Here is a 72,089-nt window from a genome sequence, read left to right as displayed (position 1 = left end):
CTCCACCCGAACCTCGTGCCAGAGGCCAGAGTTTTGGGAGCCCTCCAGTGGGAGGTAGAGCGGAAGGTGGCTGATGCAGCTGACGATACGCAGACCCCGGTAGAGTGCCCGGGAGATAAGTTGTTCGTGCCCGCTCACCTTCGGCCCGAGGTGTTACAGTGGGGGCATGCTTCGAGGGTGGTATGTCACCCTGGGGTAGGTCGCACGCTGTTCCTGGTGACGCAGAGATTTTGGTGGCCCGGGCTGCGCAAGGACATTGTGGACTATGTCGCGTCTTGTGCGGTGTGTGCCCGTAACAAGTCCTCTCGACTGAAACCGTCTGGCCAGCTCCACCCCCTGCCCATTCCCCACCGTCCTTGGTCGCATGTGGCATTGGACTTCATTACCGGGCTGCCTCCTTCCGGCGGCCAGTCGGTCATCCTTACGGTGGTGGACCGGTTTTCGAAGATGGCACACTTTGTCGCCCTGCCCAAGTTGCCCACCTCACTACAGACTGCGGATATCCTGATAAAGGACGTGTTCAGGCTCCACGGGATACCGGCGGATCTCGTCTCCGACAGGGGGCCTCTGTTCGTGTCCCGAGTATGGAAGGCTTTCTGCAAGTCCTTGGGGGCTGCGGCTAGCCTGTCTTCAGGCTATCACCCCCAATCTAATGGGCAGACGGAGCGGGCCAACCAGGACTTGGAGGCGGCACTCAGATGTGTGTGCCATCAGCACCCTTCCTCGTGGGCGTCCCACCTCCCGTGGGTTGAATACGCCCACAACACTCTCGTGTGCTCCGCCACAGGTCTGTCCCCGTTCCACGCGGCCTATGGTTATCAGCCCCCCTTGTTCCCATCCCAGGAGGGCGGGGTGGCCATGCCCTCGGTCCTTACCCACCTCCGTCGGGCTCGCAGGGTTTGGCAGGACGCCAGGAAGGCCCTGTGCCGCACCTCGGACCGCAACAAGCGGCTCACGGACAGGCACCGGGTTCCGGCACCGTCCTACCGACCGGGTCAGAAGGTGTGGCTCTCCACTAGGGACCTACAGTTGGCGGGGAGTTCGAAGAAGCTGGGGCCTCGGTTCATCGGCCCGTTTGAGGTCAACGCTGTGGTCAACCCGGTGGCTGTTCGGCTCAACCTGCCCCCTACTCTCAAGGTGCACCCAGTGTTCCACACGTCCCTGCTCAAGCCTGTCTCTGCCAGCCCGTTGTGCCCGTCGGCCGCGCCCCCGCCGCCTCCCCGGGTCGTGGGTGGGCAGCCTGTCTACACGGTGAGGGTTATTCTGGACTCTCGAAAGCGTGGCAGAGGGATGCAGTATCTGGTCGACTGGGAAGGGTACGGACCCGAGGGCCGCCAGTGGGTCCCCCGCTCCTGGATTTTGGACCAGTCCCTCATCCGTGATTTCCATTTGTCGCACCCATCTGCGCCGGGTGGTCCGCCTGGGGGCGTCGTTAGGGGGGGGGGGGGGGGGGGGGGGTGAATGTCATGATTTGGGTCAGCTGGTCTGTTTCCCTTGCAGGCACTGGGGAAACAGCTGCTGGGCGGAGCCCACCATACACACCTGCTGCCCATCATTCCATCGGGCGCATAAAACTGCAGACAACATGGCTCCGAGGATCATTGGTGCACGCAAACCCCTCTACCACGGTAAGGTGATGACTCACGGAGGGGAGTCCATATGTTATATATCATTTTAAAGGGAATACATTGTATAATTCAAATATATGAATATCTCAATCTTGATTTTTTTGACACATGAGGACCCTTTTGCCATTGTCACATTTTGACCCACTCTTCTGAAGATGAACAGGCTTTTTATGGCCATAGAGATCCGGACGTTACGTGAGTATTTCTCTGAACACGCAACATTTGGCAGGAAAGTAGCGGTGCTACGTTAATGGACTATAATGACGAGGAAGGATACAACTAGCGTTTATCCATAAACTTTCCTCCCAAGAGCAATGACACTCACTTTGATGAAAAGGACATGATATACATGTGCAAGACAGACACGTTGGATGATACTAACCATTGCCGATGACGTGTGAGGAGTGCTTTTTTTTTTTCAACTCGGCGACGCTGCTATGTGGAATTACCTCCTCTCTTACACCGGTGAGTGCTTTCAAATCTGATCATACAAAGGGTTTACAAGTTTGTACAATCAGCATTTATTTCCCTTTTATGTGTGGTTGAAATGCCATCGAAGTTAGCAGTTTCACGCAAGTCTTGCAGTGTTATTTAGGTAGCATCTGCTAATTCGACTGCTGCCGCCGTCATTTATTCCGTATAAAGTCTTTATGGTGTTGGTCACTTATTGAATTCAACTGTGTAATATCTATTAAACCGTAGCAGCACAAATGAACGAAACTGATTATTTTCCCCACATTTTGCGTGTGGTAACTTGCCTGAAGCTATAGCCTCCTGCTCTAGGAGGCTATAGCTTCAGGCAAGTTAACATCTGCTGATTCAGCCACCATGTACAAAGTGCCCAATGATGTCTTTCGCCTTCATTTAACAACTATACAATTGAGCTACGACTAACTGATTCAATAATTGACTCACCTGATATGAAGTGGTCGCTGCACAAGCAATGAGGAGGATCCCAAATCCTCCGTCTTGTTGTTCACCCTTTTTATGGCTTCTGTGATCCATTGGCTTTGCATTGGTTCCTCAATTGTTACCCTGGAGAATGCTCGATCCTTATTTTTGCCTCTTCTCATTGTGGCAGCTGGTCCGCAACAACTGTCAATCATTGTTAAAGTGTGGCGTTTGCCGTTTACTCAAAGTGGAGGATGTGTTTTCTATTCTGCCAAAATGGATGCGCTAACACCCATTTTGGGATGCATGACGTCAACGTCCGGATCGCTATGCTACCGCATTTCAATTGGATTCAAGTCCAGACTTTTACACGTCAAAACCTTCCTCTTTTTTTCCCAAACCATTTAAAACTTGACTCGCTGATGTGTTTTGGATCATTGTCCTACAGAACCCAAATGGGTTTCAACTTGAGGTAGACCATCAAAAATGTTTTGAGTATAATATGGCTTCCCTGTACATGAACGATTTTGGATTGGTTTCTTCTTTTTCAGCTGTTTATAAAAAAAAAAAGGTTTTCTTTGCCCTCCTGTGGGTTCAAGATCAGGAGATATTGTTAATATTTGTCAACTGTGTACGTGCGTGCGAGCATGTGTGTGTGTGTGAAGCCTTTTGAGACTCTTTTGTGATTAAGGGTTATATACTGTAAATAAACCTAACTTGACTTATCACATTAAGCTGGCCCGTCAATTAGCTCTTTTAAAACGAACAAAAAAAAATATTTTATATTTTACACTTTACAACATATGGCAAGATGATGACATTGAAAAAAAATATAAATTTTTGCAGATTTTATTCTGTTGTTCAACCACCCCCACCCCCAAACCGCACTATCCACTTCCTCCTTGTTTTTTTGTGGTGTATTATCTGTATGTATATTGAATGTTAAGTGTTTGTTTTTTTTAAAGAATTTTGGAGGGTTTGGTTTGGGGAGTTGAATGTTTTGCAAAACAGTCAAATGCCAATCTACCTGTAATTCACATATTTACTATCATCATTAACTCATTCACTCCCAGCCATTTTCACTGAAGCGACCCCCTTCACTCCCAGCTGTTTTACTGGATTTTGACTGATTTAGCAAAAAATATTGTGTTCTATTTGCTAAACATGGAACCTACCAAATGAAAGATTAGAGTCTCTTCTATCATCAGGAAAAAAGTATATTTGTATCTGTTTCCGTTTTACAGCAATTAGCATTAGAATAATAATAAGTTTAAAACGGTGGGGAAAAGGGCGTTTTTGCAACATGGCCCTGGGTGATCTCTTATACTCTGCTGCCACCTGCTGGCCGTTTTTGTAATAACTACTATTACTTCAAGCACTCTCTTCAGTTCAGAGGCTGCATCAAAGCCTTCTGTATGCTGTAGCATAAAAAACATGCAAAAATTGGGACCATGGCAATATTTAAAATAGAACGTTTTTATACGTTTTGGGGAGGAAATTAGTTAAGGGACAAATAAATGCTTATTTTATTCATAATATGTTTTTTAATTAATCAGCCAATTAATCGGTTATCAGAATTCTGCTCTACCAAATATCACAATCGGACAAAAATAATAATAATTATGAAGCCATCTAATGAGTGCATATTTTGACAATGCTCTTGACTTCTGTTGAAGAGGTAAAGTTTTTTTTTTTTTTTTTTAATTCCCTTTATGACTTTATTACAATTGAAAATATATTAACCAAAATCTCTACATCTCTGTAGTGTTGTAAATCATTACAAAATGTGGAAACTCAATAAATAACTCATGGCTGTCATTAGTAACTGTCAAGCTTAAACAGTTGACTAACTTTCACACTGGCAGAAATGGATAAGTGTGCAAGACCGTGCAAGCACCATTAACATTGCATCAAAAGTGGAGAATATGTCAAGATATAGATATGAGATATAAGATATATTCTAAATTAAATAGTTTGGGACTTCATATAATTTCACAGGAAATGCAATGGAAATGTTTCACATGTGATACAGGTAGGCACACACACACGCACACACACACACACACACACACGCACACTATTATGTTTGGGTGGGAGGTGATGGCCTCTGTTTGCTTATCACAGTCGAGGTTGTGCCATTAAAAAACTTTATTTTATTGTTTCCTACCTACAGCTCATAGGTTTCACTCCCCACCAAATCTTTGTGTTCATTTAATTGTGTTGTATCTTTAGTAGCTCATATTGGCAAATCATCATAATAGAAAAGAAGATAGGATGTATAACTGCAAGAAAAGCTGTAGAATGTACATGCGCTTTGGATCTACAGTTTAAAACTCATTCGGTTAAATGGAGGCAGCAACACTGCCTTCTAGTGGATAGAGGAGGGACGGGCCTTTCCAAAACAGAGCACAGCATACAGCAAGACAATTGACAAATATACTGCCCATATGAAACATTTTACATTATATTTACACATAAGCCTTCAAAATATGAACTTTTTCATGACCCCGTTCTCACCAAGTAGGCCGTGGAGTAAAAATAGCTTGGGTTTTTAAGTGAGGTTGATCAATAAAATGCTACAACAAACGCAAATCCACTGTGTATTTGTATGTACCTGTTCTAGCAGCACAAACAGCACAACAAGCTAACAACAATGCTTCAATATGGTTTCATGCTACGTTTATCATCAATGATACAAGCAACACAAAAACTGGGGTATTTTGGAGATATAACAATGAACTTGAAGCCACATTTGAATGTAGCTATATTAGCAGCCTCTTCCTTATCTGTGCCATCATAACAAGGCACCACAGAACAAATATAAAGTCCATGAATTACTCACAAGTAGTAAGTCCATGTAGGCAATTTTTTCTTCTTGGTCATAGGCTCTAATCTTGTGTTGCCTCATCACTGGGCCTTTTTCTGCTGCAAAGAAACTTTCTAAATATGCCTGCTTTTTACTCCTTTTGCTAACTTGTCGATTTAGCATCAGCATTTATGCGACCCTTGTGAGGAGAAGCGGCCAAGAAAATGGATGGATGGATGGATGGAAGTTGATCCACTCGCTTGTCACAAAGCTGCACGGGAACAACTTGCAATGGCCATGTACGCAGAGAGGAATGAAAGCACACGCAATGTTGAAAAGACGCATGCTAAAGCAGAGCATGAAACAAGACAGACAGTGACACCAAATCCCCCAAACTGTGTCCGTGCAATGTCCCTCACACACCGTCAGATGTACTAAGTGTAAAAGACATTTCAAGGTACTTGACACGTAGGGAAATGTTAAGTACAGGACTTTTGCAGTATGATGACTGCCCAGAAAACTATTGGGCATGGAAGACGCCATTTAAAAATGCTATAACAGACTTGAATGTTACAGCCCAAGAAGAACTAAATTTGATGATAAAATGGCTTGGAGAGGAGTCAAGTCAACAAGCCAAAATAATCCGTTCAGCATACATCTTCAAACCAACTGTAGCGCTTGACCTTGTGTGGCAAAGACTTGAAGAATGTTACGGATCTCCTGAAATGATAGAAAATGCACTGTTAAAAAAGATCGAACTATTTCCCAAATTCAGCAACAAAGAAAACACAAAGTTAAGAGAACTAGGTGACATTATACAGGAAATAGAATGTGCAAAGGATGGAGGATATCTTTCAGGTCTCTTATATTTGGACACAGCTCGTGGAGTGAACCCCATCGTGGAGAAACTTCCCTATGGATTACAAGAAAAATGGATTGCTACAGGAGCGAAATACAAGGAGGAACATAAAGTGAATTTTCCCCCTTTCAGTATCTTTTCAGCATTTGTGAGATAACAAGCAAAAATAAGGAACGACCCAAGCTTCAGCATCATTTCACCTGCCAGCACAAGCTTCAAGAAAGAGAAAAGCTTCAAAGGCAACAACAGGCAAGTGATAAGCGTGCACAAAACAGATTGTCATGTTTGGTTTTCAGCTGTTTCTGTTTTCCCTTGCAGTTGCTGGGGAAACAGCTGGAGGGCGGATCATGCCAAACACACCTGCGGGCCATTAGGTCATCATGCCAAAATAAAAGCCTGGCAGCAACTGTTAGACATTATTAACATTTTTAATTCTTTATTTTATATATTAACCATGTTGAAATGTTTTATAGATGTGAAGTAGGTAAAATAGTGTTGAACTCAGTATAATTTGACCTTAACCTAAGCTGGTACACCTTGTTTGGTCTAAAATTCCCTCTCAGTGTTTACGCACACACATTCTCTTTGTGGGAGCGTACTCTGCTTCGGGGGAGCGCACACACCCACACACACACCACTGACTCTGTTCGCATCATCACTCACGGCCACTCTAGATTTTGTTTTGGGAAAAAGTACCCTGAGAGTATATTTTGTCTAAAAATGAAAACAGGTGCAGTCTGTGTACGAAAATAATATTATGTAACATATTGTGTGAGAACCAATCTGTTCTACTCATTCTTAGTAGGAGGAGAGAGGCGTTTTACTTTACTATAAGAAGCCATCTTCCCCGAGGGAGGGGGCACATGCGCACTCTGAAAATTCCACCTCATACGTGATGTTCAGTGTTGTTGCCGTGACCGGAGAACTCTCTGTTTAATAAATCATCCTTGCAAGGTGTTTTTTCTTACAAGAATTCTGTCTTCAAAATTTTGGAACACGCAAAAGAGGAGAAATAATTAGCCTCTTTCACAACAGAGAGGAGTGTCGGGTTATTACTCCGTGACGCTACTAACCAGACCTGACGTTGTGATTCTGCTACCGTTGTAGCTGCAATCTTTCCGGGTGCTGTGGACACCACTAGTGTTTTGACTAGTAGCGTTTTTCCGTGGAGCTACTTTGTATTCCACACTCCTCTCTGTTTTATCCGCCCTCTGGCGTGATCTGGTGTTTTCTTGTTTTTGATTAAAATTAAGTTACCTACATCCCTGCCGTGGCTCTCCTACCTTCCTGCATTTGGGTCTGAAGGCATTATTTGATTACTTTATTAAGTGTAATCTTTTGCGTGTTCAAATAAATCAGAATTGAGATCTCATGAAGAAGTTTTCCTTGCAAGGATTTATTAAGAGCTCTTAAGACACAGGAAAAAAGCTTACATTCGAAAAGTCATGTTAAGCTCCCAGTGTGTGTAGAATATGGAAACACCCAGTCGCTTTATACTAGTAGAAAAGATTCTCTCCCCCTCTTAGACTTGACAAAGAGTTAGTGTTTTTAACTCTTTCACTGCCACTGACGTTTAAAGACGTCAAGTAAAAACCTACGCTTCACTGGCAATGACGTCAAAAGACGTCATCCAATGATTTTTTTATTTTTTTTTTGAAACGGGTAGAGGAAACCCTTCCGCATGTCTGGTGAAAGTTTCCAGTCTGTCTGTTGTGCCTAATGACTATTTTTGGCCCCTAGCGATGACTCTCTTTTGACAAGATCGGATGGGCGTCAGTAGAGGCGGAGCTAGAGCGTCGAGCAGGAGATGAGAATGGAAGACAAAGGAAAAATGGCGGCCGGTCGCGAGGAGCTCACGCCCGAGACGTTTTTTTCAAAGACCAAAAGCATCCCTGAAAAAGCACATTGTTGACGACGATGATCATCATCAATGATGAAGATGAGGGTGGTGACTCCGTGGTTGAGAAGCATTGACGCGGCAGTAGAAGACGTTAGATGGAGCTAGATGGAGGAGGGAACGGGCAATGGCGAACGTTTGCAAGCAGCTCTACACTTACAAGACGAAAGGCATCGACGGTGATCATCCTCGATGATGATGAAGGTGAATCCGAGCTTGATGGCGAAATTGGAACCGCTGATGCGGCGGCTATGACGGTGTCGTAACGCGGAACACAACCGAGCACGCACAGGCGGACGTTCGATCGGACGACGGAGAGTGCCCCGAGTCCAATGTATATTCATCGGAGGAAGTGTGTACAGTCTGCTACTTGCTTTTTATTCCCCGGAAAAAAAGGCCGTCAAGAAAGTGTAACGTTTGCACGCAAAACGGACCAATGTGAAAGTGAAAGTAAACTGTTGTGCGAGTCCTGGCGTCTCCTTGCACGCAGGAGAGCGTTACAAAAGGAAAAACTGTATTTGAAACATCCACATAATTGTAAGTAGTACCACAGTTGCACACATTTGTAAATAGTTTGCGAAATTGTTTTGTCAAATTGTTACACTGTTGAATGGAAATAAACGTATTTTGCAATCAAAAAACACTTTTTCATTGTTGGTGAAAGCGTTTTACAGAAGTAAAGCACTATTTAGGTGTTTGTGGCATCATTCATGGACAAAAAGAAGTGTACAATTCACTAGAGTGCATGAAATAACATCGTTTCACAAAAAGCTCTTTTTCTCCGTTTTTTGTTTCAAAAGAGAGAATTTCGGTGAAAGTAACCATTTTCTATTTTTTTATTACTGAAGAACGGAATAAGGTAGAAACAAACTTTTTTTTTTTCCAATCTTTCATTTGGTAGTATGTGTGTTTCCATAGTCCAAACACAACATTTTCTGTGGACCTTGAAAGATCACTCAAAATGCTTAAATCGGCTGGCAGTGGGGACAACCTGTTTCTGAAAACGTCTGGCAGTGAAAGAGTTAATAAGCAGACAATATACTGATATGATTATCTCAGCTCCCCACCAGCCTCGGAGAAATGATGTAGACAGGCTTTGACCTTGGACCTTCAGTTTTTACGACCAAATGACTAATGACATGAGAACTTGACAACTTTTAAAACATACACATTCTTATCTCAAGAGCTGGCAGGGAGTGAGAGGTTCCAATATATTTCACAAAAAACATTATCACAGTGTTATTCATTTAACTACACATAGTTATAATACATCTATATACCTATAAGTAAATTCAAAAACAGTAAAAATATAAATTGAAAATGTTAAATGTCAACAGGTCCTCCACTCCGTAACCTTGACACAGATGTCCCTCGAGATGCTCATTCAACCCAAAATGACTACAGCAAGCTAGCAGAGTCCCGACAAGCTATACATAAGAAGCCTCACCCGCTTAAAAAGTGTAAAAGCTTTAGAGCAAAACCCATAGATGAAAGGAAGTCATTTATAAAAGAGAACAGAATCTGTTTAAAGTGTTGTGGCTCAACGCAACATTTTGCAAAAGACTGCAGCGTGCAAATCAAGTGTACCGACTGTGGTAGTGACAGACATTTATCAGTGTTGCTTCCAGATCTACTTCCTGCTCCAGCTGAAAGTTCTGAAGCTGACAAAGATGATGGCGGGGAGACACAGAATAGTGAAAGTGTATCAGTTGTTTCTAAATGCACAGAAATATGTGACGATGCAGATAGCCCACATTCATGCTCAAAAATAAGCCCTGTGTTCGTCTATCAGGTTGGCAAAAGAAACCAGGCAAGAAAGATGTACGCGGTGCTAGATGAACAAAGTAACAAGTCACTAGTTAAGTCACAGTTTTTTGAGCTCTTTAACATTAAGACACGTTCAGACACTTTCAAGCTCAGAACATGCTCAGGACTGTCAGATAATGTCGGCAGGACAGCAGTAAACTTTACGATTGAATCGGTGGATGGTAGAGTCAAGCTCCCACTCCCAAACCTAATTGAATGTGACATGATTCCAGACGATAGGAGAGAGATCCCGCCTCCGCAAGTTGCTATGCAGTTTCCACACTTACAGAAGGTAGCAGACAAAATACCTCCTGTCGAAGAGCAAGTATCTACCTTTCTACTTTTGGGAAGAGATCTTATACAAGTACATAAAGTCAGAGAGAGAATTAATGGACCACATAGTATGCCTTATGCACAGCGTTTAGACTTAGGGTGGGTTATAGTTGGAGAAGCCTGCCTAGGGAAGACGCATAAGCACCCTAGTGTAAACGTCTTAAAAACACATGTGCTTGAAAACGGCCGTGCCTCTTACATGAGCCCATGCCCGAACATATTTCAAATCAACTACCAGCCAAACACCACATGTGCCTGCAGGATGTACAGTGAAAACAATCACAATAATAAATTGGGACAAACAGTTTTTGCGAAAATAAAAGATGATGACAAACCAGCAATGTCAGTAGAGGATAGAGACTTAATTGACATAATGGAAAAGGAAGTGTTCCAAAGCGAAGATAATAGCTGGGTGGCACCGTTGCCATTCCGCTCTCCCAGACTGCAGCTTCCAAGTAACAGAGAACAAGCGCTCAAGCGTCTCAAAAACCTCAGAAAAACACTGGAACGAAACTCTAAAACGAAAAGACAATACGCAGAGTTCATACAAAACATGTTGGACAGAGACCACGCGGAGATTGCTCCACCCCTGGACTCAAACAAAGAACATTGGTACTTACCGTCCTTTGGTGTGTATCACCCCCAAAAGCCTGACCAGCTCAGAGTGGTTTTTGACTCAAGTGCAGAGTTTCAAGGGCAGTCCCTCAACAGAGTCTTACTGAGCTGGCCTGATTTCAACAATACGCTACTAGGTGTTCTCATGCGTTTGAGGAAAGAACCTATAGCATTTTCAGCTGATGTTCAACACATGTTTTATTGTTTTGAAGTGAGAGAGGATCATAGGGATTTTCTGAGATTCCTTTGGTATGAGAACAATGATTTGAGCAAAGACATTTATTTGTGACTATAGAATGAAAGTCCACGTCTTTGGGAATAGTCCCTCCCCAGCAGAGGCTACTTACTGTCTAAGGCGTGCTGCAGTCGGAAGAGCAGGGACATGTCACCAAGCAGTTCATAATGAGACATTTTAATGTGGACGATGGTCTTGCGTCCACAGCGTCACCAGAAGAAGCTGTCGAAATACTCACAGCACAAAACATGTTAGCACAGTCGAACATTAAGTTACATAAAATAGCCTCCAATGACCACAAAGTTGTGGAAGCTTTTCCTTCTGCTGAGAGAGCAAAGGATCTCAAAGACTTGGATTTAGAACTGGACAATTTACCCCTGCAGAAGAGCTTAGGGATGGTGTGGAACCTTGAAAATGACTGTTTTACTTTTCATGTCTCCGCTGAGCAAAAGCCATACACCAGGAGAGGCGTGTTGGCCACTGTAAACAGCCTATACTATCGAAAGATTCTCTCAATGGATGAAATTGTGTTGCACTGTTGCATCACTAAAACGTGTGGCAGCATCATTCAAGAAAACAAACACACAACGTATAGGCTGGAAATGTTTTAGTAGCATGAACACTGCAGATGAACTGTCAAAAGCAGCCAAGTTTATCATTCACACTGTACAGAGTGAAACGTTCAAAGAAGAGTACAAGTGCATAACAGCAAAGCAGCCACTCCCAAGACAGAGCCATCTTAAAAAGTTAGCCCCTGTCATTGATTTTTCAGCATTCGCGGACCTGCACAAACGCTCCGCTCTGATCGAGGCACCAATTTTATTGGAGCGTGCAATGAATTGAAAATCGATCACAGGGACTCTGAACTAAACTCTTACCTGCAGGAGAAAGGATGTACGTGGTTGTTTAACTCTCCACACTCCTCTCACATGGGTGGGTCATGGGAGAGGCTCATTGGAGTTGCGAGACGCATCCTGGACAGCATTCTTTTGAAAGCAACACATATCCAACTCACACATGAAGTCCTAAGTACTTTCATGGCAGAAGTGATGGCTATGATGAATGCAAGACCCCTCGTACCAGTCTCAACGGATCCGGACATGCCAACCCTTCTCACTCCCGCAATGCTCCTTACACAAAATACCAACACAGTATCTGCACCATCAGGAGTCTTTGCACCTCCAGATCTTTACTCCAAGCAATGGAAGCAAGTTAAGTGTCTGGCGGACCATTTTTGGAAACAATGGAAGAGTGAATACCTTTTAACTTTACAACAAAGGAAAAAATGGACTGATGATAAACCAAACCTAAATATTGGTGATATTGTGCTATTGAAAGATGCCTTTGCACACAGAAATAATTGGTCTATTGGAAGAGTTGTAAAAACATTTGAGAGTCAAGATAAAAAAGTGCATAAAAGCAGAAGTGAAAACTGTAAAAGATGGAAATGTAAAAGTATTTTTGCGACCCATTGTTGACATGGTTTTACTGTTACCAGATGAGAAGTAGATTGTCATTCATGTTAAATGTCTAGAAATGTTTAAGAAAAAGTTTTAGTGGCACAATTGTATATTGTACCAGGTGAGAAGTATTCTGCCCTTCAGAAGTTCACCGTTTGAGTTTGTGCTACCTTAGCGCGCCCTCCAGTGGTTGATTTGTTCATTATTTTGGTGAGAAGAGAGAATTCCGATGTGGCAGCACGCAACACCGACTCGTTTATGTGATACGCGAACTGTTGGATCCTGTTTCGTTGTTGCTTTGGACAAGAATTGTCCGTAAGTACATGTGATGCTAAGAAAATAACACTGTGTATTCATTTTAGTTAATTTAGGACAGTATTAGAGATAAGAGACTGTTGTGCAATGTAACTAGCTATTAGCATGAGAGTGTGTCATGTACAGTTAGCTAATACACATTGTTTGTTATTGTTTTTTTTAGTTTTACGATGACCTAAAGAAGGTAATGGTCAGAGGCCATTGTTCAAATAAACAGCCCAAAAGGAAAACAAAGTCTGGTTACTTGGAACGTCGTTAACTCGTTGTCTAGCTGGTGAAATCTCGAAGCTTCGGCGCGAGGACAGCATACTCGGATTGTCAATTAACCAGAAGTACATTACTTTTAACTCTGCGGCCCGATCCAAAGTGGCCCACTGCCCGGTCTGCGGCCCGGTAGTTGGGGAGCACTGCGCTAAAGAATCAGTTGCAGGTTTCCTGACTGCCCCTAAATGTTGGCATTTTCCATTTTGACATTTTTTCAACTAATTGCATGTGAAAACAGTAAATCTACTGATTATTATTTTTATTTATTTATTTTAATCCTTGAACATTATTTAATGGTCCTCAATACTTAACTGAACACACATTCACTTAACAGTTCTCCTTTCATTATTTTTCAAAAAAGAAATAACATGGAGGTGCGGTCGGTGCGTCGCAGGGGCCCATGACAGAAGAAAGAAAGAAAGAAAGAAAGAAAGAAAGAAAGAAAGAAAGAAAGAAAGAAAGAAAGAAAGAAAGAAAGAAAGAAAGAAAGAAAACAAACGGTCAGCGTTATACTTTGTAAATAGAATCTCGGCGGGTCAGTCATGCTGTGGGAAGTGGAAATGATAATTTAGGGCCAATCACTATGGCAAGCCCTTTGAGCATTTATTCCATACAAAGGGCTAGCCATAATATGAGTCACCTGACTTCGGCATCTGCCAGTCACGATGAGTCTTGATGACGAGTTGAAAAAAAAGTAGTAGCTCGTGTGCGTGTGTGCGCCATCTTCGTCGTCATGCTTTGCTAACTAAAAAAAAAATGCGGCGGGCAAAAAATAAAAGACCATGACAAAAAAAAAAATCTTCAAATGGACATGGTTTCAGTCCAGCCAGACAAAATCCAGTGCCCCGCTCCCTGCACCGGAGTCGAGCAGTGGCTTGAAGGCAACTGGCTCGTTCACAGAAGCGACATTGACACTCCAGCCGCATCCTGCTTCTTCCAGTGGTCAAAAGGCGGCTTGGAATTTTTTTTGTGATATTTTTAAAGTTTAATATAAATATCACAATTAAAATTTTGACGCCCTGCAAAAGTCCTTGGTGACAAGTAGCACTTTTCTCAAAATGGCTATGTGCGCGGACGTGCATGTGTGTGTGTGTGTTTGGGGGGGTTGGGGGGTTGTATGGGGAAAAAATATTTTTGTGGGGAGGGGGGAATTAGATTTTTTAATAGCACGATATGCGTTACATATGGATTTTTTGTTTTGTGCCAGTCCTGACGTGTATTCAAAATGTAATTCGTTTTCACACTGTAAAATGGCTTCTTACTAGCCAAATTGGTGCTAATCAAATAAGATGTCATCAGTATTGTAAGCTCTTCATAATTTTTTTAAAAATATTTCTTTAAAATCAGCACCAGCACAATGATTACGCTGATCGGTCATGAATCCTACTCCACATACAACAGGCATCTTTTCCAAACACAGTTTTGAAACCTTAAAAAGTGGTGGCCTCAACCACCAACCTTTATTGAAAGGTGACCCATCCCATATACAAAACACATTCAGGCTTATTTATGCAACTGGATGAGCAGAGGTGGGTGGAGGAGCCAAAAATTGTACTCAAGTAAGAGCGTTACTTCAGAATAATATTACTCAAGTAAAAGTAAAAAGTAGTCTTAAAAAAATCACTTTTTTAAAGACTTTTCAAGTCAAAAAGTATTCGCTGAAAACAATACTCAAGTACTGAGTAACTGCTTGAACATCAAGTCTTATTTTTATTTTTATTTTAAACAATGTCATCAGTCAGAAAAAAAACATAAAATTATGTGCAAATACTGGCATCATAAAATAAAAAAATAAAAAAGCTTTTTGAGCTCCAACAACAGTGCAAGCAGACACGTTAGTCCAAGCATGCACAATCCATTTGCAAATTGTGGCGTAACTTGCTTGGCGCTGCCTGGCAGTTTCTTAAAGCAAAAGCACCAAGACGTCATCTTTCAGTTGACTCTTTCGAGTTCTCATCATGCCTGCCAGTCTTCAACCAGGGCCACATTTCCTGTATATAAGCAATGCGTCCATGGACATGCTCCCACACAGTGGCTGTGTCCGAATGTGCACCTTTCTCCCTATGTTTTTTTCAACCCTGGTCCTTGGGGCACACTATCCAGCCTGTTTTCCATGTCTCCCTATTCCCAACGCAGCTGATTCCAATGACAGCTCATCAGCAAGCTCTGGAGAAGCCTGATAATGATCCTCACCTACGTTGGAATCGGGAGACATGGAAAACAGGCTGGATAGTGTCTCCCGAGGACCAGGGTTGAGAAACACTGCCCTTTATAGTGCTCTACTGAAGGGGCACGCCATTTTGTAGTCAGTGTTTCCCACACCATATTAATACTTGGGCAGGCCACCCAAGTAAACTGGCCACCACCCAAGAAGTTTTCAAGAAAAGTTAATAAAAAATATTAATAAAAAATAAAAAACATGTCGCGACCAGATATACCGCATGTAACATTAGTTCGCCGTCACTCACTCATGTGGAGATGCAAGTAGCAGGAACACCCACCCGAGTCCATCCACCCAAGTAGATTTCAAATCTGTGTGAAACACTGGTAGAGGTGTCCGAATTTACAGGGAAGGACAATGTAGGGCACTCAAAATTACCCACGATGCACTCTGAAAAGTAGTGAACATCGATGTTCACTCAACCGGGTTGATATACACCACAATGCATTGCGAGTATGAAGAAAACATGGCGCGAGCGACAGCGCAAGAATCAAAGCGATGCATTAAATCAGGATTCACCAGTCCTCACGGTCCGTAGTCCTGCAGGTTTTAAGGCCTAGATACACCAATTCGACATTGGGAGTCGGGCATTGTTGGGTTGTCTGATCAGTGTCTAAATTACTGTTGTAAAGTCGGATCGAGTTGGAATACGTCGGGAGGGCGTTTTCAGCAAATTCAACATGTTGAATAGGCGTTTGATCACTGTGATTGGCTGTTAGCTAGCCAATCAGTGCACAGGCAAGAAGAGGAAATTGACGAACGCGAATAAACAGTACTGATGGAAAGCCTGGACCATTTTTTCCCCCGTTTATTTTGCGCATCGTCACCCTGCTGTACCCTCTGCTTTGGACGTACAATGTCTGTCTGGACAGAAGTTCGGGAAGATGACTTTGTCTCTTTGGTTCAAGAGGGACCGGCATTGTATGACATTACCGTTAAAGGGTATGCCGACAAAGGTGTGAAAGCCAAACTATGGCATGACATGGGGACGCGACTGGATATAGCAGGTAGGATTTACTTTTATACTTGAAAAGTATAGCAACTGATAGTAATTAGTACATATAATTACTTTTTCACATTAGCTGGCTAACGACATTCCGACTTAATTGACTAATGAACCACGATCGCCTGCACCTCCCTCCCCCGACCGGTTTTCTTTTTAACCAATCGAAGGCTTGCGCAATGGCTTTTTAAAGACTCAGGTAGATGGACACGGAAAAATGCATTATTTTATGCAGCCCACTAGTCGGTGTTCACAGCCCAAGGTCGGCATGCGAACGGTATAGCTGCATGGTTAAGAAACACTTATTTTAACCCCCAATAAAAAATGTCTGGCTACGTCCGACGCCGATTAGCTTGTGGCTGCTTTTCCCCATTCCGAGCAGCTGGCGGGCCACATCAACAAACTTGGCAAGGAAAGGTGAACCAGTTTGTCGGTGTGGCCCTACTGACGCTGCTTGGAATGTGCTTTGTGCCATTTATTGTTACATCACACACATACCTGTTGGAGCAATTTGTGCATGTTGGACGTTTGGACTTTTGTCTGTAATGTATGACAACCAGCATAAAGTTATGTTTGATGTGTGTGATGCCGTGGACAATCGTTCTCACAGGACTCACTCCTGTGTCCTCTCCCTGTGGTCATGAGGTCTTCTGTCACATGTTGAGAAATGCGTGTGTCAGAGGAATGTCAGGAGAAGAACACTTTACAGAAACATATACCGAGAGCTGTCAAACGATGACATTTTTTAATCAGATTAATCACATCTTAGAATTTTGATTAATCATGATTAATCATTTAATTAATTAAAAAGGCTTTTTATCCATTTTTTGCCTGCCAAATTTGAAGAGCATCTGTTATATGTTAATTTGTTCTACATTTAATTTTATGAGGATGTCTTCCATATTTTTTTGATCCACTGCACACTCTCATTCTCTTCTTTTTCTAATCAATTGATTACTTGCATAATTTAAAATGTAAAAACAATGACCCCAATATTTTGACAACGAATATGCTGAACGTCATACTCAAACATTAAATTCTTTACTTTAATGCATGTAGGTATGTTTATTGCTCACACGCAACCTCCATTACCTTTAACGTAACCATCCGATGTTAAGCTAAAGGATCAATCTGATGAAATAGAACGTTTTCAAGGATGACTTCATCAAAGCCTTTGTCACGTTAAATCTAATTCACAGAGCGCCACTAAACAAAAAATATTACTGTCAAAGTCACTGTTGTGCAGAAAAGGTATCTTTTCACAAAAAGCTCCTTTTCTCCTTATCTTTTCAATTTTCGCTCAATGTCACTCAAATTACCTATTTTCAAATTGTGATTACTAAAGAACAGAATAAGGTAGAAAAATGCTTATTTTCTAAAGAAAGAATGGAACGCAATCTTTCATTTGGTATGCACCTTGTTTACAGTGACAATATTCCGTTTGCCTTGAAAGATGAGTTAAAATGCTCAAAATCAGCTGGCTGGCACTGTCTGTGTTGTTTTTTGGGATAACGAGTGGCAGTAAAAGAGTTAATAACGTGTGTGAGAAAAGTACATTTATTTAATGTGATGAAAGTAGTTTATGATTTTGGACTAAAAATGTAGAACGAGTCAAATCAGCTCATGTCAACTACTACAGAAAGCACTTCCATCTCACTGGCAGTCAGAGTGCCTGATTGATTGAAACATTATTCACGCACACACTCGCACACATTCACAGTACAACTTGATTGACTCTTTGACGTCACTGGGAGGTTGATGGAGGCGATGGGAGAGGCACCTCCCTGTTGTGATAGAAGAGGTAAACTGGACCACATGAGATATTACATAGTGCATTAGGCTTTTCTATAGAGTCAAGTGCTTGTTTTATAATCGCCTTGCACATACGGAGCACGCTCTTGATTTTGTGCTCTCTCCTCTTCTTCATCACTCACCTGCAAGCAGTAAGGAAGGTTCTTCTCTCTCTTTGCTGGGTAGGTCAATCCTATTTAATCACTTTTTCAAAGATATTAAGAGCACCTGTTACCGTTATGTTATGTAACACAGTTGTATTTGTGTGACATGTCAATGTCGATGTAGCTTTTTGTGTGTGTGTTACTCACACTTAAACAGAACTAGCAAAGAGTGCAATTTTCTTATTTTGAATAAGTTGTTCACATATATCCTTGTTATCTGTGTATTATGTAAGGTCAGTTGAAAAGATACAAAGTCCTCTCAATGTTGTGTGGTACAAAACAAGAAGTCTGGTGAACAAAAGTGCTTGAGTGGCTTACGCTTGTCTAAATGATTTAGTATGGATTTATGATGATCGACCACTGGATGGCATCGTGCACTCGTGCCAGGCAACATGATCTCAGCATTTAAGCTTAAGCCATGCCTTGCCTTCTAATCAAATTGATAAACTGAAGAAAAGTGCTCTGCATGGCTCGGTGATTCCAGGACCATCGGCTCAGAGCATTGCATTGATCAGGTCACAAGAAATCTTGTATGATACTCTTTTGAACTTTTACCATAAAACATGAAATGGTGACACTGTTGTAAAAGGCTTTCCTGGGCTGATTGCTCAGAGGATGACAATGTAGAATGGAAAATTTTCATTTCTCCCTCTGTAATTTGGAGTCCTGTACACGGAAGTAATTAAGATTAATCATACAAAGGATCAAAGTGACATTTACAAGAAAACAACACCAACAAAAAGTGAAAGTGCTAAAGGCTGCAATGCTATGTCATTCCCTTGCTGCTGATCCTGTTTGGCACACCCCAGCCTATTTAAAGACATATTGTCAGACAATAGCAGCTAGCACAACACTGAGCTGTGTGAACATCATGCAAACAATGCCACCCAAAAGTGCATGGTTACTACTGTGTATTTTGGGGAATTGGTCCCAAATATTGACTATCCATATATTAGCTTAACCACTCCTGCTAAGTCAGATAGACAAACGACCATTCATGTGTCCAATGTACTGGATGCTTTTGTTCCGTGGGAGGTGGTCACAACACTTGGAAAACAACCACACAATTCAAGTATACTGAAAAGGGGACTTTGCCAAGACACTTCCAAGTGCTTTGTCATTTATCTTAACTGCCAGACGTTTTCAGAAAAGGGATGCCGTGGGTGCCAGCCGATTTAAGCATTTTTGACTGATCTTTCAAGGTCCCCAGAAAATTATGTGTTTGGACTATGGAAACACACATACTACCAAATGAAAGATTGGACTCTCATCTTTCATCAGAAAAAAAAGTTTGTTTCTACCTTATTCCGTTTTTCAATAATCAACAATAGAAAATGGTTAGTTTCACCTCTGTTTTGAAAAAACGTCTTTTAACGTCTTTGGCACTCCTCCATAGGATTTTACTAAACGTCATTTAACGTTTTTGGCAGTCAAAGAGTTAATGTTTTTTTCCATTGACGTTTGCTAATAAAATGTTTATATTTCCTGTTTAGGACGTCTCAAGATGGAAAAAGGAGACCCAGGACAAGAATCATCTCCGCCCGACTACCCCATGACCTATGGTGCTGCAGTGCCCCCACCTGGGCCTCAACCAGCACCTTATGTCGGATCCCCACCTGTTGGATACCAAGGAGGTCTGTTGATGCCGCCTGTGTAAAATGACACTTTGCTATGATTGTGATTTGGAGCATTTTTATCTGAAGTCAGTGTCATATTGAGCAGAATACTGCTTCGTAGATCATCGGGGAGGTATAGCTGATATGTTGGGCTTCTTACAGCAACGTAATCAAATAGTGTCATTAATTCCATCAAGCCTCAATATTTACGATAATTGCTGTGGCCATCCTTAATCTGCATATTTAATAAAATAACTAGGGCTGTGCATTTTGTACCTGTGCCTTCATGCGGGGATTTACTTGACTTAAGCCACCACCATCATATCACAATAGAGCCCATACGTACTGTTAAAAAACACACACGCGCAATATAGCTGTGCCATAGCTGTGTGTGAGCGAGAGAGCGAGAGAGCGAGAGAGCGAGAGAGAGAGAGAGAGAGAGAGAGAGAGAGAGAGAGAGAAACACTTTTATTAAAATACGTCATACTCACTAGAGATGCCGGTTGTTTTTAAGTAGTGTGTACAGATGTGTTTTGTTCAGGCAATAATGTAACAGTTTTGCTCTGACCAACAAATCAGAAGACGGAAAAATGCTGACTTTATAGGCAGTCCAGATAGCTGATCCTGTGAGGCAAAAGTGAAAATTGATTTATTAAAAAAAAAAAAAAGAAGCAATTCATAATTTGGTCTGTATTAGGCTACATTGGCCATGACTTCTGATTCAATTAACTACATGGCAAGCTACAGAAGGGAGGCTGAAATCTGATTAGACAAAAAATAAATAAATAACAAAACAAATATCCATCTACAGTAAATGTACTGTAAGCAATACAGCCAAGAGAAATCCTACGAAATCAAGCAAATAATATGTCGGGGATGCATTTATAAAAAATTTTTTAATTGAGATTGTAAATGTATGTCTGTAATTCAATAGTTTTACGGCCCGCACAGAAGGCTTTGCTGGCCCTGACCTCTCACCGTTGAATGATAACAACAAAATCCAGTTGTTTTTAGATGCTGCTGTTATGTATTGTATACAATAGCAGTTGAGTTGTAGAACGTACTGTACTGCAAATTAATGGATATACTGTATTGTTTTCCTGTGTTTTCATCTGCCATGTGCTGCTCTCACGGTGGTCCCAGGTCCCTCTACCACAGGTAAAATCTACATGTAATCCAAGATGACCAAAACACACACACATACACTTACACACACTCCCATTTCTCACACATAACAGTTTTTAAATGACAACCCAGATACTCACAAGTTGTCAGTACATCTGCGCACAATGCAAATAAGCCTTGGATTCATTCTTTTGGTCTTTTTTGGGGGTTATGTAGATTTTTGTTTGATCACAAATTGTTTTGACAAACTAAACTAAACTAATCGGAACTAAACTTAACTAAACGGAACTAAACTAAACTCAACGAAACTAAACTCAACGAAACTAAACTCAACGAAACTAAACTCAACGAAACTCAACGAAACTAAACTCAACGAAACTAAACTCAATGAAACTAAACTCAACGAAACTAAACTCAACGAAACTAAACTAAAGTGCATTTGCATCGCATGAGGTAGTTAGGTTGCTTCCAACCTGATCAACAACATAGTCCATTTACAGCACGTGTGCCTCACAACTAACCTTTGTTACTTCCTCATAGCGTACGATCACATTTTGTGATGCGCTTCACTGAGGTATTAAAATTTCTGTAACAAATGTGTTAGGGTAAATATGGTGCAAAACTAACTTGTAAAAAAAATTGTACCTGTAGAAAAAAAGTCAAGATTTGTATCTGTAAAAGTCGTGATTTGTACATGTAAAAAAAAAAATTTGTATCTGTAAAAAAAAAAAATTGTACCTGTACAAAAAAGTGTAAATTTGTATCTGTAAAAGTTAAAGAAGATTTGGGCGGGCTAAAGCTCAACCTCATTGGTTGAGCAAACGACAGTGGGTTGAACTCAAATGACGCCACGTTTCTATCATTAATATGCACAAATCCGAAATTCCAAACAACAGAGTAGCCACACCAGTTCACGCGTCATTTTGGAAGAAGAGGACGTCCCAGGCGTGAACATTTCAACATGGTTCAATAAACAAACACCGTGTGGAACAGCTGAAATGTTGGTTGACATGCAGAGCACTCAAAGTGGGCAGAAAGAAAGAAGTTTTAGTATGAAGGTAAGATTTATTGTACAATCAAAGCTCGTAATCCGGTGCTAGCTAGCTCATCTCATGTTGTTAATTGTCACGAAAACTGCACACATTGAAGTCACGATTTTATTTCAAGATTTGAAGCCTACCAGTGTAAACATACGATCAATAGCTTATACCTGTAAAAAAAAAAACTCATAAACTGCTGCTTAGTGCTTAGATGTGAAAATTATTATAGAGCCATAGAACCCTATTGAATGTTTTACAAGATGACCTGAACCTATAACCAAAAGTGGACAGTACTCAGCTACTTGTATTTGACTAACATTATATTCAAGTATCTGTACTCTTACTATCAGAATAAAATGAAAACAAAACATTTTTACTGTGGGTGACTCTTTAAGCCGCTACAGGTATTTTAACCGCAAACCTTTATTCTCTGTATTTAATCATTTTTTTTAAATCTTACAATTTCTTGATAAATGTCAGTATTTTTGCAATGTATGCTTTGCTTTGATTGACTGTATGCTGGCATCTGTGCAAACAGAATGGTTGGGTCAGCATATTCATACAAGAAAAGATATTCACAGCTTCCTAGCTAGGTCATTATCAAAACACAGCCACTGACATTATACGTAATCGGTTAAACGTTTAGCTTTATCTTGTTAGCCAGAAAAAAACGAAGATTTTGTCACATCTTTATATCAGAAATAGTGGTAATACTGATAGACACAGACATTGTTCATAAACATTCCATTTGCATTATTTTTATTTTGCTTGTGTTGAAGGCAAATGTGCATGTTTAAAAGTGTAAGAGACTCTTTTTTTAAACTGTTTGCAAAGCATACTGACATACTGAAATACTGACATTCATCAAGACATTGTAATATTTAAAATAAAATGATTAAATACAGAGGATAAAGGTTTGAGGTTAAAATACCTGTAGCGGTTTAAAGAGTCACCCGCAGTAAAAATGTTTTGTTTTCATTTTATTCTGATAGTAAGAGTACAGATACTTGAATATAATGTTAGTCAAATACAAGTAGCTGAGTACTGTCCACTTTTGGTTATAGGTTCAGGTCATCTTGTAAAACATTCAATAGGGTTCTATAGCTCTATAATAATTTTCACATCTAAGCACTAAGCAGTAGTTTATGAGTTGTTGTTTTTTTTTACAGGTACAAGCTATTGAACGTATGTTTACACTGGTAGGCTTCAAATCTTGAAATAAAAATCGTGACTTCAATGTGTACAGTTTTCGTGACAATTAACAACATGAGATGAGCTAGCTAGCACCGGATTACGAGCTTTGATTGTACAATAAATCTTACCTTCATACTAAAACTTCTTTCTTTCTGCCCACTTTGAGTGCTCTGCATGTCAACCAACATTTCAGCTGTTCCACACGGTGTTTGTTTATTGAACCATGTTGAAATGTTCACGCCTGGGACGTCCTCTTCTTCCAAAATGACGCGTGAACTGGTGTGGCTACTCTGTTGTTTGGAATTTTGGATTTGTGCATATTAATGATAGAAACGTGGCGTCATTTGAGTTCAACCCATTGTCGTTCGCTCAACCAATGAGGTTGAGCTTCAGCCTGCCCAAATCCTCCAGAGCCCGCCCTCTTCTTCTACGAGTACAAATCACGGTGCTCTACGAGTACGAATCAGTTTTGCACCATTTGTAGCGAGATATTTGGTGCAAAACTCACGTGACTGGACACCAGCAGAAAAAAACACTTGTGACTCCTAGTGGCGACTTCTGTGACTACAAGTTGTCATTTCTACAGGTACAAATCACAACTTTTACAGATACAAATTTACACTTTTTTGTACAGGTACATTTTTTTTGTACAGGTACAAATCATGACTTTTACAGGTACAATTTTTTTTTTACAGATACACATTTTTTTTGCAGGTACAAATCACGACTTTTTCGGATACAAATTTTGACTTTTTTCTACAGGTCCAAATTTTTTTTACAAGTTAGTTTTGCACCATATTTACCTCCATAAACAGCAGGTACGTGGACTAATATCACTTGACCGTTGCTATACCGTTGGTACCTTCTGCTGGCCAATTTATGCCATTGCATTAAAGGATGACTTGCTGTTCCACCCTTAGAAATGTGAAGAATGACCTTAAAATGCCCCCCCACAAGATAAAAAAATAATGATAAAGATAAAATGTCATAATATAATTATTTATTTATTTATTTGAATTTTTTTTAAACGACACAGTACACACTTTATTTTTTTTTTAATTTAATTTCAGGTTTCATTTGGACAGACATGAAGCCATCAGTATTTGACATCTTAGGTTTAGCATTTTTTGCAAGCATTTATTCATGCATTTTCTCCCGGCTCGCCAGTTGACATGCAAGTAAATTCTTGCCAGGTGGTAATTTTGCAATTCTGTTTCAATGTCAGTCGGCAAGGAGATGATATGCTTACAAAAACTGTCAATCCTAAACTATCAAATGCTGATGGTCTCACATCTGTTTGAATGATACATTAAAAAAAAAAAAAGCAACTGGATAGTATACTTTTGGAACATAATTCAGTCTTGAAAACAACAAAACACTTTTAGTTCTAAAACAATAAGACTTTTTTTGTGCTAAAATTTCCCAACTTCATTCATGCAGGGATGTCAGATTTATGAGAAATGTCACAATTGTATTAGAGCTTTGTTGGACCACAAAAGCTAAGGCAAGGAACAGTAATTAATTTATTATAATTGTTTATTATAGTTGAGTGTGCACTTTTATACACCAATAATTTATTGCTGTTTAGTTTGCGGCCCCACAAGCTATCACTTGCTACCACATGCTAGTTTGAGAATCCCTGCCCAAATAAACTCAAGTGTAATTACTAGGTGAATTTGTAAGCTAGAAGCAAAACAACAACTCACTTTATAAGTCCGAAGTAAAAAGACCAGACATATATGCACAAGAGTTTGATTTAAACTTTTTTTAAATTATGACTTTTTCGGGTTGTCTTTCATGGCATTGTGTCAAAAAACAAACAAACAAAAAACAGGCAACAACTATGTATATTTTTTCATCCCCAATTTCTGTATACAGGGACCCACGTGGTGGTAGTGCCTTCCCTGCCCGACATCCCCACACAAACCAAATGCCCCCACTGTCGGGAGACAGTGGTCACCGAGACGCACTACAAGCCAGGCCTGATGACCTGGGCCATCTGCGGAGGCCTCAGCCTCATTGGGTAAAGAGAGAAAACACACAAAAGCTAACTATGGCATATTGATCAGATTATGATTTGCTTTCCACACTGAAAACAACTTTTTTGTTTCCTGTGTCAGGTGTATTCCCTGCGGCTTTATAGCATTCTGTGTGGACGCTTGCAAGGATGTGGAGCATCACTGTACCAACTGCCGCAGACTGATCCACATTCACAAGCGAATATGAACTGTTCCAGATTGTGAACCTGATGCTGATCACATTTAAAGCAGTGAATGTATTTTATAAAATAAACATTGCACATGCTATGGTCTGTGTATTTGCGATATTCCGTTTGCCTTGAAAGATGAGTTCAAATGCTCGAGATCAGCTGGCTGGCTGTTACGGTGCTGTCGCGGCGCGGCGTGGTGTCTGTCGCCGTGTGAGGTGGAGGACCCAAAATGCAGGGAGGCAGGAGAACCACAGCAGGAGTGCAGGCGAGACTGATGTGCTTTATTTTACAGAAAACACAAACCAGGGTACTGGTTAATGCTAACTAAACAAGAAACTGAAACGATGCAAACTCAAAGTGACAGACTAGACTCCGTGGTTGACCGTGACAAGCAGCAATGATCCCACACCGACTGATCACCACCCGGGAACTAAATACACCCACACTAATTAGGTAACTAGTCACACCTGGGGCCAGGCACAAGTGGCTGAGGCCCCGGATTGGTCAACCCGCAGAAGGGCAGGAACCCACTCAGGACCAATCGGGACCCTCAACCAAAACCAGATCTTCCCAGACAAGACACTGGCACTGTCAGTGTTGCTTTTTGGGATAACGTGTGGCAGTAAAAGAGTTAATAACGTGTGTGAGAAAAGTACATTTATTTAATGTGATGAAAGTAGTTTATGATTTTGGACTAAAAATGTAGAACGAGTCAAATCAGTCAGAGTGCCTGATTGATTGAAACATTATTCACGCACACACTCGCACACATTCACAGTACAACTTGATTGAGTCTTCTCTGACGTCACATGGGAGGTTGATGGAGGCGATGGGAGGGGCACCTCCCTGTTGTGAGTAGAAGAGGCAAACTGGACCACATGAGATATTACATAGTGCATTAGGCTTTTCTATAGAGTCAAGTGCTTGTTTTATAATCGCCTTGCACATACGGAGCACGCTCTTGATTTTGTGCCCTCTCCTCTTCTGCCTCACTCACTTGGAGTCAAGCTGTAAGGAAGGTTCTTCTCTCTCTTTGCTGGGTAGGTCAATCCTATTTAATCACTTTTTCAAAGACATTAAGAGCACCTGTTACCGTTATGTTATGTAACCCAGTATTTGTGTGACATGTCAATGTCGATGTAGCTTTTTGTGTGTGTGTTGCTCACACTTAAACAGAACTAGCAAATAATGCAATTTTCTTATTTTGAATAAGTTGTTCACATATATCCTTGTTATCTGTGTATTATGTAAGGTTAGTTGAAAAGATACAAAGTCCTCTCAATGTTGTGTGGTACAAAACAAGAAGTCTGGTGAACAAGAGTGCTTGAGTGGCTTACGCTTCTCTAAATGATTTAGTATGGATTTATGATGAGACTCAGGACGGCTGGCAAGGACTGACAGGGAATACGCAATGAGCACAAGGTTCGACCACTGGATGGCATCTGGACTCGTGCCAGGCAACATGATCTCAGCATTTAAGCATAGCCATGCCTTGCCTTCTAATCAAATTGATAAGCTGAAGAAAAGTGCTCTGCATGGCTCCGGGATTCCTGGACCATCGGCTCAGAGCATTGCATTGATTAGGTCACAAGAAATCTTGTATGATACTCTTTTGAACTTTTACCATAAAACATGAAATGGTGACACTGTCATAAAAGGCTTTCCTGGGCTGATTGCTCAGAGGATGACAATGTAGAACGGAAAAATATCATTTCTCCCTCTGTAATTTGGAGTCCTGTACACGGAAGTCTCTAGTTCCTAATTTGATGCAACAGGTTTATATGGTTGGAAAGTTCCCAGGTTACATATGTGAGTTAATAGTTAATTTTGAAGTAATTAAGATGAATCATACAAAGGATCAAAGTGATATTTACAAGAAAAGGGTTGACTAAATTTGGTTGATGCTTGAAATCTTACTAATGTGCTTTTATTTGATCCTTGAGTAGGCAAACAGGCATACAAATGTACGTGTGGACATAGATTGAGTGGTTTCACTTCCACACAAGTTCCACTGAAGTGTGAATGAGCAGGAAATCATGCTCAACAGTTAACACTGTACCAAAAGAAATGTGGAAATATTAAGAGGCTGGACCGACAATACATGCACCTTGGACACACAATATCAACAAAAAGGGAAAGGGCTAAAGGCTGCAATGCTATCTCATTCCCTTGCTGCTGATCCTGTTTGGCACACCCCAGCCTATTTGAAGACATATTGTCAGACAATAACAGCTAGCACAACACTGAGTTGTGTGAACATCATGCAAACAATGCCGCCCAAAAGTGCATGGTTACTCCCAAATATTGACTATCCATATATTAGCTTAACCACTCCTGCTAAGTCAGATAGACAAACGACCATTCATGTGTCCAATGTACTGCATGCTTTTGTTCCGTGGGAGGTGGTCACAACACTTGGAAAACAACCACACAATTCAAGTATACTGAAAAGTGGTTAGGGTTAGGGTTAGTGCTCTGTCATTTATCTTAATGTTTTTTTCCATTGACGTTTGCTAATAAAATGTTTATATTTCCTGTTAAGGACGTCTCAAGATGGAAAAAGGATACCCAGGACAAGAATCAGCTCCGCCCTACCCTGGATACCCCATGACCTATGGTGCTGCAGTGCCCCCACCTGGGTTTCAACCAGCACCTTATGTCGGACCCCCACCTGGGTTTCAACCAGCACCTTATGTCGGACCCCCACCTGTTGGATACCAAGGAGGTCTGTGGAGGCCGCCTGTTTAAAGTGACACTTTGCTATGACTGTGATTTGGAGCATTTTTATCTGAAGTCAGTGTTATATTGAGCAGAATACTGCTTCGTAGATCATCGGGAAGGTATAGCTGATATGTTGGGCTTCCTACAGCAACGTAACCAAATAGTGTCTCCGTTTTGCATTAATTCCATCAAGCCTCAATATTTACGATAATTGCTGTGGCCATCCTTAATCTGCATATTTAATAAAATAACTAGGGCTGTGCATTTTGTACCTGTGCCTTCATGCGGGGATTTACTTGACTTAAGCCACCACCATCATATCACAATAGAGCCCATACGTACTGTTAAAAAACACACACGCGCAATATAGCTGTGCCATAGCTGTGTGTGAGCGAGAGAGCGAGAGAGCGAGAGAGCGAGAGAGAGAGAGAGAGAGAGAGAGAGAGAGAGAGAGAGAGAGAGAGAAAACACTTTTATTAAAATACGTCATACTCACTAGAGATGCCGGTTGTTTTTAAGTAGTGTGTACAGATGTGTTTTGTTCAGGCAATAATGTAACAGTTTTGCTCTGACCAACAAATCAGAAGACGGAAAAATGCTGACTTTATAGGCAGTCCAGCTAGCTGATCCTGTGAGACAAAAGTGAAAATTGATTTATTAAAAAAACAAAAAATCATAATTTGGTTTGTATTAGGCTACATTGGCCATCATTTCTGATTCAATTAGCTACATGGCAAGCTACAGAAGGGAGGCTGAAATCTGATTAGACAAAAAATAAATAAATAACAAAACGAATATCCATCTACAGTAAATGTACTGTAAGTAATACAGCCAAGAGAAATCCTACGAAATCAAGCAAATAAAATGTTGGGGATGCATTTATAAAAATTTAGATTGTAAATGTATGTCTGTAATTCAATAGTTTTACGGCCCGCACAGAAGGCTTTGCTGGCCCTGACCTCTCACCGCTGAATGATAACAACAAAATCCAGTTGTTTTTAGATACTGCTGTTATGTATTGTATACAATAGCAGTTGAGTTGTACAATGTACTTTACTGCAAATTAATGGATATACTGTATTGTTTGCCTGTGTTTTCATCTGCCATGTGCTGCTCTCACGGTGGTCCCAGGTCCCTCTACCACAGGTAAGATGTACATGTAATCCAAGATGACCAAAACACACACACACATACCGTACACACATACACGCACACACACTCCCATTTCTCACACATACCGTTTTTTAAATATCAAAGGCAGTAGGCCTACTGACAACCCAGATACTCACAAATTGTCAGTACATCTGCGCACAATGCAAATAAGCCTTGGATTCAGTCTTTTGGTCTTTTTGGGGGATTATGTAGATTTTTGTTTGATCACAAATTGTTTTGACAAACTAAACTAATCGGAACTAAACTAAACGAAACGAAACTAAACGGAACTAAACTAAACTCAACGAAACTAAACTAAAGTGCATTTGTATCGCATGAGGAAGTTAGGTTGCTTCCAACCTGATCTACACCATAGTCCATTTACAGCACGTGTGCCTCACAACGAACCTTTGTTTGTCTTCCTCGTAGCGTACGATCACATTTTGTGATGCGCTTCACTGAGGAATTACAATTTCTGTAACAAATGTGTTGGGTACACATCATGTGAAAGTATTCTTCACAATAATGAATGACCAACTCAAGATACCAAATAGACTAAATAAAATGCTCATAAAATGCTTGTATGATATCTCAATACTGAACGCATGAATGAATGGAAGTGACTAACAGCTATAAAGGTAAATATGGTGCAAAACTAACTTGTCCAAAAAAATTGTACCTGTAGAAAAAAGTCAAAATTTGTATCTGTAAAAGTCATGATTTCCGTCGTCCGTCCGTCTTCTTCCACTTATCCGGGGTCGGGTCGCGGGGGCAGCAGCTTTAGCAGGGAAGCCCAGACTTCCCTCTTCCCAGCCACTTCAGCCAGCTCATCCGACGGGACCCCAAGGCGTTCCCAGGACAGCCGAGAGACATAGTCTCTCCAGCGTGTCCTGGGTCGTCCCCAGGGCCTCCTGCCGGTAGGACATGCCCAGAACACCTCCCCAGGGAGGCGTCCAGGAGGCATCCGAACCAGATGCCCGAGCCACCTCAACTGGTTCCTCTCAACGTGGAGGAGCAGCGACTCGACGCTGAGTCCCTCTCGGATGACCGAGCTTCTCACCCTATCTCTAAGGGAGAGCCCGGCTACCCTGCGGAGGAAACTCATTTCGGCCGCTTGTATCCGGGATCTTGTTCTTTCGGTCACGACCCACAGCTCGTGACCATAGGTGAGGGTAGGAACGTAGATCGACCGGTAAATCGAGAGCTTTGCCTTTCGGCTCAGCTCCTTCTTCACCACAACGGACCGATACAGCGTCCGCATCACTGCAGACGCTGCACCGATCCGCCTGTCGATCTCCCGCTCTAACCTACCCTCACTTGTGAACAAGACCCCAAGATACTTGAACTCCTCCACTTGGGGCAGGACCTCCTCCCCGACCCGGAGAGGGCACTCCACCCTTTTCCGACTGAGGACCATGGTCTCGGATTTGGAGGTGCTGATCCTCATCCCAACCGCTTCACACTCGGCTGCGAACCGCTCCAGTGAGAGCTGGAGGTCACGGCTTGAAGAAGCCAACAGCACCACATCATCTGCAAAAAGCAGAGATGCAATGCTGAGGCCACCAAACCGGACCCCCTCAACGCCTCGGCTACGCCTAGAAATTCTGTCCATAAAAGTTATGAACAGAATCGGTGACAAAGGGCAACCTTGGCGGAGTCCAACCCTCACCATAAACAAATTCGACTTACTGCCGGCAATGCGGACCAGACTCTGCCATCGGTCGTGCAGGGACCGAATAGCCCGTAAGTCATGATTTGTACCTGTAAAAAAAATTGTATCTGTAAAAAAAATGTGTACCTGTAAGAAAAAAAATTGTATGTGTAAAAAAAATTTGTATCTGTAAAAACAAATTTGTACCTGTACAAAAAAGTGTAAATTGGTATCTGTAAAAGTTGTGATTTGTAAGCCGTTCCACACGGTGTTTGGATATTGAACCATGTTGAAATGTTCACGCCTGGGACGTCCTCTTCTTCCAAAATGACGCGTAAACTGGTGTGGCTACTCTGTTTGTTTGGAATTGCGAATTTGTGCATATTAATGATAGAAACGTGGCGTCATTTGAGTTCAACCCACTGTCGTTCGCTCAACCAATGAGGTTGAGCTTCAGCCTGCCCAAATCCTCCAGAGCCCTTCCTCTTCTTCTACGAGTACAAATCACGGGGCTCTACGAGTACGAATCAGTTTTGCACCATTTGTAGCGAGATATTTGGTGCAAAACTCACATGACTGGACAGCAGCAGAAAAAACACTTGTGACTCCTAGTGGCGACTTCTGTGACTACAAGTTGTCATTTCTACAGATACAAATCACAACTTTTACAGATACAAATTTACACTTTTTTGTACAGGTACATTTTTTTTTGTTCAGGTACAAATCATGACTTTTACAGGTACAATTTTTTTTTACAGATACAATTTTTTTTTTTACAGATACACATTTTTTTACAGGTACAAATCACGACTTTTACAGAAACAAATTTTGACTTTTTTCTACAGTACAAATTTTTTTTACAAGTTAGTTTTGCACCATATTTACCTCCATAATATAACAGCAGGTACGTGGACTAATATCACTTGACCGTTGCTATACCGTTGGTACCCTCAGCTGGTCAATTTATGCCATTGCATTAAAGGATGACTTGCTGTTCCACCCTTAGAAATGTAAAGAATGGCCTTAAAATGGTAATTTTGCAATTCTGTTTCAATGTCAGTTGGCAAGGAGATGATATGCTTACAAAAACTGTCAATCCTAAACTATCAAATGCTGATGGTCTCACATCTGTTTGAATGATGCATAAAAAATAAATAAAAAGCAACTGGAAAGTATACTTTTGGAACATAATTCAGTCTTGAAAACAACAACAACACACGTTTAGTTCTAAAAACAATAAGACTTTTTTGTGCTAAAATTTCCCAACTTCATTCATGCAGGGATGTCAGATTTATGAGAAATGTCACAATTGTATTAGAGCTTTGTTGGACCACAAAAGCTAAGGCAAGGAACAGTAATTCATTTATTATAATTGTTTTATTGCCCGCTGGTCCCCATAATTGAGTGTGCACTTTTATACACCAATAATTTATTGCTGTTTAGTTTGCGGCCCCACAAGCTATCAGTGGGGGCCCCAGGGGTCCCCACATGCTAGTTTGAGAATCCCTGCCCAAATAAACTCAAGTGTAATTACTAGGTGAATTTGTAAGCTAGAAGCAAAACAACAACTTACTTTATAAGTCCGAAGTAAAAAGACCAGACATGTATGCACTTTTTTTTTTAAGAGTTTGATTTAAACTTTTTTTAAATTATGACTTTTTCGGGTTGTCTTTCATGGCATTGTGTCAAAAAACAAACAAACAAAAAACAGGCAACAATTGTGCATATTTTTTCCTCCCCAACTACTGTATACAGTGACTCACGTGGCGGTAGCGCCTACCATGCAAGACATCCCCACACAAGCCATATGCCCCCACTGTCAGCAGACAGTGGTCACCGAGACACAGCGCACGCCAGGCCTGATGACCTGGGCCATCTGCGGAGGCCTCACCCTCATTGGGTAAAGAGAGAAAACACACAAAAGCTAACTATGGCATATTGATCAGCTTATGATTTGCTTTCCACACTGAAAACGACTTTTTTTGTTTCCTGTGGCAGGTGTTTTCTCTGCTGCTTTATACCATTCTGTGTGGACTCTTGCAAGGATGTGGAGCATCACTGTCCCAACTGCCGCAAACTGATCCACATTTACAAGCGATTATAAACTGTTCCAGATTGTGAACCTGATGCTGTTCACATTTCAAGCAGTGAATGTATTTTATAAAGTAAACATTGCAAATCTTGCAAGTCTGTGGATGTGGCATGGCAGATGTCATGAATACATTATTAATCAGTCAGTGGAAAAACATGTAGGCCTAGGTGACAAACATTCAGTCAATGAAATGTGTATTGCTTCTCAGGAAGATCATTTCAACAGTGCTATTATGCTGTGTAAACAACAATAAACATGTATGCAATTCTAAACTGTAAATGCTTCCACATTTATTAAGCTGAAAACAGCTCACAATAAAAACGAGATAATAAAAGGAGTGTGTCTGATGGAAATGTAGTTAACAAAACATTTAGTTGTGTTAAACAAAGCTGCTAAACGGCAAAATATCCATAACTGGAAAAAAACCTACGTCTTACTGACATTCTCGTGACGTCATGGCGTGATCTCGTCAGCAACTCAGCTGTTGTAATGATGCATTCAAGGACATCTGGGAATATTAAGAACGATGTGAACGTAAACGGCAGGACGACTTTGGAAAATAGCAATAATAGATTTATGTTAAGTAGAAGAATCAATCTATGTTCGCGGAGAACCAGCTCAAAATCGGCTGTCGTAAAATGTTCCATTCTTAACTTGTTATCGTTCAAATGCACATTTCTAATAAATATAACACTTAATCGGGATGTGGATTATAGTATAATTTTGTTGCCAGATGATCTGATATATACCGACTGAAGAGGGTGTATAACGTATGGCTTTTTTGTTTGTGCACGTTTGGATTGTGGGAATGCGCAGCTTTGTAGTAGCTCCTGAAGGCATCATGGAGAAAGAGAGGAAAGAGAAAAAAAGAGGAAGACATCCACGTCGTCTCCTGCATCGTAACGGGTCCGGTCCGGTCCGGTCGAGTAATGTTCTCGGTGTGGCCACTTAATCCAAGAAGCGCGTAAATGTGGTCATAGTGGCTGGGAAACAGGAATCCAGCAATAAAACACACACACACACGCTCCTATCTGGATAATACGGAGAGGACTACAAACAAATAATGGAGCTGGAAGACGGAGTTGTGTACCAGGACGACCCGGGGACATCAGCGATGATGTCTGAGCGGGTATCGGGCCTGGCTAACTCTATTTACCGCGAGTTCGAGAGGCTGATCGGGAAATACGACGAGGACGTGGTGAAGGAGCTCATGCCGCTGGTGGTGGCCGTTCTGGAAAACCTCGACTCTGTGTTCGCGGAGAACCAGGAGCACGAAGTGGAGCTGGAGCTGCTCAAGGAAGACAACGAGCAGCTCATCACCCAGTACGAGCGGGAGAAGGCGCTCAGGAAACACGCCGAGGAGGTGAGACCATGTGTTGCTTTTTGTGCGGGATGCTACAAACATGAGCTGTTTTATTATGCTATCCTTCGTTAGCTTAGCTGGGAATTAAAATGCACCTGACCGGGCAGCATCCAGCTTTCCCGAGGATGTAAACAAAACACTGTCATGCTAATGTTACGATGCTAACTGGAAAGTGTGCGTTCCGTGGCACGGTGCTTCTTCTCCAATCGTCCCACACGCGCGCAAATGTCCATGTCCTCCAATTGCACCTGTTAATCGCTCACCTCTCACTTCAAGTCAGTGAAGGCATCACCCTGCTGCCCTGCTGTGAGACCTGGACTGGTGTGACTCAGCAGTTTAGGCCATCACTGAAGACTGAAGCGCGGGACCAGAAGGAAACAGGCTGATCAACTTTTGTAATTGTTAGAGCCATTTCTGATTCTAATCAAATTTTCACCCCTTCGCTGACTTTTTACACCAAGACCCAAGTGTTTAGTCCAAAACGAGGCAGAGGATTTATTCCTACAAAGTACAAACTCAACGTTATTGTAAGCGACTATAACATTATGCGCAACTTGTACGTTGACACCAATATGAAAGTTGTTCTTTAATAAAACTTTATAAACAATATCTTCTTTAAATGCAAATGTACTACAGGTATATTGTTCTTAACTAATTCATTGCCACTTGTTTTTAGCAAAGCCGACCCCATGTTGCCTGCCAATTTTGAGCATTTTGACTGATTAATCAAAACCTTCAGGATATTGTGTTGTATTATTATGCAGTAGAGGTGCAACAAATAGTCAACAAATAGGCAATAATAAAATTAATCAATGATCATTTGCTAATCAATTAATTGTTACAATACCATGTTCATCTCAAATTGTCCAAATCCTCCGAATTTTAGCCTCTCTGTAGTAAATATTCTCAGATTTCTGTATTCCTCCATGAAAGCAGACTAATTAGGTTTGTGTTTTTATCAAAATAAGACATGTACAAACATCTGCTATTATTTTGGAAAACAATTACCATGCACATTTTTGCCTATTTTCCAACATGTGAAGGACCAAGCCAGTAAATTGTAATTTAATCGTATTATGCTTGTACATTTCAAATGTCCTTTTTTTTGGAATGAAGGGATAAGGGAAAACAAAACAAAAAAACATTTCACTGAGTAATGAAAAGATGAATCAATTATCAAAATAATTGTTAGTTGCAGCCCTAGATTTTATGCACACCAAATCTTCCAAATGAAATGAGTAGAATATTTTAGAAGGAAAAAAGTTTGATTCTACCTCTTTCCATTTTTTAGTAATTAGCAGAAGAACATAAGTAAGTTTTACGAAATTCAGCCACTTTCCCCAGACTCCTGAGAAAATGAGCTTTTTGGGAAGACAAACATAAAGCAAAACAGAGACTTTGATGGTGATATTTTTGCTTCCGTAACACCTCTAACATCTGAACAGTGGTTTCATTCTATAAAGCAGCTAAAATAATATGGCTTTTGATTACAAAATAATAATTTAGTTATTATACTTGCTGTTCTGTGAGTGACACAATTTGACCAGAATGGCATGCTATTGGAATAGTAATTAGTGGCTGTTCACATGGTGACGTCATCATCATATTTCAAAGATTGTTGTTTTAAATTTGGACACATACACACTTCTGGTAACTACTGGAACATACTCTGTGAATTCTGTATTTATATATATATTCCCTGTTGAAAATAATGTCACACTGCTTCTGCCTAATGTCTGTTTCTTTATAAGAGTTAAATTTTGAAGTCGCTTTTTTGAAAAATAGTTGCTAAATATTACAGTACTGTACATAGTGTGACCACTGACCAGATTTTCAAAATTTAAAAGCTGAGATGCTACAATTTCATCCATGCATCCATCCACTGAAAATTAAATATAAAATAATTTTCACCTAATTTAATGGGTAGTCAAGCTTCGTCACCGGGTGGGGGTTGTGCGAGCAAAGGTTAGTCAACATGCGGCGACGAGTTGGCGGTGTTGGCAGGGTGGGGTTGGGATTTCGCTAATTGTACGGTAATTAAATGCTATCTTTGTTGACAGTTCAAGAGCACGAAACAATCAATGCCCTCAGCGTTACCCAACCTTTTTTGCTGTGTCCCGACAGCTATTGGAAGCTTGCTGCCATTTACAATGTGTTGGTCACACATTGTAACTAGGGGTGCACCGTCACAATTTTCTGGCCGATCCCCGATCTTTTAAAAAGTCAGACCTGCCGATCCTGATTTTTTTCATTACACGCAACATATACTTTCAGTGTTCCAATCTTGTTTTATTGGAAAACATTGAACAATATCTGTGAAATAATACAAATGTGTTGTTTTAACTGCACATGAAGTAGTTCTCTCAAATAAAAATAAAAATCCTATTAGTCATCTCAGCAGAACAGGACAGTGGCTGACTTTTTCAGGCCTCTGAGGAGGGAGATGAGATTGGTGGAAAAGATGAGTTTATTTTTAAGGGATCGGCCGATCACCGATCTTCCAAAATTAAGGGAATCGGGGCCGATAAACTGGCAGGCCGATCGATCGGTGCACCCCTAATTGTAACATTGGAAAATATACCGCTAGAAAGTTCATCGCCATTGTCAGACCGGCGAGTGGTGACTGCAGTAGATAGTTAGACTGCACATATCCCATGATTCATATATGGGAGAGCAGGAATTAGTTCTCGTTACGGCCAGTGCCTATTGCTTGCTACCGATGAGATGCGAATGAGAACATAAACGTGAATTTGGACGTAATTTAACCGTTAAATTCCATTTTAATGTGGTTCTCGTATGAATCGCTACGACAATATGTGATTGCGTATACACATGGCAAAAACACACGATGCTGGGATTGGACCTGCGTAAAGAGGTTGGCGAAATCCGCCAGGGCGTGTCACCTAAGGTTAAAAAACGGGACTGTCCTGGCCAAAACATGACATCTGGTCACCCTAGCAATTATAGCAGTCGCTAATTTAGCCACTCCAGTGTGCGTCAGAGGAAGCCAATGAATTGAAAAAAAAAAAATCATTGTTAAAAATAATCTTCGATAAATAGATCGATTCTATTTAATCGCTCAGCCTAAAAAATGGATCAAATGACGTTTGTCTCAAGGTGCTTACATATAATATGTCATCTTTTTTTTTTTTTTCTGGGTATAATATGTCATCTTGATGACTTTACAATAAGGAAACTAAAAAGTCAGATACAGGTCGCATTTGGGCAAAAAAATCTGATCTGGGTCGCATTTGCCTGCAGCGTGAACGTAGCCTAAGTAGATCCTGGAAGCCAAACAGGAAGTTAATTCTTCCTCCAACAGGAAAAAAACTGAGACAATACCAAGACTTAATCTGCCACACACAGTAGAGCAAAAGGTGGAGCCACAAATAGTAAGAACAATGCCATCTGTCATAGTGGTACCAATAGTATGTTTTGCTATAGAAATGTAATTCTACTAACAGTGGGGCCGGTCTTATTATACAGTACTTACCATTCTATTATTTGATATGGGAATATAATTTGAAAGTTTATTATTTTAGTGATTGAAGAAAGTAGAAGGTTAATTTAGTGAGTGTCCTTCAGAAAATAGAAATCATCTGTTTATGCCTTGGTTACTGGCTTGGGTGTGAGAATATGCGTCTCCTGGCTAACTTCCCCCGTGTGACAAGTTATATGATGAGACTCCGACCTTCTGTCAAAGCTAACTCCTTGACCCAGTGCAATGCATTTGACAGCCACACATTGTCGCCGTTGTTTAATAGTGCAGCATGAACAATTAGTTCTAAAATAATTCTGCATGTGTGACACATGACTTTTTTTACATTGAGCAAAATTGTAGTCTGAAAAGGGAGGAGGGTATTACTTCCAGGTCATGTGATCCTTTGAAGGGAAGTAACAGAAAGGGAACATCCCCCTCATCACAACTCACATTTCCCCTTTTTTTTGTCTTGAATTTTTTAAACAGTGGTGTGATGGACTCACCAATTGTGTGTGTGTGTGTATGGTCACATTTTAGCTGTTAAGACGGACACTTAAGGCTTTGTTTTGACTTATTTAAATCTTCCACTTCCTGCTCTGTAACTCAGTCCTGCTGGCACAGATGGGAGAGAGAGCATGGACATTAGTCTTGATTTCTCATTGTTTCTGGAAGTGGAAGTAATAGTCATACAGTATCAGTTATTTTGACAAATAAATCTCAGTTTCTCACTGCCTTCCTTTTCTCCGTGCACCTGTCAGTGGATTGTGTGCGAGTGCACTTTGGCCCAAGGTTGCTGATTAGTTGTGTTCTTTTACTAGCGGTCGTTATGTTTATTTTGCTTTAGAAAAACAGTAGGTGGATTAATACAAAATCAATTAAAAACAACTTGAGTGTTGTTTGTAACTACATTTTTTCAGAATGAATAGTCCAGTTCAAGTGGAATATACAGTAGTGCTTTCTTACATTCTCACACAATTGGCCATTATTGTGGGAACATGTTGCACTTGTTAACAAAGAGAAGCTCCTTGTGTTTCTTTCTTTTGTGTCGAAAATGAGTCACCTGATGTGTTGCATGGAGAGTAACCCTGCTGCCCGTCTGTGTCGTGTGTGCGTAGAAGTTCATTGAGTTTGAGGACACGCATGAACAAGAGAAGAAGGACCAGCAGAACCATGTGGAACGAATGGAGTCCCACTCGAGGCAACTTGAACTCAAGATCAAGAACCACGCTGACCAGAGTAAGCACTACCACGTGCTCAGAATGTACAAATGGACTTTTTTAGATTAAAAAAAAAATATATATATAGTTTTAACATAATTGTTTATTTGTTATAATTGTCACAAAAGGAGCCAATAATGTACTGTAGATTTAAAAAAAAAAATCTATATGCATCATTTTTACATGGGCGCACAAAGACACACAATAGGCCTACAGACACACACACACGCTTTCTTGCACATTTCAGGGAGGCAGTGTAATTGGATTATAGGATTTATGTTATTCCCATTTTAATGCAGCACTGCATCACCGCTCATCTTGTTGCTGGATTAAGGCATGTTTTATAGTATCGAACGTGTTCTCATCCTGCTGATTCACACCACTAGTAAAACGAAAACATCCTTTCCTGGCAAATTTGGGCTAAGTGAGGTACTTCCAGACCAACAGACAGTAACTCACTGTTAAGTTTGCTCTTAGAAATTAAACCAAAATGGTCCCTTTGCTTCTGCTAGTAAAAGTTGGTGAATCAGTCATTTATTATACAGCAACAGTTTATCAATTTTATTTCTTGAGTCATATCTTGTCACCCGAAGGTCATTATTCTTCATCCGTCTTGGCTGTCACAGCTCAAGATGAAGCGAGTACCTCCGAGATGTTATCTCCTCTCATAAATATTTCACTGTGTATTTGCATACACACAACATGATTTCATATTGACCCTATCTTGTGTACGTAGCTCTTCAATCAATGGTGGGTCTCCTCGAACTTGATGAGTCATGATAGCGGCACAAAATTAACTCAGTTGTAGCATGCTTGATGCTGGCATACTAATATGCCGCTGAAATAAATATGCAGGCTTCCTTTTGCAACCCTTCTCTGTAAAGCTTTGGATAAAGATGACATGCTCTCATTGGATTAGGGAATTTTTGTCACTTTATGAAGTGGATCAACATGGAAAAATCCCAGATTTTTTTTTGTGTATCCACATAAAAATGAGGGTACAGTAATCCCCCTCCATTGTGGGGTTTACGTTTGACTGCCACACGATAAGTGAAAATCCATGAAATAAGAATACACTATTTAATACACCCGAGGCATGCTTTTATAGCCTTTACAGCACTTTTTTTTTTTATTTAGTCGGCAGGTTAGAAGAGCGAGAGGTGGACCTTAAGAAAGAATACAACTCCCTCCATCAGAGGCACACAGAGGTAAGTGGGAAAGGAATTGGGATGGAAAGAACACAGGGATGGATTAAAGGAAAAGTCAACATCTCTTAAGGGGAAGTCAACGCCCCCCCCCCCCCCCCCCCCAAAAAAAAAAAAATTCTTGACAATAATATGTTCTATGCAGCCCCACTAGCCTAAATACAGTATTCTGGTTAATATTACGTTAGTGGAATATGAGTTAAGCAGCAAAATCCAGCAATTTTTATCAATATCTAAAGGCGGCCATTTTGCCAATGCCAAAATTACATCAATGTTGCTGAGGTCTCAGGTAACAACCAATCACAGCTCAGCTTCAGAAAACAGGTGAACTGTGATTGGTCGTTGCCTGAGCGCCTGAGCAACATTGATGTCATCTTCAGTCGACAGCAAGTGGGAAAATGGCCGCCCCCTAAGATGGATAAAAACGGCAGGATTTTCCTGCATAACATATTCCACAAATGTAATATGTAAAATTTTATTTATTTATATGTAATTGATTTAATAAAAAATGTCATGTTTAGACTTGTGAGGTCACATATAACATATTATTATTAAGAAATGTTTAACTCATTCACTCCCAGCCATTTTCACTGAAGGAATCCCCTTCACTCCCGGCTGTTTTACTGGATTTTGACAGATTTTGCAAGGCCCACAGAATATTGTGTTCGATTGCTATAAAAACATGGAACCTACCAAAAGAAAGATTAGAGGAAAAAAAGTATATTTCTATCCGTTTCCATTTTGCAGCAATTAGCATTAGAATATAGCTAAGTTTCATCATTATTCACAAATCTTTCACAAATGTTTAGAACTGTGGGGAAATGAGCTTTTGTCAACATGGCCCTGGTTGATATATTTTGCTCTGCTGCCGCCTGCTGGCCATTTTTGTAATAACTACCATTTCCTCAACCGTTCTCTGCAGTTGAGAGGCTGCATCAAAGCCTTCTGTATGCTCTAGCATAAAAAATATACGCATAAATACGTCTTTGGGACACTTATAACATTTTAAAAATAACTGATTTTTTTTTTTTTAATTAATATTTTGATTACTCATAAGGTCCGACTTTCCCTTTAATGGCATTCCTAGCTTGTCTTCTGGGTTGTGTGCTCTGACCCTTGCAGATGATCCATAATTATATGGAGCACGTGGAGCGGATCAAAATGCAGCAAAGTAGTGAAACGTCTGAACCAAGCAGCGTCGCTCGAGTCCGGTAAGTCATCATTTTTATGTTCACTAACACAGTTCAGTGTTTATTTTAAACATTCCCCCTCTTGGCATGATAAGGAAATCCTGTCTTCTACCCCACCCCTCTGCAGGAGAGAGCGTCCCCTTTCACTGGGCATCTTTCCAACATCCGCTGGCGGGTCTCTGCTAATTCCGGACTCCCAGACCCGCGCAGAGACGCCAAGCGCAGAGGGTTGGAGGTTTAGCGACAAAACACACACTCGCTCCAACACCAGCCTCCAGGTGGGTGCAATGGGTGACACACACACACACACACGTTTCCACAGCCATTTGTACTCCAAGAACAAAGGTTGCATTGAAATCAATAGACACATTCTGGCTATTCTTCCTCTTGTGGCATTTTGGCTTTGCTTCACTTAAAAAATAGGGACCCTTTGATTAGGCGTGCGCATGCACACACGTTTGAGTAGTCTCTTGACAAAGGCCTCTCTATTTTCAGACATCTTCTTTTAAAGCGCCATATGAATATGCAAAGCAATTTTATGAGTGAACAAATCACAGTGATGTTCTAATGTCATTTTCAGTTTGTGAGATGCCCTAAATCAGGGGTGCTCAAGTTCGGTCCTCGAGAGCCCCTATCCAGCCTGTTTTCCATGTTTTTCTCCTGCAGCAGAGCTGAATCTAATGATCAGCTAATCAGCAAGCTTTGCAGAAGCCTGATAACAATCCTGATCATGAATCAGGTGTGTTAGTGGAGAGAAACATGGAAAACAGGCTGGATAGGGGCTCTCGAGGACCGAACTTGAGCACCCCTGCCCCAAATGAACCGGTAGGAGCCGGCCGGGGTAGTGGCAAGGTTTATTTCATCCCTCTTCTGCATCTTTCATTACAACTGGGACAATGCAAAGCATGATGGGAGTTATGCCTCTGTATGGCTGGCAGCCAACCGCTGATGGAGAGGCACACTCGCCAGAGTATAATTGTCCCTTATGTAATCAGCGCTGCAATATGCGCCTTGCTGCGCCCTGGCCTTTTGAACTCCATTGAGCTTTGATATGCAGACAGCTTCTGATATTTCAACAATTATATATTAAGCATAATGAAAGACATTATGCTGCTTGACAGCTGAGATCTAATTAATGTGAACAATATGGTTTACATAACAACCTCTTCATTAATTTAAAGCCTGTTTAATTGTATTCGCTATATATGTGGACTTGTCTACAAGCAGCTTACACAATTGAATGTAGAACTTAACATAGACATTTGCCAGAAATTACCTTTTGTTTCAATTTATTTTAGAGCTGTCAAACGATTACATTTTTTAATCAGATTGATCACATCTTTGAATTTTGATTAATCACTTCATAAAAAAAGTCTTTTTTATAAAAAAAAAATCCCGCCAAATTTGAAGAGCACCGGTTATGTGTAATTCTTTTGACATTTGATGTTATAAGGACGTCTTCAACATTTTTGATCTACTGCACACGCTCATCCGCCTCTTTTTCTAATCAGTTATTTCCTTGCATAATTAAAAATGGGAAAAAATGACCCCGATATTTTGACATGAACAAATATTCTAAATGTGATACGCAAACATTTATTAAATCCTTTACTTTAATGCATGTAATTATGTTTATTGCTCAAACACAACCTGTGCAACTTTAAACATAGCCATCCGTTAAACGCTAAAGGATAATCTCTGGTCAAAATTAATAGTGCGATTAATCTACATGTATTCATGATTAATGTGATTAATCAATTAATTGACAGCACTGATTTAATTATAAACTAATTTGGTATAATTTCTTGTAATTTGCTCAAATTTGATCTCAATCACATTTTACTAAATTATTTGACACAGTAAGCAATGTTTTTTTTTTTTTTTAAATTAATTAATTAATTAATTTAAATACACCATTCTTAAACGACACAGTTCGACCGAAGTACAATTTTAGGATGAGCCACGGCACTTGAGAAAAGGACTGTAATTGTAAATTGTACTTAATGTGATAAAGCAGCTCCTCAATATACACATTGACACTATGTATATTTCTGGAGTTAACAGCCTACATGGGCTACAAATTAGTTTAACTCAAGTCAGAGTAAAATGTAAAATACTGTATGTTGAGCTATTTTTTTATTTCCACACGTGGATGCTAGTACAAGCAAGGTAGCAAGCAAGTGCTACGACTTGTCTGTAGTTCTGCCAACCTAAATTTTTTTTTGTTATATTTAGACACATTTTTGACCTCTCAAGCAACTCTTGTTATTATTATTCCAAAAAAGAGACAAGCAAAAACGACAACAGCGATTTAATGTTAGCAATATTCTTAGTTCCTGCATGACATGGTGGAGGGAAGAGGGACAAGATAAATATATATGATAATACGGTACACAAATATTTGGTTAAAATTTGTTTTACTGCATAGTGCATACCATATCTGCACATGTAGCAGTTAGTGAAACAAGACAATAAGCTTTATATGCTGTACATAGCATATACAAATAATACAGACAAAGTTGAGGTTTAGCATGTTGTCTACATGGGAAGACGAATTTGAAAAAAATATCACATATTAAATTGCAATTGCAATATTGAGAAAAACTTGCTAGAGCACTTTTTTTTTCTCTTCAGGATCATTCAGTCCAAGTAACAAAAGGTGTTTTTTTTGGGGGGTGAGACTGGAATGGATTTATGGCATTTCCAATCGTTTCCATGGGCAAGGTTGATTTTAGAGACAAATGGGTTACGAGTGTGGTCGTGGAAAAAGGCCGTACTTGCCGTTCACTTCACGGACATGCACACTTGCTTTGGAGTGTTTGCGTTTCTGCTGAACGCACACATGAGCTTCAATCTTACTCTTCCCCCCCAAGCAGCAGGACTTTGCCAACCCCCCAAGGGAAAGGGGGGGTTTGAATGCACAAGACTCTACTTGGGGGAGTTCACTGGCTGACGACTGCAAGGTAGTTGAATGAATGTCGGGTGGTGGATAGCGTAGACACGCCCGCATCTGCTGCGGGCACCACTTTGTGTGTGTGTGTGTGTGTGTGTGTGTGTGTGTGTGTGTGTGTGTGTGTGTGTGTGTGTGCGTGTTGGCTATCCTATCGTAGTCGTTCACCGTGCTTTTAGCCAGCATCGCTTCACAGATCACCTGCTCTTGATGGTGCTCCATGCAAACGCGGGTGTGTGTGTGTGGGAGGGAAATTTGGAGTTGGCAATATGCAAATTATTCATCTGTCAAAATCAACAACGCGGTTGCATCTGGGTGCTCTTTATTTCTTCGTTTCGATGAAAGATGCATGTTTCTTTAGTGTATTTATTATTGCCTTTCTGTATTTTGCTTTGTTTTAACTGACATCACTCATTTGAAAATAGAACACCTTCATTTGTTTTCGGAATGTTGTGTAATTATAGTACTATTTAACTACTACTACTCTCATACTATGTTTAGTAGTAGAGACTTGTTGTCTTGGATCTTGTGTGTCTTGTTTGTGATTTTTGCTAATCTGAGTGTTGCTTTCATTATGTTTTTTTTTGTCATCTGTGTTGAGTGGTATAAAGTTGATTGTCACCTGTGAAGCTGTGTACAAACTCATCGTCTATTGTCTGACATTTTCCCTTTGCATTTATGCGCTCCAGTTCCACAAAAACGGAAAGTGTTTTCCTGATCTAATGACCTCAGCACCCAGAGTTTACAACATAAACAGTAGACTTTACTCTGGCTTATGTTGTAATCTAAGTACTCCAGCTGTAAGCCATTTCGCACTTGTGATCCTGTAAAACGTCTACAGTTATTGCGGCTCTCATATGACTCAGCCTTTCCTCTTTAAAAGCAAAATTGTTTGAAGTTCTCCGTGGTGTTATCTAATGCTCGGTTTATATCATGTTCTCTGTGGCCATGGCAGCTTTAGCTCGTATTCAAGTTTACTATAGTAGCCATGATGGGCCAAACGGGTTTGGTTGGGCCTACCACGGATGCAGTATTCTCTTCAGATTTCACCCTTCTCACGTTCTGTTCAAGGTCTGACATGTTTTTCATTTTTTTTGATGAAATGTTGATGTCAGTTAACTTTGGGCCACAGCAAATTCAAATGAAGCTCTCCTGCCGGGCCTGACCAACCCGCTCACAGACTGTGCTCGCCATGTCAGACGAAAGTGAAACATCGTAATGTAATGTGACAAAACAACTACCGTATACACCTTAGTACATACCATATGCAGTAGAAGATGATAAAATTGATTTGGATCATCTTACGTCATATAACACCACAATTTGAGTTCTTCCGAGATCACTGCTCTACCCTTCCACAGATGTCATTTTGACGTAATAACTGCTCCCTCAAATGAATAGATAAATGTCCTGTGTTGCATGTTTTACAATTCATAACATGCAGTGTTGTCGTTGTGTCTTGTGGGTTAATAGTTCCTGTCCATTTGAATGTTTTATTTTACTCACTGGTATATCTAAGATGCTTGTGTGTCATCTCAAATGCACACTTTGGAGATATATTCTGAATTTGGCGGCAATAAAATGGCGGTCATTACAGGATGAGATGTCGGACTTCTCTGGCTCCAAGTCTGTCACTCCAATGTCCACTACTGCCTCAGATTTTGGGAGGGAAGATGGGAACAGTAAGAGCACAGAGGTACAAGCTGCACCAGGGACCAGATCTGTATCCGTTGGTAAAAGACACTTTTATTTGTGACAAAATCGTTTTTCAAACACTGTTAGTTGGTTACGAACGTAGATTTATCTGCTTAATTGAATTGTGGCTCGTTTAGGTTTGCCTGATAATGAAGAAAGCACAGATGTGCAGGACATAATTGAGTCCACACCTGAGCTGGACATGGACCTGACTGGCTACAAGGGAAGCAGGTAGTACAAACAGCATTAATTGACACTCGTTGAAGACGTACAGCAAAACTTCTTGTCCTGCTTTGATCATTTTCGCAGTACTCCAACCAAAGGCATTGAGAATATGGCATTTGACCGCAACACAGACTCTCTGTTTGAAGAGCTGTCATCTGCAGGCACGGGGCTTATTGGGGATGTGGATGAAGGTGCCGACCTGCTGGGTGAGTTGCAACTCGATGCCAAGTTACAAACTATGTTTCTGTTAACGTCTCAGACCATGCTTAGTGTAATTACTTGGAGCTTTTGGCAACATAATTTGTGTATCTACACTAATTTAATATGCGTTATTGTGTCTTCCTTCTCCACCCATTTTATTATTTTATTTTTTTTAAATCATGAAACTGAAATTATGGGAGGAGACTATAAAACATTTTGAAATTAATTTGAATATTTCTGCTAACTACTCTCAGCAAGTACTTCATTAGGGTGTGTGTATATATGTGTGTGTGTATATATATATATATATATATATATATATATATGTATATGTGTGTGTGTATATATATGTATATGTGTGTGTGTATATATATGTATATGTGTGTGTGTATATATATGTATATGTGTGTGTGTATATATATATATATATATATATATATATATATATATATATATATGTGTATATATATGTATATATATATATATATGTGTATATATATGTATATATATATATATGTGTGTGTATATATATGTATATATATATATGTGTGTGTATATATATGTATATATATATATGTGTGTGTATATATATGTATATATATATATGTGTGTATATATATGTATATATATATATGTGTGTATATATATGTATATATATATATGTGTGTATATATATGTATATATATATATATGTGTGTATATATATGTATATATATATATATGTGTGTGTATATATATGTATATATATATGTGTGTGTATATATATGTATATATATATGTGTGTGTATATATATGTATATATATATGTGTGTGTATATATATGTATATATATATGTGTGTGTATATATATGTATATATATATATGTGTGTATATATATGTATATATATATGTTACAATTTCTTATTTCAAATTTTTTTTTTTAAGTTTACTTTAAACCACCAAGATTGTCTTAAACAGTATAGAAAAAGTGCAACCATCATATTTTATAATGAATAGTAAGACAGTTGTTTGTGCGTGCACTTGTACAAATGCGACCACATGACAATAATACACACCAACAAATCGGGGTGAGAAAAAACTACTTTTTAAGGTTGATTTGGGGTGGTATATCATACACGTTATTTTACGGTAATTGTATTGTCCAATATTTACAGACTACAGTGTGTTAGCACAGCTAATATTGTAATTGTACTATTAGTTGTAAATTCACAGCAACACCTTCTGTTTGCTGCAGTGTTCCACCACTGGCCTTGGTCCAGCAGTTAGCAGTCCAATTAGCCATCTGCCTGTGTTAACGCCACCTCTCTTTTTCCTTCATGTCTCATCTCTCCGCTTTTGTCCATAATCCCAGTGGAGTACTCCGGTGTGTATGACCTCAAAACCTTTCCCTAGTCAACCGTTCTTTTGTTATGTCCCTCAAACATCACCTCTTGCATATGCGCCAAAGTGTCAGCTCACAAAGTCATACTCATTATTATTTCATACAGCTGCTGGCTTAGGTTTAGCGCTTCTTAGCTGTCAAATTTTGATTGACTTACTCAAGCCAATCTGACGTTTAGTTCAATGCATGGAGCCGTTCGGTTTCCTTTGAAACTCTTTTTGTAGTGATGAATCACATAAAGATGATCTAACTTTTCTTTTTACAGATTCAAAATCTTTTCACTTAATTTGTGTTCCTTCCCCTTGATTGCTGTTCTGATCCGAATGTAAACTAGCTTTATAAGACCCGAGAGATTTATATTTGCTTGTGGAGTCTGCAGCTAAACATCATCATTTCAATCATTCCAGTGTCTCAAACTATATCTGCATTTCTTTTTTTTCTCTCTCTCTCCTTATTCTTTCCGCCTGGCTGGGATTGCATGGTTTTCTCAGACCTTAGTTTGATTGGTAAGACCTCACCTGCTCTATCCATCCTTTGCCTGACAGTCATGTGATGCGTGCTGTGTGTGCGAGCTTGTGTTTGCTGCTTCTAGTTTTAGTGAAAATTGGCAATTATTTGATTAGTCAGTACATTTAGTTCTGTTTTCATGTATTTTCATTGAATATGTAGTGCTAAAGTAGTACAGTACATTAATTTGCTGTGAAATTATATATATAAGATGTTCCATCCATCCATCCATCCATCCATCTTCTACCGCTTATTCGAGGTCGGGTCGCGGGGGCAGCAGCTTTAGGAGGGATCCCCAGATTTCCCTCTCCCCAGCCACTTCAATCAGCTCCAGAGGCATCCAAACCAAATGCCCAAGCCACCTCAGCTGGCTCCTCTCAACGCGGAGGAGTAGCGGCTCGACCCTGAGTCCCTCCCGGATGACCGAGCTTCTCACCCTATCTCTAAGGGAGAGCTCGCACACCCTGTGGAGGAAACTCATTTTGGCGGCTTGTATCCGGGATCTTATTCTTTCAGTCACGACCCGCCGCTCGTGGCCATACTGTAGGTGAGGGTAGAAACGTAGATCGATCGAAATATAGAGAGCTTTGCCTTTCGGCTCAGCTCCTTCTTGACCATAACGGACCGATACAGAGTCCGCATCACTGCAGACGCTGCACCGATCCGCCTGTCGATCTCCCGCTGCATCCTGCCCTCACTCGTGAACAAGAGCCCAAGATACTTGAACTCCTCCACTTGGGGTAGGATCTCATCCCTGACCTGGAGAGAGTACACCACCCTTTTTCCGACTTAGGACCATGGTCTCGGATTTGGAGGTGCTGATCTTCATCCCAATCGCTTCTTACTCGGCTGCGAACCGCTCCAGTGAGAGTTGGAAATCACGGTTTGATGAAGCCAACAGCACCACATCATCTGCAAAAAGCAGAGATGCAATGCTGAGGCCATCAAACCGGACACCTTCAACGCCTTGAATGCGTCTGGAAATTCTGTCCATAAAAGTTATGAACAGAATTGGTGCCAAAGGGCAGCCTTGGCAGAGTCCAACCCTCACTGGAAACTAATCCGATTTACTGCCAACAATGCGGACCAAGCTCTGGCACCGGTCACAGCCCGTATCAAGGGGCTCGGTACCCCATACTCCCAAAGCACCCTCCACCGTGCCTCCGGTGGGACATGCCCGGAACGCCTCTGCAAATCCGATGACACAACTACCAAGTCGATCGTCGAACTGCGGCCTAGGGTGTCCTAGTGCCAAGTGCACATATGGAGACCCCTATGTTTGAACATTGTGTTTGTTATGAACAATCCGTGACGAGCACAGAAGTCCACTAACAAAACACCACTCGGGGTCTGATCGGGGGCCGTTCCTCCCAATCACGCCCCTCCAGGTCTCTCTGTCATTGCCCACGTGAGCTTTGAAGTCCCCCAGCAGAACCTAGGGAGTCCCCAGAGGGAGTGCTCTCCACCACACCCACCAAGGACTCCAAAAAAGGTGTAAAGGTACTCTGAACTGCTGTTTGGTGCATAAGCACAAACAACAGTCAGGAACCGTCCCCCCACCCAAAGGTGGAGGAAGGCTACCTTCTCGTCTACTGGGGTGAACCCCAACGTACAAGCGCCAAGCCGGGGGGCAATAAGTATGCCCAAACCTGCTCTGCACCTCTCACCGTGGGCAACTCCAGAGTGGAAGAGAGTACAACCCCTCTCGAGAAGACTGGTACCAGAGCCCAAGCCGTGTGTAGAGGCGATTCTGACCATGTCTAGTCGGAACTTCTCGGCCTCACACACCAGCTCGGGCTCCTTCCCCGCTGGCTCTTGGGACATTCCATGTCCCAAGAGCCAGCTTCTGTAGCCGGGTATCGGTCCGCCAAGGTCCCCGCCCTTGGCTGCTGCCCATCCCACTACGCACCCGACCCCTTTGGCCCCTCCCACCAGTGGTGAGCCCATGGGATATGATGTTCCTTTTTATTTTATTTTATGTTATTTTATTTTGTCAGGTATGGGCCGGGAAGTAGAAAATCTCATACAAGAGAACTCCCAACTGCTTGAGAGAAAGTAAGTTCTAAGTAAAATGTTGTATGCTATGCATGCATGTTTTTGTTAGTAATTCATTCCTGTGCTGCGCTGATAGCATTTGTCGGCTAAAACTCTCCGTTGCAGGAATGCTCTAAACGTGGTGAATAAAGACTTGATATTGAAAGTGGATGAGTTGACATGTGAGAAGGAGATGCTCCAGGGCGAGCTGGAGGCCGTACAGCAGGCCAAGACAAAAATGGAAGACAAAAACCGAGAGCTGGAGGAGGAACTCAAAAAGTAAGTCAGGGTGAATGACAATAAGACAACAATCAAACATCAACATTTGCTTTCCAAAGAGTTCATCCTTCTCAAATGTTAATGTTGCTTTACAGAGTGCGACTTGAGATGGAGGAGGTGCTACAGAAAACAAAAGAAGAAGAAGATGTGAGTCTGTGTGGACATATTTGTTGGACCTTTGTGGAGCTTAACGTGGACTTAATGCTTGTCTGCGGGTTGTAATTGCTGCCACAGAGTGACGTGCCTACAGCCCAGAGGAAACGCTTCACCAGGGTTGAAATGGCCCGAGTGTTAATGGAACGGAACCAGTACAAAGAGAGACTGATGGAACTGCAAGAAGCTGTGCGGTGGACTGAGATGATTCGGTAGGGAAATGAGTGGTCTAAAGACAAAACAAGGGAGTCCAGTCCGATGATCACAGTACATTCATGAACAATTTGAGATGTTTCTGAACATGCTCATACTCAAAGATGATGTTGTCTTCAGGGCCTCCAGGGAAAATCCAGCTCTTACAGAGAAGAAGAAGTCCAGCATCTGGCAGTTGTGAGTCCTTTTCCAATTTACTGTATTTTCTTTCAACAGCAATTCCATTTCTTAGGCCTTTTTCAGTGCAATTACTAGACTACATTTTTCTCTTATCTTCTTCGGGATTTGCTTTTGAATTGGCAGCATTAGGTAAAAGTGGTTCAGTAAATAATCTCCCAGTCCAACCTAAAGTATCCCTTACCTACTGTACCTTTTGAAACAGAACTGTCCCCCTGTTACAAACTTTGATGCATATCACCCACTATAATGTCTCATTATGCAACTGCATCAGTTTTTCCGTGAGAAACTGCTCACATTGCTTTCCTTATACCCTGGTTTCTTTCTCCTATCTCCTGCCTGCTATTTTCCATGTTGGTGTTTTCCTACTTTGTTTGCTCAAGGAGAGAACTTTAAACATGCAACGTACGGGTAACGATTTGAGCTACAGTATGTTTTGTTACAATATTAGACAATATCACATATGAGATGCTAGTGTTCTTCTTCCACAAATGGAGTTATACTGGAATTTTTGTATGAATTACTCATCAGAAAACAACAAACTAAACAAAACAAAAAATGGCTATCGTGTTTGCATACAGATTGGCGAAATTATGGCAGGCAGTTAAAATATATTGTAATTTATATATATATAAAATAAAATAAATAGGCCACTAAAATAATCACAAATGCAGTTGTAACATAAGCCAAGTTTACACTTGGTATGGCTTATCTAAAGTTGTCTCATCCTCCCAGCATGCTTGGCCGTGTGTAACGCAGTGACAAAGATTTCTGGTGGTTGTTTGGTTGTTGGGTGACACCCTGTTACTTTTTTCCTGCACTCTTCTTCACTCTTGGTGGCTCCGTTTCCCTCCTGGCTGTGTGATTCCCTGACTTCAGCTTCAGCAGACTTTTTAGCCCGTCCTCCAGCACCCCGGCCATAAAGAAGATGGAGCCCCAATCCAACATCAAATTCAACGCTCCGGGCAGCATGGTGAAACGAAGCAGCACCTTCTCCCAGTTCCCAACAGAGAAATCCAAAACTTTCGACTTCCTCAATGAAGAGTAAGTAATGTACTATGGCCATTTTTGGGGGCTTATTATTTAAGCCCCTCTTGCACCAAACTGTAATTTCAGTATGGTATCATCTCCAAGGTTACCAAAATAAGAAGGCACTTTATTTTTACAAAGCTGTCATACGTTTCATGGCAAGCTAAACTGAGCTGTACAATTTGGTAGAAGCACATCTTAAAGGGATACTTGACTCATTGAGCTATTTTTAATGGTAAGAAGATAATATTTTGTCTATAATTAATCTGATAACTTCATTCTTTTTCTTAAACAATTAATACCTTTAACTCATTCACTCCCAGCCATTTTCACTGAAGCAACCCCCTTCACACCCGGCTGTTTTACTGGATTTTGACTGATTATGCAAGGCCCATAGAATATTGTGTTCGATTGCTATAAAACATGGAGCCTATGAATCTCTTCTTTCATCAGGAAAGGTTAATGGAAAATGTATATTTCTATCTGTTTCCGTTTTGCAGCTATTAGCATTACAAAAAAGTTTCATCATTATTCACAAATCTGCTTCGGACTGTGGGCAAATGAGCTTTTATAAAATGGTTGCACTGCTGCTGCCTGCTGGCCGTTTTTGTAATAACTACCATTTCTTCAACCGTTCTCTGCAGTTGAGCGGCTGTATCAAAGCCTTCTGTATGCTCTAGCATAATAAAACTAAATAAGATAAACGTATAAATACATATTTGGGACACTTAAAACATTTAAACGTGTTTATAAGTTTTTGGGAGCAAATGAGTTAAAAACTCATTTTGCCACTTGCTGATAATCATGGCTCAGTTTGCTGACAAAACCCAGTTGAGCTGTGATTGGTCGTTACCTATTTCCTCAGCACAGGTGATGTCATTCAGTCAACAGCAAGTGGAAAATTGTGTTTTTAAAGGTATTAATTGTTTTTGAAAAATAATAACATTATGAAATTAATTCTGGACAAAATATTAACTTTTTACTGCTGAAAATGGCTCAATGAGTCAAGTATGCCTTTAAAGGGGAAGTCAACCCCCCAAAAAATTTCTTGACAACAATATGTTTCTTATATGTGACCCCACTAGTCTAAACATGACATTCTGACTAAGGTTGCATTTTTGGAATATGAGTTATGAAGCAAAATCCAGCCGTTTTTATCCATCTGAGGAGGCGGCCATTTTGCCTCTTGCTGTTGACTAAAGATGGCAGGACAGTTGCCCAGGGCTCAGGCAACGACCAATCACAGCTCACCTGTTTTGAGCTGTGATTGGTTGTTACCATAGATCTGAGCAACTGTGGTGTCATCTTCAGTTCGATAGCAAGTGGCAAAATGGCCGCCTTCTGATATTGATATTGATAACTGTTGGGTTTTGCTGCTTAACTCATATTCCACTGACGCAATATTAACCATAATACTGTATTTAGACTACTGGGGCTGCATAGACCATACTATTGTCATGAGATTTTGGGGTGTTTGACTTCCCCTTTAAAGATCTTCAACTTTGATGAATACTAAGCGGCATCTGTACCCTTTCCCAATAATATAGAAAAGACCAGTGCAGTTCCCCGTCGCGCAAAGAGCAGAAGCGAGCCCAGTACCGACAGGTGAAAGCTCACATGCAGAAGGAGGATGGTCGGGTCACAGCACACGGCTGGAGTCTGCCAAGCAAGTTCAAGGTAAGACGTCAACAGGGATGAGACGGAACTCAAGATGAGGTGTAGTCTAATTGCAAATCAGATTTTGCACGATTGCGTTGTGTGTGTGTCCTTCAATATTTTTGTTACACTGTGACAGGGGACGAATGGTGGACAAACAGAGACCAAAATCAACCTGCCCGTGCCCGTCTATTTGAGACCTTTGGAACAGAAAGATACTTCTTTGAAGGTAATTCGTCTGAATAACCACCCTGAAATATCTGACAGTCTGCTCAATTATGAGCGTGTTTCTTCTCGGGGTTCCCAGTTGTGGTGTGCGGCTGGCGTCAACCTCTCGGGGGGGAGGACGTCACACCCATCTGAGCTCGCAAAGCAGATGAAGGGATCTCAGAGTAGCCTGGACCATTTGGAGCAAGGAAACAAGGTCAGAGTGAGGATTTAAAGATTAGCTGGTCTCTACTTTGTTTGCGTTTCCTTCCTGGTAGGTCCAAGAAATGCCTAAAACAAGTTTTTGTCTACCCTTTCAGGATCAAGAGAAATTTGAGGAGCTGATCCTTCAGGATGAATTGTCTAGTCGGGTGTGGGTGTGCACCAGCACCCACTCCTCCACCAAAGTCTTAGTGGTGGATGCTGCTCAACCGTCTGACCTTGTTGACAGCTTTTACGCCTGCAACACCCATGTCGTTTGCATTGCCAGTGTGCCAGGTACATCTTGCTTTCTTAATTTATATTACAGACGCTCCCCACCTTACGAACGAGTTACGTTCCGGACGATCGTTCGTAAGGTGAATTTGTTCGTAAGTTGCTTCAGTACTATATTTTGTATTATAATTTATGTTTAAAGCCTATATAAGTATATTGAAGGTTTATATAAGTATGTTTAAGGCTTGTACAAGTAACCTGCATTGGTTTATACTGAAAAAAACTTTTAACTCTTTGACGGCCAAAACCGTTAAATAACGTTGAGTAAAATCCTAGGGAGGAGTGCCAAAGACGTTAAAAGACGTTTGTTTCAAAACAGGTGAAATTAACCATTTTCTATTGTTGATTACTGAAAAACGGAATAAGGTAGAAACAAACTTTTTATTTCTGATGAAAGATGAGAGTCCAATCTTTCATTTGGTAGTATGTGTGTTTCCATAGTCCAAACACATAATTTTCTGTGGACCTTGAAAGATCAGTCAAAATGCTTAAATCGGCTGGCACCCATGGCATCCCTTTTTTGAAAACGTCTGGCAGTCAAAGAGTTAATAAAATGGAGAGAATACGTACAGTACTGTACTGTACTACGTATGTTAGAGAGAGAGAGCGAGAGACACACACAGTATGTACATGTACGTAATAAGATAAATAAAATGAAGTTTAACTTACTTTTGGAAGATGTACTCAATGCTTAAGGAGATGATGGAGGAGGAGGAAGAGGAGGATTTTATATCATGAGAGATTCTTCGTCGTCGCTGGAATCGGCTTCAAAAGTTATTTCCTGCTTCATGGGGACCGGCGTTTCTTCCTCCTCCTCCTCGACACGTTGCTGAGCCTCCAATGAGCTCTCACAGCGCCAAGCGTCGGTATTAGCGGCGGAAAGAAGCACTACGCGCAATACAAAATCTAACTTACAGCATTTCTTTCCGAACATTTTTCGACATACTGTACGCGCAGAAATGTTCGTATGTACCGTTGTTCGTAACTCGAATGTTCGTAAGTAGGGGAGCGTCTGTATTGTTTAAAAAATAAAATTGGTTTACTGGCTGCTGGTATAGATTAGAAACTAATACTAAATATGACAGATGCCAACAAACATTAGATAGTAAATTCCTTTATTATACAACTTGACTTGTACTTGTGCATTTCGCGTGTTTTTGTGACCCACTCAGCGTTGAACATGAATATTCTTTCAGGCGCGTCGGAGTCCGATTATCCTCCAGGTGAGGAAGTGCCTCAAGACGCGGATGCAAATCAGGGCGATGTGGTCTCCCTGGCCGGCAGCGTGGCCAGTGTGGGCTCCACAGGCAGCGACGGTACCCTGGCAGCTGAAGGGACCACCGCCATCCCCCAGACAGCCAGCACAGGTGGCCTTGAGCAACCAGCGGAGCACGGCGCCATCCCTGGCTCAGGTACCTGCCAATTACAAGATTTATCACCTCATACATGCATATATAATCATTTCTCTAATCTTCACAGCTGAGCTGTCCAGGCAGACAAGCCCAGCTGAAGTTCCGACTGCGGAAGAGGCGACAGAAGCAACAGAGGCAAACGCTGGCGGAAGCGAAGAGGGAGAGGAGGATCAGGGACCCGAGCAAAATCAGCCCGGAATCTACACTGAGCATGTTTTCACTGACCCTCTGGGGGTGGGACCTAATGAGTCCTCCCCTGCCTGCTTACAAAGGTGACTGTTATACTGCGTTTTGAGGCACTTTTATTGCAATTATGGTGTCAGAATGGAAACAGAATAATCTTTTCCGTTTTATTTTTTACAAATTTACTCCACCTAAACATGCACAATAAGGATCCGACACTCAAGTCTCACTTATGTCAAATTCATACAGCTAAGTCCTTCCAGAAGGATCTTCAGCTAGCTCAGTCCTAAAAAAAATAAAAAATGCCGGCAACGTTTTTCATTTTATGCGAAATGGATGAGATTGGAATTGTGCCTTATCCAGAAAACAAAACTACCTCCATTTTCTTTGAATGACTTATCTGCTCTTTGTGATCCAGCGGCTCTATGACGACCTTGCCAGATGAATCTGACCCCTCCGCCCTGGAAGTCAAGAAGATGAGCAGCGCCCTCCCCACCATGTGGCTGGGAGCTCAGAATGGATGGTGAGTGGGAACATCACATCCACTAGAGGGTGCTAAATGTTAACTGTTGACAAACGAAATCCCAAGTTGTTAAACCAGATAAGAATTTGAAAAAAAATTCTTGTCTTCCCCAAGTCTGTATGTCCACTCATCTGTGGCGCGATGGAGGAAGTGTCTTCATGCCATCAAGCTTAAAGATTCCATCCTCAGCATAGTGTGAGTATGCAGCAGACACGCAAACACGCACAAGCGAATGTTTTCTTACCGTGACATACATGTTAAAAAGTGTCTTCTTGATACAGGCATGTTAAAGGCAGAGTCCTGGTAGCACTGGCGGATGGAACATTAGCAATTTTTCACAGAGGCATTGGTGAGCCTGTTTTTATGTTATGTACTTTAATGTGACAAATGTACATGTTTTCTGTTGATTCCAGAACCGTTCGATCATGGTCATTTATTAAAGACCATATGGAGTAGATCTTTAGTCTGCATTTTGTATGTCCTATGCAGACGGTCAGTGGGACCTAACCAACTACCACCTGTTGGATCTGGGACGTCCCCACCACTCCATCCGCTGCATGACGGTAGTCCACGATAAGGTGTGGTGCGGCTACAGGAACAAGATCTATGTCATCCAGCCCAAAGCCATGAGGATAGAGGTAACGTGAAAGGAAAAAAAGAAGCTTGTCACATGAATAATTGCAAAATGTCACATTTGCATCTATGTCGGCCGAGTAGAAGTCATTTGACGCGCACCCACGCAAGGAGAGTCAGGTTCGACAGCTGGCCTGGGTCGGAGATGGCATCTGGGTTTCCATCCGACTGGATTCCACTCTTCGATTGTTTCATGCTCACACCTTCCAGCACCTACAGGACGTGGACATCGAGCCCTATGTCAGCAAAATGCTCGGTACGCCTCACCTTTGCTGGTTATCCACCCAATTTCCTCCCACGTTGGAAATAATCGAAATAAATGACTTATTTGCTTTGCAGGCACGGGTAAACTGGGTTTCTCATTTGTGAGAATCACAGCTTTGGTGGTGTCCTGCAGCCGACTCTGGGTGGGGACTGGAAACGGCGTCATCATTTCCATCCCGCTGTCTGAAGGTAACAAATTGCCTTCTCATTTATTGTATTAAAACATTAGCCATTTTCATGCTACTCCTGTATATTGTAGACACCGAACGACAGCAACAGTCGTATTGCGTAATATTCCGCCCATGTTCCCGCATGTGATACTCTCATTTGCGCCGTCTCATTTATTTCTCTCCTTTAAAACAAAGTGAGCGACACGCTAAGCATACATCCTGTGTCGGGCTGCTCTAAATGCAACAATTGTTGCTCCCAAGGCTCCTTGAATACGAGATGACTGGGTTACCATGGATACTGGCTTTGCAGACACACTGTGCGTTCAACCGTCCAATTCAGAATCCTCTGGATGTTTGTCTCAAAACAAAACGACACAAGCAAGATTTTCGCTGTGCAAAGGAAAGAAACATGTTTGTTCAGGTGTCTTGAACTCTCCTTTCACCTTTTTAGGGTTTTCTTTTGCTCTCCTTGCTTTTTCTTCCTATGCATCATGTACGTTAGATCAATAATAAGCCACTTGACAAGTTTTCACTTATCCGGCAGCCAACAAGACATCAGCAACGGTGCCAAATTGGCCTGGCAGCGCCGTCCGGGTTTACAGTGACGAGGGCGCCGAGGGCGCACTGCCAGCTAGCTTCGTGCCATACTGCTCCATGGCGCACGCCCAGCTCTGTTTTCATGGACATCGAGATGCTGTCAAATTCTTTGTCACCGTGCCAGGTGAGCGTCAAGTGCCGAGAAGGCTGAAAAAAAGATCGACGGCATTTGATGCTTGCCGGTGGCACACTGTCATCCACTACAAAAGTTACGCCACAAATGTTGCCTTTACAAAACATGATACAGTGAACCTGTTTATCGTGGAGAATACATTCTTGGTTCAGACCTTCCACAAGCTTTGCACACATGCAGACTTCTTCAAATATACTACCTTATCGAAACACCCTTTTTAAACTATTCCTTAGTGCTGTGCCGTAAAACTAACAAATAAAACAGAGGAGACACCAAAATGTTCAACTTAACCACGTAATTGGGTCAATAGCGATTAGCACTGACATTACGGTAACTATAAATTTTCCAACAACTGCTACTTAAAGCTGCTCAATTTAGAAATGTGCCCCAAAATATCTTTACAATAGCTCCTTTTTTTTTTTTTTTTTTTTACCATTTATGCCTAAAATATTTTTTTAATTAGTAGATTAACGCATTAGCTGTTCATAATGGGAACTCCTGCAAACCTGTGGCCAATAGTTTTCAGAAAGGATTCGGGTTCGAATTTACCGCCCTCTGTCTGCTGATGTGAAGTCATGTGTGTTGTGTATGTGAAGAAAGGAAAAAGTAGTTTAATTTTTCGGCCACAGGTGGCAGTATCGATTCAAAATAAAACATTTTAAACATTCAGCAGCTTTATGGAGCAGCAATACATACAAACAGAGCAAAGCGGGGTTCACTGTAGAATTATTGATACTGCTACCTTATTGGATTCTAAATGGAGGTACAGTTTTACTATCAAAGCTCATCCCTTAGTTCTTGTTATATTCATCTGACCTTTCATCATTGGTATTTTCTTCTTGACTGACAGGTCAGGCAATGCCACCTCCTGGAAGTGCTGATTCAGGCTCTGATGACCCCCCATCTGAATCCTCGGACACAGCCGCGTCAGAGCCCAAATCGTACCTGGTGATGAGTGGAGGAGAAGGCTACATTGACTTCAGAATGGGCAAGTACCATGACAACTGCACGGAGGTGTTTATACAATGATAAGTGCATGTAAAATATAGTATAACCCGTTTTTGGGTTCAAAGGTACTTCTGGTGAAGATCACTCTGGATGTTACTTACTGTCAGTGCAAGGAATGCTTACCAAAGCATTAATCCACCTGAAGCCAAACTTAATCAGACAGCTTGGCACACGTCAAGATAAGACACTTAGGGTCGATTTGTTAAAGATTCACATGTGCTAAAATAAGCACAAACAACATAATAACGAACGTAGAGGCTGATTTACTAAACAGGCGCACTCAGGATTGCAAAACAGGCACTATAGCATTGAGGTTTATTTTGTGCATTGTGGGAGGAGTACATGCAAATAGATGAATTCAGCAATGTGATTCATCAAACATGAGATGAATTGTGGTGGTTGAGTTTGCGTCTTTGAATGGTGCATCTGATGCCTGAAAAATGAGAGGCCACAGGGAAAACACTCTTTGCCGCTCGTATAAACATTATTGCAATGCCACAAACCAAAATTATCACAACATATTGTGTATTCAGGAGTACTTCTGAATGATGACTGGGCTGACTAGGAGGCAGTCAAAGGAAGGAGTCATGCCATATCATCAAGGGGAAAACTCTTCTCAACGCAACAAAACATGAGTCAGTGATAGACCGATGTTTTTTTTTTTAGGGCCGATACCGATTATTAGTAGTCAAGGAGGCCAATAACCGATATTTCAAGCTGATATTCATTTGCAATAAAAGAGAAAATATTTGTGTAAAATACTAATCTGCGATTGGCTGGCAACCAGTTCAGGGTGTACCCCTCCTACTGCCCGAAGCCAGCTGGGATAGGCTCCAGCGCCCCCCGCGACCCTTGTGAGGACAAGCGGTTAAGAAAATGGTCAGCAGTACCTACCTTTTGCCAGCTGTCTTTTTACGCCTCCTGTTGCATCCCTTTGCCAATAATAGGCATATAAAGAATAGACAGCTTTGTTTAAAAATGATAACAAAAATTGCAAGCTTTCAGGGTCATCAGCATCAAAAACGAACCAAGTAAATAACTGCCTAAAGTGTTCTACTGTAAATGAAGTTTTCAAAATTTCAACATCATTTCTAAATTATTATTTATTTATTTTTTAAATAAAAAGTGTTGTTCCCAGTGTCAGCATCGTCTTTTATAAAGTGGACATTTGAAGGATCTTTGTGCAGTTTGTCACTTTTTTTTACTCGCGACTGCCACCTCTGGCCCAAAGCGTAACTGCACCAGCTGTGTCAGGCTCGTTCATGGTGCGCCTGCGAGTACGTGCACGATCTTAAAGCGACAGACAGCCACAGTTGGCAAACAAAGACATGACTTCAAATAAGGTAAGAAAAGCTCCGCCGCTCCCCAAAGAAACTGGAGGGTCCGCACACGCTACTATAAACAGGGATGTGATTTTTCCGCTAATTCGCAGAATTCCGCTTTTTTTTACCCGAACCCCCCCCCCCCCCCTCAAAAAAAAAAAAATTATCGATTTTTTATTTTATTTTATTTTATTTTTTTTGTAGTTCTTTGTGTATGCACATGACTCCGACAGATAACATCTTCTGCTATAACAAAGACATTTGTGGTATGCTCTAATATGAGTTACTTTTCATTTGGTCATGATATAATTATTTGTTCATGAAATTTGAACTCTTCAACATTATTTATGTGTTAACTTAGTAATCACATTAGTTAGATGTGATGATATTCTCAGTGATAGTTTTTAAAAGCAAAGGCAGTCCAATGTTTTTGAATGTGACTGATTTTGAGTTGACTAAAACTGCCATTTTATATGGGATAGTTCAATATACATTGAAAATTTATGCTGTTGTTTTGTCTATTTCTTTGTCATGTGAGTGCATTGAAAGTACTTAAAAACACGGAAAACCCATGAGCTCCGGGGGGCTTCGCCTAACCCCCCCCCCCTTGTCCCCCCACCAGGGCACTGCCCTGGACCTAGCTGGGTGCCAGCGGCCCCCAGACCCCCGGCTAAATTTTCAGATAATTTCACTTTGGTCAAATCACATCCCTGTATAAAGGGAAGATAAAAGTTGATAGATGCAGTTAGAGTAAAACAGTCAGGGCTCTTCATACTCATCTGGGCATTGGTGGAGCATGCAAAATGTAGAAAAGGCTTTAATATATTACCTTTTTAAATGGCACAATGCACCTTAACTCTTTGACTGCCAGACGTTTTCAGAAAAGGGATGCCGTGGGTGCCAGCCGATTTAAGCATTTTGACTGATCTTTCAAGGTCCACAGAAAATGTTGTGTTTGGACTATGGGAACACACATACTACCAAATGAAAGATTGGACTCTCATCTTTGATCAGAAAAAAATAGTTTGTTTCTACCTTATTCCGTTTTTCAGTAATCAACAATAGAATATGGTTAGTTTCACCTCTGTTTTGAAAGAAACGTCTTTTAACGTCTTTGGCACTCCTCCCTGGGATTTTACTAAACGTTATTTAACGTTTTTGGCAGTCAAAGAGTTAAAATAAATCCATAAACGAAAATTTGCCTGTATCTCACTGAGCGACAAATGCATGCGAATGTAGCTAATTTAGGGGTTTTGTCAGGGTTCGTAAAAGTTTCAAAAGATCTTCACAGTGCAAATTGTTTGAACATCTTACAAATCCTGATGAATTGAAAACCCCAAATTCGCTATGCTCGCAAGCATTCCCCACTCAGTGAGATGCCAGCTTTATCGGCCTTCAGATTCGTAAATTTGAAGGGAAATATCCCTAGTTGTGACCTAACGATGCTAGAAAAATGGTGCTCCTCCTCACCCATTCCACTTGCATGTGCGTGGATCGCTAATTGTGACTCACTGGCCATGTGGCATCTCAGGTGACGAGAGCGGCGAGCTGGACGGCACGTCTGAGCCGACGTCAGGCGAACAGTCGGCGCCGACCAAGGCGGAGCGGAGTCACCTCATCGTCTGGCAGGTGGCGACCTCTCTTGATTGAGCCAACGCCAGTCACAACATCCACCGCCCTCAGCCCGCATGCGCAACTTCAACTTTTTTAATTGGATAGGATTCATTCACTACTTTGTAAAAAACAAACAAAAAACAAAATATTTTGTATCAGTATTTTTTGTACAGTTTATTCCCAAGGTCAGTAGGGATGTCCAAGTGCTCCCTGCGTTGAGACTGCAAGTTGAAGACGCTTGTTGCACACAGCTGTGAATGGTGCGGACATTTTGATTAGATCAACTGGACGCCATTTCACGCTCGAGGCATTTCTGCAGACATGGAAGAAAGGGAGAAGGAACTTTTTGATTTGATCTGAACTATTATTTCATATTATACATGTTAAGACTTTTGACATTTGTATACCACAAGCCTCTGTGTGAGAGCTCAGGTATGTATCTGTTTGTGTGTGTATGTGTGTGCGTCTGTTGAACCCGCTTCTCAATTCTCTGTCAACCAGTCGACTGACATTACGCGTGTTGAGCTCGGTGGTTCTCAAACTGCGCCATGAAATCATTTTAAATAAATTTTTATTAAAACAAATATACTACCTAAACTCATTACGCCTCCTTAGGCTTATTTGAGAAATAAGAATATTTAGGTTAAAACATAAAACATTTTAAAAAAGAGAGATCCTATTGCATTTAGGGGTATACAATCATGTACACGGTAGTTACAGTATGTATAATTGGCATGAGGATTATGGGCGTGGTCGTTGTGGAGTGGGGAGTTTGTGAACCCCTGAGCTCCACCCTGTAACGCTGCACTGGAGTGGTGCAATGCAGGTTTTGGTGCCACTTTTGACAGTAGCTTGGTGAAAAGTGGCCTACCTACCATAATTTCTACGTCAACCAAGTCAAAATATACTTTAAAAACAAATATCCTGTGATCTAAATATAATTGATACACAGTTAAATCAGATTGGAAGTTGCAAGAGCAGCTGTGTGCTGTGCGTGGCGCATACAATTTTAATTCTCTTATTAAATCTGCTTTTTGTTCCCACTCTAATTTTCTAGTAAGGCTGTTGATTATTGATGAAGTTAATCATGAATTTACATGTGGGCTGTTTGGGTTGTGGGCTTTTATTTTTGAACCAGTGCATGTTTTCATTTGGGCGAGAGGAAAAGTGGCACAATCTTGGTGCTTCCCGTTCCGGTTTCATGGGCACTTTATGGTGATTGAATAGATTATTAGCGTGGGCAAACAAACAGAACTGCTCTGCGTGCCAATAAGGTGTTGCAAGATGTCATCCCAATAACAAAATGATGACTGAAGGAGGAAACGTGGAAAGGAATTCAATAATGTGTTGAGACGGTCTTGAATATCTAAAAGGTCTGTGTGCTTGTTTGTGTCAAATCAACTTGAATAGGACATTTTGGCCAAATGGAATATTTTAATGTGGCACCTTCTAAAGTTGAAAAAATGCTCACATTACTGAAGAGACTTGTGTGCAGCATCGTTCATGTTTGCATTTAGGCATTGTTTTGTATCCATCTCTGAAAATTTGAAGTATGTAATGATGACTTTAAAATGCTTGCAGGAATTGTTTTAATGTCTGAAAAGGTCAGGCCAAGTCTGGTTTTCTGTCCTTTGCCGGCATTCAAAATGATGACATTATCTAGTGTTTTTGCCATTCCAGTATTTATTTGCTTTGTAACAGAGCCTACCTTGGTTCCGAATGTAACTTTTTATCAAACCACACTATTGTGAATATAGCAGTGTGATGAGTTTACATGATTGTTAATTTTAAAGCAGTAAAAGATTTTTTTTCTTTGTTTGGTTGCAAACCACAAGGTCACATTTTGCCAACAGTAACAAAGGGTTTTGACATCAATGTACTAAGCTATGCATGTTTTTTAAGACAACACTGCAATGTTATTGGCTCTTCCGTGCCACCATTTTGGGTAGGTTGAATGTGCGTGCGTGTGCGAGTTTCGATGCAAAACACATTTGTCCGTCCATACGTGTGTGTGTGTGTGTGTGTGTGTGTGCGCGCGCGTGTGTGGCTTTATGTAATGTTTGTGTGTATTTTCCATCTGAAGAAAAAAAAATCTCTGGATGCCATAACAATTCTCCCCCTGGTTAGTGTTTGCTAAGTGAACATCATAGCCTTATTTTTAACAATCTATTAAACTCAATTTCACCAAGATCCTGCTTCCCTTCTCTTTGCTTTTCCCCATTCATTACCTTGACTGAATGGTTCAAAGTGTCGGATGGTAGAGACATATTTGTCCGTAACATTATGATGCATCAATAAGTGACTAACTACACTGGTGGCTTTAAAAGTACTGTGCAGTAGGAGCCAAAACTAAAAAGTGTTTAAAAAATAATAATAATAATTTAAAAAATAATAATAATAATTTAAAAAAAAAATCCATCTGAAACAGAACCAAGAATCCCCCCCCCCCCCCCCAAGGACGTATACTTTAGGCGTTTTTGTAGAAAAATAGAAATTCTCAATTCCATCCAATTTTAAGGAATAATGCTATATTGGGATATATAGATCCTTCATTAAAAGTATTTGTCATGTAATCTATGTTCAGTTTTCATTATGACATTGGACATACATTTTTCAGGAATTTGAAATACAGTAGATTTGTGGAACAATACGCAGTCAGCTTGCTAATTGTTGCTAAGTGAAGGTTATAAAATGCTCATAAAATACCAACATTAAGCAAACCTGTCAACACACTCACATATGTTTCTGCTTGCGTGTACATTGTCTGCTGGCATATATTTCATATACAAAGAGTGTTGGAGACTGACAAATATGCATTGCTAACAACATAACATTCACTTAATAAAATGGGGAAGTCTCAAAGGTATATGTGGATTCTAAATTCAGAGGTAACATAAATCTTCATAATTTCCTACAACTTCATACACTATACAGGTGTCTTAATGTTTATGTGACTTGTTTTCGTAAAAATACTCCAAGTATCAAAATTCACAACTATACCCTTTTGAATATGCTGTAACATTTGACATGTAATTGGATGCAGCGGTGGGAAGTAATGAAGTACGAAATCTGTGCTACTATACTGAAGTAGATGTTTCCAGTATTTGCGCGACTTATTTTTCAAACGACTTTTGACTTTTACCCCTACATTTGGAAACAGTGACCTTGCGACTACTTATTTTGTTGATATTGACAAGAATGTGTACTTGTACTTAAGTAGTGTATGAGTACTTTTGCAACCTCAGGTATGATGTTGTTCACTCTTTTATTGTATCTGTTTTATTTATTTGTTTGTAGTCTCTCCTAAATTTAGTGAAGAACCTGGCAGGAAGCTCCCGGCAGTTCATTAGTGTTCGTGTAATACTTTCATTCAATGATAGGGGGCGGTGCAGCTCAGGCTTCTGTTGGGTGCAATTGCAACATCACCAAATAAAAAACAAACAAACATGAAATTACATCACAGCATAAAGCCCATCTTCCGCCCCCTCGCTTTTTCTCCAACCCTTCGCCCACCCTCCTCTGCTAAAGCCGTGCGGGGGCTGTTAGACACGTGCGCAATGAAGCTTCTGACGTCACAGAGTGTGATGTCGCCCATACAGGGGATTCTGAGAACACAACATGCCAGGATTGTAATGCTTTACAGCTGACATGTTGCAAAAAACGGAACAGAAATGAACAGATTTCAACTTCCTGTGCCAAAGCTGCTTCCTGTGGGGATTGTTAGCAAAAATATACTTCTTAATCAAACCATTGTGTTTTGTCCACTCGGCTCACTGTGTATAATACAGCAGTATGTGCACGTTGCGCTCTTATATAACATTCGAGGCAGCCTCCTCTGTGTCTGTCCTTCATAAATCTTTGCACGTATGCATTCACCACTATACGTACCTTTATTCGGGATTATTTCTTTGTCCTGTGCCATTCGGAAGGTGTCACCTGTGTCTGTTATGAGCAAAACAAATGTCCTTCATGGGAGGGAAGCCAAGGGCAGGATCGTTTCACAACAACAACACTGCCTTTCCATAACATCAATATGGCTTCCGTTTGAAAGCTTCCTTTTACTCTGGTTTGGGCTTGCCTGATGGTGAATGCTGAGAGCCCATCAAGCCAAAAGGAGAGGGAAATAAGAGGAGAGGCTCGCCAGATGACAGCAAAGTGAAAAATATGGCAGAGGTAAGGAGACATCTGCTTCATGTTCTCCCAAGCCTCGCCTTGCCAAAGGTCTTGCTATAAACAGGATGTGTGTGTGTCACGTCTGCATCACCATAGCAAATGTGTTGGGCCCTCACAAATTTTGTTGCGGCCAATTTTTCTGGTATCAATGATTGTTTTTATTTAAACGTTTTACTTTTACTCCTTGAAAACAGATACAGAATCTATACTTTGTATTAGGAATGTTCGATACCACTTTTTTTCTGACCAATACCAGTACAAGCACTCACTGATACCATGCAACCGATACCACTTATACTTTTGATATATAAAAAATTCACACCGCCAAAAAACTGTCAAGGAGGGGAAGCTTGAGGACCCAAATGCGGGAAGACAGGGCGAGGAGGCAAAGGTTCAAAAAAAGGGATTTTAATTACTACAAAAGGTGTTCAAAGTTAAACTAAAGGCACTCCAAAAGGGAGGAAGTCTAAAGTACAACCAAAACATGGAGGGAACAACAATGCAAAACGAGCAGCATGACATGGGGGAAAAGGCGAGGCAAAAAAACGGGCAGCATGACATGGGGGGAAAAACAATGAACCCACACAGACAGGAGACTAAATACACAAACACTAACGACACAACAAGACACACCTGGGCAAGACACAAGTGGCTGAGGGCACTGATTGGATCACACGAGGAAGGGCAGGATCACACTTAACAAGACAAGGAAGACACACAAGGAAAACAGAATCTAAACATGACAAAAACAATGAGAGATATTTTTAAAGAAAGACGTATACCTCCCAGTATAAGATTTCTTTCCTTAAAATTTTGTATTATCCTTTTCTGTTTGTATACATATGCTATAGGGAAATTAGCGAGTACTGATACCTTAAAATAATACCAGGTATCAGCCTGATAACAAATATCTATTGGTACTCGGCTCACCCATCCCTAATTTTTTCTCTTTGTCAAAGTAGGCCGGTATATTTCTTTTCACCTCAGCGGATCATGACATGATGTGTAACAGATGTTAAATAAAGTCAGTTTAGATATTTAGTTATACTTTACATCATTTTATTTAATCTTCTTTTTAACTCTTTGACTGCCATGGACGTTAAAAGACGTCAAGTAAAAACCTACGGAGGGCCGCCAATGACGTTAAAAGACGTCATCCATTTTTTTTTTGAAACGGGTGGAGGAAAGCCTTGGCCAGCTGTGGTGAAAGTTTCAAGCAGATCTAGTTAGCCTAATGACTATTTTTGGCCCCTAGATGGCAGCAATGACTCTATTTTGACAAGATTGGGTAGGCGTCAGTAGAAGACGTGAGGCGGAGCTAGAGGGGACAATGGCTGGGAAGGGAAGAGAACATGGCGACCGGTTGCAAGCAGCTCACGCTCGAGCAGTTTTTTTCAAAGACGAAAAGCATCGACCAACGCTAAAGAGCACATTGATGACGACGATGATCATCATCGATGATGATGATGGTGACTCCGAGGTTGGAAGCATTGACGCGGCAGTAGAAGACGTGAGGCGGAGCTAGATGGAAGAGGAAGCGAACAATGGCGACCGGTTGCAAGCAGCTCACACTTGGGAATTTTTTTCAAAGACGAAAGGCATCGACCAACGCTAAAGAGCACATTGATGACGACGATGATCATCATCGATGATGATGATGGTGACTCAGAGGTTGACGCTGAAGTTGCAAGCGTTGACGCGGCGGCTATGACGACGTCATAAAGGTTCACCGGCTAGCGATGCTAACACCGGAAAACGCGGAGCACAACCGAGCACGCTCAGGCGGACGTTCAATCGGACGACGAAGAGTGCCCCGAGTCCAATGCATATTCATCCGAGGAGTGGGTACAGTCTGCTACTTGCTATTCCCCGGAAAAAAAGGCTGTTAAGAAAGTGTAACGTCTGCACGCGAAAGGAGCCATCGCAAATGAAACTAATCTGTTGTGCAAATCCTGCTGCGTCTCCTTGCACGCATGGGAGCGTTACAAAAAGAAAAACTGTATTTGAACCATCCACATAATTGTAAATAGTACCACAGTTGCACACATTTGTAAATAGTTTGCGAAATAGTTTTGTCAAATTGTTACACTGTTGAATGGAAATAAACGTATTTTGCAACCAAAAAACACTTTTTCATTGTTGGTGATAGCGTTTTACAGAAGTAAAGCACTATTTAGGTGTTTGTGGCATCATTCATAGACAAAAAGAAGTGTACAATTCACTAGAGTGCATGAAATAACATTGTTTCACAAAAAGCTCTTTTTCTCCGCTTTTTGTTTCAAAACAGGGCATTTCGGTGAAACTAACCATTTTCTAATGTTGATTACTGAAGAACGGAATAAGGTAGAAACAAACTTTTTTTCTGATGAAAGATGAGAGTTCAATCTTTCATTTGGTAGTATGTGTGTTTCCATAGTCCAAACACAACATTTTCTGTGGACCTTGAAAGATCAGTCAAAATGCTTAAATCGGCTGGCACTGGCGACATCCCGTTTCTGAAAACGTCTGGCAGTCAAAGAGTTAAAGGGAAAGTCACCCCTAAAATATGTTCCGCGCACCTTCACTAGTCTAAACACGGCATTCTGATTAATACAATATTATATTTGTGAACGGTGAATTAAGCAGCAAAATCCAGCCGTTTTTTTTTTAATCCATCTCAGGGGGCGGCCATTTTTGCCACTTGCTGTCGAGTGAAAATGACATCACAGTTACTCAGAGCTCGGGTAAGGACCAATCATGGCTCACCTGTTTTCTGAAGTTGCCGCCCCCTGAGATGGATAAAAACAGGTGGATTTTGCTGCTTAACTCAAATTCCACAAACACAGTAGTAATCAGAATGCTGGTTTTAGACTCGTGGAGGCGCATAGAACATATTGTAACATTTTTTGTTTTATTTATTTATTTACTTTTTTTTGGGGGGGGGGGGGGGGAGATTCTTCTTTAATTATTATTTCCTAGTTTCTTAGAAACTTTCCTTTTTCTTTTTTTTACAGGAGAGCTCAGTATTATTCATTCGATTTGACATCATCATTGCTCTCCTTTTTTAAAAAAAAAAAAAAAATCCAACAAATCAATTAAAAAAAATTTAATAAATGTTTTTTTTTTTTTTTAAATACATATACATATATATATACATATACACACATATATATATATATATATATATATATATATATATATATATATACCTTTTTTTGTATGTGGGTGAGTATGTGTATGTGCGTGTGTGTGTGTGTGCGTGCGTGCGTGCGAGCGTGTGTGTATTCATCAGTTCACCTAAAGCCCATTAAAAAAAAATCCCATACTAATAATATAATATAATAATAAATTGCCAGATGCAGAAACATCAATGTAAGTTATCACGATGTAGTGGCTCTCGCTAACAGACAGAATTAAGTAACCGGAATTAGGTTAAAAAATTCTATATACGTAGACCATGTTTCTATAAATTTTGATATTTGGTTTTTATTTGAGGCAGATATTTTTTCCATTAAAATGTGATTTATGAGGAGGTTAGACCATTGGTCGATATTCAGAGTTTGTTTATTTTTCCAGTTAACAAGAATTGTTTTTTTAGCGATAGTAAGGGCAATAATTTCTTAGAAACTTTCCATTCCTGCTCCTGACTTTTCTCGTCGGGCCTGATGGGAATTTTGCCGGCATGCGTGGTGAACACTAGAGACTCACTGTCCAGGCCCTTTTGTGTCGAGAGCAGTATTTGCTGTTGCTCTGATGTCACCACACATCTAATTATGTTAATGTGCAGGCCGCATTGTCTATGTGTATGCATTTTCCAGCCTAGCCAAAGTCCAACCTCCACACAGTGCTATTCTATCTGCTTTACATACGCAAATGCTATTCCACCATCTTTCCAGTATTTTTCTCCACTGTTTGTTGAATGTTTGTAGGACAACAGCTACTATTGTAGCACCAACACAGTGGAATTTTTAATCCAGCAGAGACATCTGGCAAAAGGGAGATAGGGGGGCGGATGCTTTTTTAAGGCTTAGAATTAATGACATAACTCTTGAAATAAGAGGAGGGGATACAAATTGTGTGAATATGTGTGTGTGTATATGTACACAAACTGCATGATCAGATGCGATTTAAAAGCCTCCTTCAGTCTTGGCGAGAGTGCCCTTGGTCTCCCGTGGAGGTGCGCACTATTTCACAGTGACGGGGCTGGCCTAAGCAGTTTCCGAGCCAGCACAACAAAACATGTTGGGATTCTTGTAGCACATTGGGGAAAAAAAAGAAAAAAGCCTGCAGGCCAAGCCACACAACGAACCAAAATCTTTGTTACTTCACAGTAAACAGAGGTCGGGGAGAGAGACAATATGGTGCCATGGCGGCGGTGTGTGCGTCTGTGTGTCTATTTTTAGCATCCGACGAAAGTGCTGAGAAGGCTGAACTGGGGTTGAAAGCATGGACAAATAATGTGACACCATGTGCAGGCTAGCACGTCTATATGAATGATCATCTTCCTCCCCTTCCTGTCTTGGGTTGTTCTGTGTTTTGTCTTCTCTTTAAACTGCTTCAGCCACATTAATGAGATACAATACAAGATGTATATTACATTTTCTGTATTTACACTACAGTGATGTTAGGTTTTTTGTTGTCGTTTATTTCCGTGGCCAAGTAAAAATGTGCGATTTACTTTGCTTTCAAGGATGCAAAACTTTTTAAGAGGAAGTTACAAGTCAACCTATTAACAGTAACAGTGCTGTTATTTTGTTGGTGCAAATACAGTTTTTCCTCCACTTTTTTAACAAAAACTTTGCAAGGCCAATTTCAGCATTTTCTATTTCTCAGTAAATACCACGTTTGTCCAAATATGTCGTATGCAAGAGTTGAGTGAGAGCCTGAGGTCACATCATTTGTGACTGATTCAAATTAAGATAGTTTAGCCTCTATCTGCGCCATTCTAATTAAACAATATTATGTTTATAATTCTAGTTTGCGGAGGAGTCAGACTGACAATATCATGTTTGTCATATTCTGTCTTTCAAGTCTAATTACATAAGCAGTATTGCCTGGCAGTGGCAGTTCTCGGATCACAAGTTTACGGGCCAGGTAAGATCAATTTCACCGTTTTCTACATTTTAAAGCAATTTCTTTGAAACAGAACCATCAAATCTCATAAATGTTATTTAGGTGTTAATCCACTGCAAAAGAGAAATGGATTTACACATTTCTGGGGAAAGATGATAGAGAAGTATTCAACATGATAAAATGAGAAAGCATCTGCTTTTTTTTTCTGGAGTAAACAAGCCCCCTACAGTAAGTATTACAAATAACGACCAACAATTA

At 40.8% G+C, this 72,089-nt stretch overlaps 3 protein-coding genes across 6 annotated transcripts; all 3 read left to right on the top strand.

Moving 5' to 3' along the window:
• The first annotated feature begins 18,147 nt into the window (after positions 1-18,147).
• Positions 18,148-25,569, top strand: LOC144044135 (LITAF domain-containing protein-like). Its single transcript, XM_077558362.1, has 5 exons — positions 18,148-18,306; positions 19,782-19,922; positions 21,048-21,062; positions 25,142-25,286; positions 25,384-25,569. The coding sequence occupies exons 2-5, from the start codon at positions 19,793-19,795 to the stop codon at positions 25,487-25,489; spliced, it is 396 nt and encodes a 131-aa protein (XP_077414488.1). The 5' UTR covers positions 18,148-18,306; positions 19,782-19,792; the 3' UTR covers positions 25,490-25,569.
• A 607-nt stretch (positions 25,570-26,176) lies between these two features.
• On the top strand, positions 26,177-33,416 carry LOC144043202 (lipopolysaccharide-induced tumor necrosis factor-alpha factor homolog). Its single transcript, XM_077556510.1, has 5 exons — positions 26,177-26,512; positions 28,015-28,197; positions 29,325-29,339; positions 32,752-32,896; positions 32,995-33,416. Exons 2-5 carry the CDS (start codon positions 28,026-28,028, stop codon positions 33,098-33,100), a joined length of 438 nt encoding a protein of 145 aa, XP_077412636.1. The 5' UTR covers positions 26,177-26,512; positions 28,015-28,025; the 3' UTR covers positions 33,101-33,416.
• A 513-nt stretch (positions 33,417-33,929) lies between these two features.
• spag9a (sperm associated antigen 9a) lies at positions 33,930-64,796 on the top strand. Of its 4 annotated transcripts, none has more exons than XM_077556506.1 (31): positions 33,930-34,451; positions 39,048-39,168; positions 40,287-40,357; positions 41,477-41,565; positions 41,672-41,822; positions 44,421-44,507; positions 46,092-46,227; positions 46,327-46,420; positions 46,499-46,620; positions 48,489-48,503; positions 50,502-50,559; positions 50,665-50,817; positions 50,913-50,964; positions 51,052-51,182; positions 51,304-51,360; positions 52,240-52,404; positions 53,937-54,066; positions 54,185-54,274; positions 54,353-54,469; positions 54,573-54,750; positions 55,944-56,159; positions 56,227-56,431; positions 56,761-56,865; positions 56,980-57,060; positions 57,147-57,214; positions 57,355-57,503; positions 57,583-57,754; positions 57,838-57,951; positions 58,477-58,653; positions 59,513-59,650; positions 62,524-64,796. In XM_077556506.1, exons 1-31 carry the CDS (start codon positions 34,152-34,154, stop codon positions 62,640-62,642), a joined length of 3,861 nt encoding a protein of 1,286 aa, XP_077412632.1. In that variant the 5' UTR covers positions 33,930-34,151; the 3' UTR covers positions 62,643-64,796. The 4 variants fall into 4 exon arrangements, with proteins under 4 accessions (XP_077412632.1, XP_077412633.1, XP_077412634.1 ...); XM_077556507.1 differs by lacking the exon at positions 48,489-48,503 and adding an exon at positions 47,968-47,979; XM_077556508.1 differs by lacking the exon at positions 48,489-48,503.
• The last annotated feature ends 7,293 nt before the right edge of the window (positions 64,797-72,089 follow it).

Source organism: Vanacampus margaritifer, chromosome 2, assembly GCF_051991255.1.
Source record: "Vanacampus margaritifer isolate UIUO_Vmar chromosome 2, RoL_Vmar_1.0, whole genome shotgun sequence".
In the NCBI taxonomy this organism is placed as follows: domain Eukaryota; kingdom Metazoa; phylum Chordata; class Actinopteri; order Syngnathiformes; family Syngnathidae; genus Vanacampus; species Vanacampus margaritifer.
Note: the sequence above shows the minus strand (reverse complement) of the source record. Positions and strands in the feature narration are given on the sequence as shown.

Excerpts from the sequence above, each read along its gene's own strand:
- LOC144044135 (XM_077558362.1), top strand. The coding sequence starts at position 19,793 with ATGGAAAAAGGAGACCCAGGACAAGAATCATCTCCGCCCGACTACCCC. Across the intron at positions 25,287-25,383 it reads GGAGGCCTCAGCCTCATTGG|GTGTATTCCCTGCGGCTTTA; the intron begins GTAAAGAGAGAA and ends TTCCTGTGTCAG.
- LOC144043202 (XM_077556510.1), top strand. The coding sequence starts at position 28,026 with ATGGAAAAAGGATACCCAGGACAAGAATCAGCTCCGCCCTACCCTGGA. Across the intron at positions 32,897-32,994 it reads GGAGGCCTCACCCTCATTGG|GTGTTTTCTCTGCTGCTTTA; the intron begins GTAAAGAGAGAA and ends TTCCTGTGGCAG.
- spag9a (XM_077556506.1), top strand. The coding sequence starts at position 34,152 with ATGGAGCTGGAAGACGGAGTTGTGTACCAGGACGACCCGGGGACATCA. Across the intron at positions 41,566-41,671 it reads AGCAGCGTCGCTCGAGTCCG|GAGAGAGCGTCCCCTTTCAC; the intron begins GTAAGTCATCAT and ends ACCCCTCTGCAG. Across the intron at positions 46,421-46,498 it reads ACTGGCTACAAGGGAAGCAG|TACTCCAACCAAAGGCATTG; the intron begins GTAGTACAAACA and ends TCATTTTCGCAG.